Source organism: Nansenia antarctica, assembly GCF_963989245.1.
Source record: "Nansenia antarctica genome assembly, chromosome: 14".
Classification (NCBI taxonomy): domain Eukaryota; kingdom Metazoa; phylum Chordata; class Actinopteri; order Argentiniformes; family Microstomatidae; genus Nansenia; species Nansenia antarctica.
In genome coordinates, this window is record NC_137684.1 from 27,022,597 (window position 1) to 27,094,685 (window position 72,089).

Genomic DNA, 72,089 nt, shown 5'->3' on the forward strand with positions numbered 1-72,089 from the left:
CTCACTACATTTACACGTCATTATGTTTGTTGGTTTATGAAAAAACATTGCGGTGGAAATACCAACAGGTTAAACAGGGCAGCCGGTGATGTTCGTGGTTTACATATAAATGGGCATAAATTGATACTGTATGTTCGCATCTCAGTAAAGTTTGCGAAAAACCTTCATTCACGTCAAGCGACAATGACATTTTTGAAAAATGTTGCCATGAAAATAGGAATATTTGTGTTTATATGAATTTAAGAATTATAAGACGGTATGCTGAGGCATTATGAGGTGATAGGGCCTTTTCAGCCGCAGCCCCGTCCCTCTGGAACGCCCTCCCCGACCACATCAGACAGGCCAACACCCTCCCAACATTCAAACAGGCCCTCAAAACCCACCTCTTCATGCTCGCCTTCACCAGTTAACCCTCTCCCCCTCCCCATCCCATGTGTCCCCACCACTACCTTAATTAGGCCCCTATACTTTCTTCTATTTACCTTTTGTTTCTTTTTATTATTACTACTCAATCTTTTCAGTTTGTAAAGCGTCTTTGAGTTTCTAGAAAAGTGCTATATAAGTCTAATGTATTATTATTATTATTATTATTATTATTATTACTATTATGATTATGATTATGATTATTATTATTATTATTATAAGGTTAGCCTTCCTTCAATATGACTGTGTTGGGCAATCAGAGGGTACTCTAGTATACTGCAGAGCGAGATCTGCAATAACCCACAAGACTAGAGTGTGGAGATGGAGGAGATGCCTGAAGAGAATACAAAGTGAAAGCAGCGTATACGTTTGGACGGGATGGTGATGGATGGCTGGATAGGAAAGGTGAGAAAAAAGAGAGAGAAAGAGATATAGAGAGAGTGTGTACGTTGAAGGAGATGTGCAGACCAGGCAGTGAAGTCTCTGGGTAATTCAGTGTGAGTTGCTGTGAAATGGAGCAGGTCTGCAGAATCTCTGACTGAGATTATTCAAGGCCTTTCCAGGGAGTTGTGACAGGGGAGAGTGTCTCTGAAATCAGACTCAATCATGCCGTTTGTTGTTTGACTCACACACTCACCGCTACAAGAATTAGCAATGGCATTTGGGTTGCTTGTGTTTGTCGGTAATCCTTGTTGCTCATACTAGTATGTTTTGCTAGTTTGCCTAACAGCCCATGTTGTTGGAATCGCATAAGCAACAACAATTAGGAACCCCACAAAAAAAAGCAGAACAGCGAATTCATATGAAATATTACGACCAGGGTTGTATCAAAAGCCTATTATCAAAGATAGAAGCTATTGTAAAGTGTGAGTTGATACTGTGTACGAACTAACACGTTTTGGAGGCAGCAGACATGAAAAGGTATCATTAGAAATAATTTTGCTACATATAATAAAAATGTCACAATGTTTACGACAGCAGTCTGAAAAGTAAGCCAGTTATGAATGATTCAATCTGATTGTGAGATAACATACAGTATACCCACACAGTAAATACAGTATACACTATAATACACTATATCCCCATCAGATTCAATCAAGAGCTAAACAAAACCAATATTTGAGAAGGCTTAACTCGGTATATAGGGTGCAACGAACACAATTCCAAGCTGTCAGGAAGCTGTATGGAAGGATTGCTGCGCCACAGAGGTAAACATTGTTCATAAAGTCAACAGAATATTCAAATGCCGGAAATACCATGAAAGCACGTATTCTGCAAAGCAGCGAATATCTTTAAACATTTTGTCTTATCTCTTCAAAGAAGAAGAGCCCAGAGGGCCAGCTGCATGCAGCGATCATGAATGGAACCCGGTTGTCGCTAGCGACTACTAAGTAGGGACGCTTGCCTTGGTTCTCCCTGCTTAAAAAAGTGCCTTTCAAAGGAAAACCTGATTTGCGGGGGTAACAATTCCATGAAGTCCACAGCTGAAAAGAGTATTCACTCTGCTTCGATCGCAACGTCAAACATTATGAGTTTATTTTATTTTCTAAAACAAAAAAACTAAAACTATGTTCAGGGCATTTCGGCTTTATTTGGGATAGAGACAGTAGAGATTGACAGGAAGGATGGATGGATGAAAGATTACATGGAGATTATGTCACCAGGTGCCCTGCCCGTTATGAGTTATGAGAAAGCCTCGCTGCGGTGTATTCAGGTAGGAGGGCAGCAGCTTGAACCCCCCCCCCCCCCCCCCATTACACATCGGTTGTGTAACCGTTATTGATCTTAATGTATAAGGTCATGTAAAGGGCTGTTACAGTAGAATCACGTAGCACTAGGTGTAGTGGGTAAACACTACAAACAGAGATGTTTTTCTTCCAAAGGAGCATTTAATCAAACAACGTGACGTGTTAAGAGCTGTGACCCCATTAGACGCACCGTGTCGCCTGTGCAGCTTAGAGCTCTGTGGTGCGCTAGGCGCTAGTGCCAACGTGCAGCTGTACGGTGAGGTCTTTTGCTCTTTGAGGTATAATGCTGATTTTAGGGTTACACGGCAAAGTATCTTATCTCCAAGACTGCAGTCAAAGCGGAGTCTTTGAAGGCTTTAGGAACGGTTATGGTAAAAGTAAGCGCAAAACCCTAAGGATGTTTTGCCTCGCAATAAGCTCATAATAAAGTTGTCACGAAAACCTCTCTGAGTGTATACCACTGAACTATACTGTTGTTTGCGTCGTTTTCGGGAACTCTATTGACATTCTAGCCGAATATCTACCGTCAGTCTTTGGGAATTGCTCAGCGACTGTAATAGATAGATAGATAGAAAGATAGTTTATTAGCCACACGACCAAAGCCGGTGGAATTTGTTCTCGGTACAGCATATTGATCTCTGCAGCACACAAATGACAAAAACAAAGAAGTGCACAATAGACAACATCAGACAAAAAAAAGAAAAAATAGACAACAACAGACAATCGTATGCATGTCGGTTATGACAGAGAGGAGGGGGCTAGAGGGAGGCGTTCAGAGTCCTGATGGCTATGGGGAAAAAGCTGTTGGTGAAGCGTTTAGTCTTTGTGGACAATGACTTGTAGCGCCTCCGTGCGGGGAGGAGCAGGAAGAGGTGATGAGCAGGATGTGAGGGGTCAGAGATGATGATCTTTGCCCGTTTTACAGTTCTGTGGGTGTGCAGAGATTCAACTGGGGAAGGGAGTGGTTTGCCGATGATTTCGGATGCCTTTTTAACGATCCGCTGTAGTTTGATCCGCGTTTGACTGTCTGTGCTGCCGTACCAAACTGTAATAGAGGATGTGATGATGGAATAATGTGGAATAGAATGCCATAGGTGAGTCATTAATTGTCACCGACAGGAACAGACGGAGAGCACCGTTTTCCTTGTTCTTGTACCATACACCACCATTGCACCATCGGTGGGGACAACACTCCTCAAGAATATAGATTAGATATTGGTATTAAGCCCCTTCGTGAAGACCCCTGTGTCAAAACTCCTTTGTTGATACACAATAGATCTCAGTTAGCTGAGGCGGTGTTAAATCGTTGATTCTCTGCGGTCTCCCACGCCCAGGGTTACAGTCCATCTCTAAGCCCTCACATGCAGGCAGAGAGCGAAAGCACAAACAACACAAGTCTCACAATTTACTATTCGCAGGATTCGAAACCCAATCTCACTCCCCCGGCCTTCCCTCTCCGGCTGCCCGTTCATCTGTGGTTGCTATGAGACGCAGCCCCTCCGAGCGCGGCCCTGAGGGTCGACCCCAACCAATAACAGAGAGGCATGCCCCTTGCATGTTCTTGATAAATGGCTCGCTCTGCTGAATCACTTTCTTTTCTCTCTCTCCTCTCTCCTTTCCATCCTTCCATCAGCGAAGAGGAGAAGAGGAGAGCTGGGTGATGTACAGTATGTAACGGGGCGTGGAAGACAACCTCTTCACCAAGGCCTAATGAAAGAACCTCCAGACCCCTCCTGTAGAGGCCAAGAAAAAAAAAAATCAATCAAACACAAGGGTAGTCTTTGGGAGAGAAGGTCCTGGTTATTAATAGAACTGCTGTTTCCATTTGAGTTTCCCTTCCAGCGTAATGAACATAAAACAAAGATGGATATATAAAATAGCCGGTGATATTTGTTACTCATTACTTAAAACACAAACTGAAGGTAAATCTGCCACAGCGTGTGAGGCAGACACGCAGCTTGGGACGCCACCCACCAGTGATAAACGATCATTTCACGGGATGTGATTAATGCTACGCTCCGACGCAATTGTCGTCGCAATATGGAGTAATTGCTACAAAGATGGATGGCAAGCTGAGACAACAAACAACATAACATTTTGCTGATTTGCATGTACTAGATCTTCACAGTCAGTTCCTGCGGTATGTCCTTATAAGGCTGAGAAGGAATCACTTTGTTTTAGTCCTGTAGTTTCCCTGCCTACAAGGGCGTAGATGCGCTGTCATAGTCTAAAAATGATGATAGTTTGAAACCGGATACCTCATGGATTGTCGAGAAAAACACTAGTTTCAGGTCAAACTTCCCGTACTCTACTGTATGAAGTTTGACTTCTTAGTATTTGTACATTTAGTACCTGCATCTTATCGTTGCATACAAGCAAGTTGCCCCAGTCATATTTTCATTGCGAAACAGATTACCGATAGTCGACTTGACTTGGTTGACTTGAATTACAGACACAAGTTTTCACAAGTCTAGTCCAAGTACTCTCCTGTATGTGCAGTACATTTGGTTAATCCAATTCTTCATTACATTCCGAGCGTTACAAAAAAACGCCCTGTCCTCCGATTTCTACCTCCCCCAGCCTGCCTATGCGTTAGTGAGCTGTCTGGGGCTCCGACTCCTTCTCCTTCTCCTTTTCTCTTCTCGCCCCGGATCCTCAGAGGACAGGGTAGCTTTCATCGACGCGGCCCTCCTTTGCTGCCCTCGGGGTTGATGCGGGCCGTTCCACTTCGCTAGCAGACGTTCTAATCCATCTCCATTGTTGGAGAAGCGAGCGTGCCTGGGGATTCTGGCTAAGGCAAGGCAGAGCCGAGCAAGGTCGGGGGGTGGGCTCATCCCATAAATAAGCTCTGGGGCGTCGACTGTCTCCTGTCGACTGTCTCTCTCCCCCCGGAGAGGCTGATGGTTAGCCGGCTTGGTGTTTCAAGCCTCTCTGCCGCCTCGAAGAGTCGTGCCCGCATAATGATGTTTCCCGCCACGACCGCCCTCATCCTGTGGTGAACTGGGGAGCTTCAGTTGCATGATGATGGTGGCTGGGAGTTAAGGCCTCTCAGATTTCAAATATCCGGATGACTGTACAGTAAGTCGGTGCCATCTTACAACAACTGAGAGAGAGAGAGAGGGAGAGAGAGAGAGAGAGGCAGAGACAGAGACAGAGAGACAGGGAGAGAGAGAGAGAGAGAGAGAGAGAGAGAGAGAGAGAGACAGAGAGACAGAGAGAGAGACAGGGAGAGGGAGAGAGAGAGAGACAGAGACAGACAGAGAGACAGGGAGAGAGAGAGAGAGACAGAGACAGACAGAGAGACAGACAGAGAGACAGGGAGAGAGAGAGAAACACAGACAGACAGACAGAGACAGACAGAGAGAGAGAGAGAGAGACACAGAGAGACAGACAGACAGACAGACATACAGAGACAGACAGACAGAGAGAGACAGACACAGACACAGACAGACAGACAGAGAGACAGAGACAGACACAGACACAGACAGACAGAGAGACAGAGACAGACACAGACACAGACACAGACACAGAGACAGAGAGAGAGAGCGATGGTACATCATGCTCTGGTATACTTGCCTTACTTATATAGAACTTATCTTCACTAATTAAGAAGGAAGACAAATTCAACTTCTCCCATGTTGTACAGTGCTGCACGACCACTCACCTGGGTTTGTTTCATCACGTTCAGAGCTGCTGACAACAAGCGAGCAGCACTGTTACCGTGGGTTTATTCTTAGTCTCTGCCTCCTCCCATCCCTTTCTTCCTTAGAAGCTAAAGAGTTGCCTCCAATTGCTAATAGCTGTTGACACAACATTAAGAAGGACGGCTTTTTAAAATGTTGCTTGCTAATTGTTAGTGAAATAACAGCTTACCAAAGCTAAACTCTTCTGATACAGCCTGACAGTACAGGTTTTCGTCGTTAATGATCAAGAGGCAACTATTCGTTCCCAAAGTATCCAGCAGGTGCAGATCTTGGGTCAGTGATTTGAGGGTAGTTATGCATCTGCTAGCCTTGTATTGCCATACTTCCAAATCACTTTGGTCTCAAAGGGAGTGTGTGTGTGTGGGGGGGGTGTTATTAGAGAACCACTGTCAGTTCGTAGCGCCTCAATCTGTCTCTCTATCCGCATATCAGGATAGGAGGATATTTTCTATTTGTAATTGTATTCCAGAACAAATACAATATCTCACAACACACCTCGAGGCACATAGTATACCACTCTAACACACACACACACACACACACACACACACACACACACACACATCCCCCCACACACACACACACACACACTATATATATATATATATATACAGTGATGCTTGATAGTATGTGAACCCCTTGTGCAATTATAGTTTTTTGTTGTTTTTACCATGAAATCTTTATTTAATCAGAACCAGTCTTTTTTATCTGACATAGCAGGTTTATATTTACCGGTTCCATATGTTGGTTTAGAGGGAATCATATGTGTGGTAGGAAAACTACATTATAAAGAAATTGCAAAAATAAGTGAACCATAAGTTCCCTTGCTTAAATCAAGTAGGTAAGTAGGAGGGTAAACAATTGGGTACCAAATGAACCAGTTGAAGGAGAGATCTTTAGGAAAGAGTTTGGGTGCAACTCTGATAAATAGAGATAAGAAACCTGGTCAGTGTTGTGTTATCCATACAGGTAAATGCAAAACACACCATGCCGAGAGGAAAGGAAATCTCAGAGGACATCAGGAAGAGGTTAGTGAGAGCACATCAGTCTATAGGAGGAGGCTATATAAGATTTGAACTCCATTAGTCCACTGTCAGGCAAATCATTTACACTGAATCAAAATGGCATTTGTGGGAAGGTTGCTAGAAGCTGAAGAGCTAAAGCTGGGCTGAAAATGGGTCTTTCAACAAGACAAGGACCAGAAGCATTCAAACAAATCTACCAAAGACAGGCTCAGGGTAAAGAAGATTTGTGTTTTGGATTGGCCAAGTCAAAGTTCTGACCTTGAAATCCAATCGAGATGCTGTGGCAGGACCTGAAGCGGGCAGTTCATGCCAGACACCCCTCAAACCTCACTCAATTGGCTCCCTTATGTAAGGAGGAGGCACAAATTATCTCAAAACAGATTTCAGAGACTAGTGGCTATATGAGAGTTTAAGTTATCACTGCTAATGGAGGTGCCACAAGCGATTGACTGAAGAGTTCCACTTATTTTTGCACCTGCACTAATTTCTTTATAATGTAGTTTTCCTACTACACGCATGATTCCCTCTAAACCAACATATGGAGTTGGTACATGTAAACCTGTTATGTCAGATTAAAAAAACTGGTTCTGATTAAATAAAGATTTCATGGTAAAAACAAAAAAAATCTATAATTGCACAAGGTGTTCACAGTGATGTCTGATCGTATGTGAACACCTTGCGCAATTATAGAATTTTTTTTACCATGAAATCTTTATGTATATATATATATATAGTGTGTGTGTGTGTGTGTGTGTGTGTGTGTGTGCGTGTGTTAGAGTGGTGAAATGTACATGTGTTAGTATGTGGGAGTATGAGATGATGACTGTGTGTTTGTGCTACAATTGTCTATACTTTGCCAGTTGGCAGTTATCTTATATGAATACCTGTTGATCTTCCAACTCCTCTTAAAGACGGAGGGAGATATTCAGAATACAGACAGACTGAAAGAGAATCCACAGATGGTAGACCTGCTGTGATAAACCCACTGTGATGTGGCAGCCATCTACTTTTGTTCTGGGATTACTTTGAATTGCTAAATGATTCGCTTAGTGTTATATTTAGACACACCTTTTGTTCATTCCTTATTACTCCATCGGGTGGACTAAAGACACGAGTGTTAGCACATCATGTGTACGGTCTCTTAACATCTTCTGAGGAGGAAAATAAGTTTCAATTAAGAAAATCCTGTCTAAACATAATTGTGACGCGACAGCTGGTGAAACCGCAAACCACCCGCTCACGTCAAAGCCTTCAAAATCTCTTGTTAAAGTATTTTTGATCTAAAAGTCAGATTTTCTTTTTTTCGTCATCAGACGCAACTTGAAGTTTTGAAGTAGTTAGAAGTGTTATTTTTTTCGAACAGTTTTTATTTCATTAAATACGTGTAGTGAGTCATCAAAATAAGCTTGTTTTACATGTCATGGGAGAGATTTTCCCTAGTCGCTTGCGGGCGGGGGATGGGAGCGCGTGAAAGAACAATGTATCATTTAATTCGGTGTGGTTGGCTGTGAGCTCAATCAAGGTAGCTGGGGGAAGGATAAAAAAAGCACATGTTGCTGCAGTTTACAGTATTGTGTTTACATTACATTACAAGATGGACTCGCAAATGCTCGCTGATGAGATCAACAGAGTTTCTGCTGCCGGTACGAGGATGGACAGTGGAGAATGACCTCGTTCATCGCTGAATACACGAAAGGAGGCTCTTCGGATTTATCCTCCTCGGATACCGATAGCGAAAACAAGGACATGGTTGAGCTGAAACCACGATCTGAGATTGCTGATCTCGCCGAAGATTGGTATGATGAGGAGGTTGAGAATGAGTCGACTGAGCTAGACTTTCATAAGAAGATTTGATTGCAATTGCCAGCGGAGACGCAAAGATAATGCTCAACCCAAAATGTATTGTACTGTGAAATAAATTCAGATTGAAATAACTTTTTTGTATCCTTAAAGAATAACAGTTACAACAACGATAAAGCCTCCATAATAATAAGCTGGCTAATTAGCTTAGGTAATACCTTGCTAGGTAATAATGTTAGCTATAGCTAGCTATGTACTGTAATCTTTGAAAAGCCTATCTGACCCAGTGACTAACACTGACAGATATTCATAGCTTTCATGTGACGTCACAGCATAGTGGAAACGCCCACCTGACGGGCAAAAGGCACTTTTTGCGGGCAAAACCCACGGGCAAAACCCACTTTTTGCGGGTTAATAACTTTGATTTCCCGTGGGTTAGGAAAATAATTCCAACGTGTCCGGATAGAGTAGAAGACAGGGAATCCAACACTATTTGAATGGAGTCGATCCTCCACTCCTATCACCGTGGACACAGCAAGGAGCGAATTCCCGGATATAAATATTCCCTCGCCTCGCTGACAGCGGGAGTTGGGAGTTTCGTCCAGCAGCCGGTGAACGCCCGGTTGATCGAGTTTCATATTAAAAGTATATCTTCTCGGGGTGTCAGCGCGGTGGTTAAGGGCTCAAAATGACCGTATACTGATGGTGAATTTAGCAATAATAGTCTTATGTTTGTACCACCTCCATAACCGGTGTTATTCACGGGAAAAGCCGGTCAAGGAGGCACCCTTTGCAGGTCAATAACTTTGATTCTCCGGGGATTATGATAATAATTCCAACGTGTCCGGATAGAGTAGAAGACAGGGAATCCAACACTATTTGAATGGTGTCAATCCTCCACTCCTATCACCGTCGTGTATCTTGATAGTTCTTCATGGGTGAGGTGGTCTTAATAGTAGGCAGCCATGTTGAGCGATGTTGCTATGATACTTTTTGCCCGTCAGGTTGGTGGTTGCTAGGGAAGAAACCACGTGACTGAAAGCTATGAATAGACTGTCTAGACGGGGAGTGGTTGGGGGTGGGGTTGACCAGCCATTGTTACCACCTATTACCTGGCTGTGCAGAGCTGTGAAAAACTCCTCAATCTTTAAAAGGCTTTTATTCAGGAATGTGATTTCCGGGGTACCAACATTCAAATACGCCTGCCGTCTTCAATCTCAACCAATTTCCACATATGACACATCATTTGAAAAGCTTACAATCTGTAGTTTCAGACTATGTAAAAAAAAAAAAAAGGAAAAATGACTTGGGCAATTGGTTTATGATTTGCCCAGCTGGTGTCACAATTGTGTATGCGACAAAAACAATGAAAATTCTCCTTTATCAAACCAAGAGTATGTCTCGACCACTGCCTCACCTTAGATAGCACTGATAGGACTATTTCCTGACCCAAAGTTTCTGTCCTTTGCCTTGCAGTTTTTCCAGAGCGCCGGAGGAGGAGGAGGATGGACCGGCTGATCTTCTCCCTGCTGGTGCTGGCTGTCTCCACCAGGGGGCAGCTGTGCCCCAAGCGCTGCATGTGTCAGAGCCTGTCGCCCTCGCTGGCCATCCTCTGCGCCAAGACGGGCCTGCTCTTCGTGCCCACCGTCATTGACCGGCGCACGGTGGAGCTGCGCCTGACCGAGAACTACATCACGGCCGTGAGGAGGCGGGACTTCGCCAACATGACTAGCCTCATCCACCTGACACTGTCGCGAAACACCATCAGCCAGATCATGCCTTACACCTTCGAAGACCTCAAGCGGCTCCGGGCGCTGCACCTGGACAGCAACCGCCTGACCGTCATCCGGGACGACCACTTCAGGGGCTTGACCAACCTGAGGCATCTGATTCTCTCCAACAACCAGCTGCACGACATCTCCCCCCACGCCTTCGACGACTTCTTGGGCACCTTGGAGGACCTGGACATGTCCTACAACAACCTGGTGGACATCCCCTGGGAGACCATCGGACGTTTGACCAATGTGAACACCCTCAACATGGACCATAACCTCATAGAGTTTGTCCCCCAGGGAATCTTCACTAACCTGCACAAGCTGGCACGCTTGGACATGACGTCCAACAAGCTGAAAAAGATCCCGCCGGATCCGCTGTTTTTGAGGATCCCCGTCGTCACGAAGTCCAAAGGCTCTCCCCTGTCGTCGTTGGTGTTGAGTTTCGGCGGCAACCCGCTCCACTGCAACTGCGAGCTGCTGTGGCTGCGGCGTCTGACCCGGGAGGACGACCTGGAGACGTGCGCCTCTCCCCCGGAACTCACCGCCAAGTACTTCTGGACCATCCCGGAGGAGGAGTTCATCTGTGACCCGCCGGTCATGACTCGGAAGTCCCCCAAGACCTTCGCCATGGAGGGGCAGCCCACCAGCCTCAAATGCAAGGCCAACGGAGACCCCGAACCCGAGATCCACTGGATCGCACCGGACGACCGTCTGATCTCCAACACCTCGCGGACGATCACCTTCAGCAACGGCAGCCTGGACATCAACATCACGTCGCTCAAGGACTCCGGAATCTTCACCTGCATCGCCTCTAACGCGGCGGGGGAGTCCACGGGAACGGTGGAGCTGGTGGTCAACCCTCTCCCTCACCTGGCCAACAGTACCAACCGGGTACGGGAGCCCGGCGACCCCGGGCCGTCGGACATCCTCACTTCCGCGAAGTCCGCCTCAGCGGCCGGCGGCAGCAACGACACCCGGGCCCAAGAGAGGAGGGTGGTGCTGGCCGAGCTGACGGCCACCTCGGCGCTGATAAAATGGCCGTTTCAGAACCACGTTCCTGGGATCAGGATGTACCAGGTCCAGTACAACAGCTCGGTGGACGACACACTCGTCTACAGGTGAGCACATACAGGGATCTAATAACAAGGATCCCTAATATGGTAAATCTTGGTAAATCGACCTCTAAGTCGATCACTTAGTAGGATTGATTGCTTGGTTAACACTAGAACAGTGTCCGTGCATTTTTACCTACTATAAGACCTGCCTCGGGGGTCAAATGCTATGCCTCTTTACAATGCTCAAGCTGCTATTTACACACGACGACGATATGTATACACATGCTAGTTGGCCACTTGTAAATTAGCCTGTCTCCTACACAGAAAAACTGCAAAGCAGCTTTATACTAGCTTATCCTGATGTGATTTTGAAAATGTAAGGATACTGGGTGGTAGAACACACATATCTAGGAAAAGTCATGAAAGGAGGGTCCTGAAATCTGATCGAGTGCAAAGATATAAAACATTGTCTACTCCTCCCTGGCTGTTCTAGTGTTAAGGATGGTCTAATGAGTCTGTTTATGAGTCTGTGATGAGTGTCTGTTTATGAATGAGATGCTTAAGCTGTTAGATCACTGTAACAGATGAGTATCTTATGAATTATAAGATGCCATTTTATATGATATCTGCAATGATCATAAAAGATAACAATAATAATCAGAAACAATCAGTCTTAAATGGATACAATGGGAAAGATGTCTGACTGAATGAATTCCATTCAGTCTGTAATTAATGTTTCTCAAAGTCTGCACAGTTGTCCCTTTGTGTATCTTAATTCGAAAAGGTGACACACAAAGCAAACAATACGTTATCCTTTCTAATCTTGGACTTTCAGTCAACAACAGACCACAAAATGTTTGGAGAAACATTTGTCAATCACTAAATGGAAATTAAGTGGTGCACGTCTTTTACCATTCTATTGCAACAAAAGGGACTTGTAATGTTTTGATAGATTATTGATATTTGGGCAGTTGATAGCAGACAGTATGTAAACGACTGCAAAAGTAACACAATTAGTCCCTTTAAATATAGTTATAATTATAATTAGTCCCTGATTATAGTTATAATTGGGAGTTAATTTGCAAAACCTTGAAGAGATAATAATTGGAATGTGTCATGGTCAAAGACAGATGTGTTTCTTTTCAACGATTTCTCTTGCATAAGGTTTATATTGAAACAGGGAATTTGTTTTGTTGTCGTTCGTTTTAGGTCCATTAAGAACTTTGTTTTATTCAAAGCATGCTCTTTCTCAGTCATTATTTTCACCATGAAAAGTTGCATTCCTTTTCATTAAACTCTCCTCAAGTTGTCTCATACCCGTTTTCCACGAAGGCAGTTTGAGGGCCAACTGCAATATGATCGATACCAGCGTAGTGGATACTAGATAGCTAGCCATTATTGAGCTATCTTACAACAATGGCTAACATGAACAAATTAACATATTACGTTCAGTGTTAATAATAATCAAAACGTGTTTGGTAACCATTTTTCTTCTTGAACATAATCGCCGTCCAGAAGTAGAAGAAGACATGACTGCGGAGAAAGCATTTTTCAGGTGAAAAAACAACAACTGTGAACCCGGCACTAGCTCTTACCACCAGCCCAGAACTAGAACTACCTCGGCATTGGTGGAAAAAGGCGGTATCAGAGCCCCAACCTCCCAAAACCTCCAGGATTGATGGCAGTGGCTTGTTTAGTTTTCCCCGCTGATCAATGACTTCTCTCTCCGCGGGAGCAGATTGATTCGGGATCTCGTTCATGTCGTCCACTCCCAGAGGGTGGCAGCTGCATTTTAATGAAGGCTCGGTTCGACTACTGCAGTGGAAAAATGCACAGTCACAACCGAGAGAGACAAATGTATTTTCTGTGATTCCACTTTCTTTCCTTTCTGGGGAAGGATTCTGAGGTTCCAATACTGAGCATGTGTGGATTGATTGTTGGGCGCAGACAGCATTTTCCATCTAGAGGGTTTGTTTCCGAGTGCTTCTAAATGGCCTTCTTTCTTCTGTTGAACACTGATGCTTCTCTTCTCTCGTCGGCAGTTTATTGTAGGGAAGTTTCAACTAATGAACGGTGCAGTAATGAACTCACAGGGACGCAGCAGGAGAGATGTTCAGTCTAGGTGAATTCATCTGCTACTAATGACTTGAAACAGGCTCCCTGATCCCTGTTCCTCATTGACTATTTGTCTGATTTGTTTAATTGGTCTGGGCACACAGCGAACACGTACACAGACTTACGCAGGCACACACACACACACACACACACACACACACACACACACACACACACACACACTCTGTTATGTAAACCTTTACACATCCATATTATGTACCCTTGCACTCGTCTTAACGCCCACTTAAGGTTCGGAGGACATCGCAACAAGGCGCTGAGTACATTCACACCAATAGTACACATAGGCACCCACACATTACGTCAACCAAACCACACTGCATTTCTTACAACTCAACTTCCTGTTAGGGGAGGGGAGAGGGGGGGGGGGGCATGCTTTTTTTGGATGAATCAGGTTTTTGCCAAGACTTGAGGGCAGGGACACCACTTGATTCTTTTCCCTCTGTCTTTCCATATTGATTCGGAAGAGGAGCACAATTTGCATGAGGGACATGGTTCGGGAGACCAGATGCCCATATAAACAACAACACCCCAAGGCTGTCATTTATAAACCTGTGCTGTGGATCGGGCGGAACAGCCGCTGCCAACCAGGTCCCAGGGCACAACACGCTGTAGCCCAAAGATTATTTACAGCCAATCAGTGTAAGGCATACAGCAACTGGGGCCGACGGAATGAACGGGGTCCGTGTCTGCCAGCTTATTACGCGGGAAATATTCCTTTATATTCCATATTCCTTTATATTCCATATAACGGGGCGGCTGTGGTGCAGGAGGTAGAGTCGCCGTGTAATGATCACAAGGTTGGCAGATCAGTGGTTCGAGCCCCGGCTGGCCACATGTCGAAGTGTCCTTGGGCAAGACACTGAACCCCAAAATTGCTCCCAGTGAGCGGGCCGGCGACTTGCATGGCAGCTTGCCGCCATTGGTGTGTGAATGTGTGTGTGAACGAGAGGCGGTTGTAAAGTGCTTTGGAGCAGCAAAAAAAGGCGCTATATAAGTGCAGTCCATATTCCTTTATATTCCATATGCCACTATATGGGAAAGGCTGCTGATGATCTGCTGCTGATTTTCAGACTGTTGCGAATGCGATGTCTATGATGTTATTGCTCTCATTGTCCTGTCCAGCTCCCAGCCTACGCCTCACGGGTTATTAGCCTCTCCAAAGGAATATTTCCCGTCCAAATGAACCCGCCGTCAAATTCTTTGTAGTCTTTTTCCCACACAACAACCATTGAACTGACAGATAGATGTATATGCACTACGAAAAAAAAAAAAAAAGGATGCATCTCTTTAAACCAACAGTAACCCTGCAGTGACGATCACGGCTTCTGAGAATAATATTCTCCACGATTCCTTTGATGTTTGCTGATCCATACATCCATCCATACGAGACAGATTACGTTTGACGCTGCCGCCGGGGGGGATTCGCTAGTCAGGACCGCCGGGGTGAACCGTAGGCCAGCAGCGCCATCGATGGCATTGACAGTCTCACCATGCGGTTCCCTACTTTACAAGACTATTGACAGGACACTACCCCCCCCTTTCCTCCACCTGTCTCAGACGCTTCTCTCTCTGCGGTAGGGCTTCGGTGAAAAGAGGGAAAATGCCACCGTCAGACACGCACACTGTCTACCCTCTTTCACATTCTGCTTTTCAAATCACCTCACCGCATGAGGCTCTATTAGAGATGGAGGAATGAGTACGAGAGAGAGAGAGAGATAGAGCGAGAGTGGGGGAGACAGAGAGAGACAGAGAGAGAGAAATAACGTATTGTCATCCTGTGACATCATGTCAGCTAAGCAGTGTTATGAATGCAAAGGATGGAAGGTTAAGTTGTCGTTTTATATCGGGGTGGGGTTGGGGGGGGGTTAGGCTAAGAAGTGCTGTTAATATAGCTATTAGAAACTATCAGTGTGATATGTTCAATAACGGAGACTGATACTCAGAGCTTCAAGTCGGAGCTTACTCCATTTATTCAACATCGTGTTACTCACCTAACGTAAGTCGTCATAACACATAACGGAACACGGCACTGTAGTGAAGTCCAAACTGTCGTAAAACTACAGACGTAACACAGTGCTGAACGGACGTGAACGGAAGTGGAAACACATATAAGGGACGACAACGGCTCTGGCTTTCTCACTCACTTGTATAAACATGATGATAGCTTGTTCAACATTTTGTATTCTTTTTTACTCCATCGGCATGTGCACATTTGACATATGTATCCACGGCAGTACATCTCAACATATGTGCATCTATCTAGACTATATCTATATCTCAGTAAGTAGAAATGTCAAAACACTTAACACCGGGGTTTAAAAACTGCATCTCGGATGATGCGAAAATGGAGCAGTCGTATACCGTATGCAGTATGTGAATAACAGCAAATAATTGTTTTGATAAGACACCGATGCCAAACCCACGCTATCCTATTTTCAAACCTGACAGGCAATTTCCTTTTGATGGCGTACTTGAAGGGGCCCCCTCCAAATAGGCCAGAGTGATTATGTTCTCAGCTGTGCCTGTGTGAGAAGTGAAAATAGAAGAGAATAAGACGCTATTATAACATTGCTGTGACTGCCCCCAAGCGCTGTGCATATCAGAGCCGCTGCCAGAGCCGCCTCACTGTTCCCTGTGACTCGGCAACAAGCCTGCACCAGTGAGACGGGATTAAAGAGAACATATACTTATATATATATATATATATATACACACACACAAAATACCATTCTTGTTCCATACAACCATTCCCAGTAAACAAAGACTCCAAAAGACGTCCTCAGGGAAGCCGGAATGTGGGTTCAGATGATGTCTTTCTAGGACGTCCAGATGACGTCTTATGGACTATATAAGACGTCCTAAAGAAGTCACATGCTTTATTTATCACATGCACATCTACATATTGTCTATTGTGTCTATATAATATATATATATATATATATGTTACGGTACATGTGGGAAAACTAGGGTTAGGGTTAGGTGCTACGTCGACGTGGTACATGCTGGCATGTCTAACCCCAACCCTAATCCTAACCCTAACCCTAACCCTAACCGTAGCACCCTAGCACCTAACCCTAACCGTAGTTTGTACCGTATTCCCACATGTACCGTAACATATATATATATATATATACACACACAAAATATAGAGATATACCTAATGTAGCCATTCTTGTTCCATACAACCATTCCCAGTAAACAAAGACTCCAAAAGACGTCCTCAGGGAAGCCGGAACGTGGGTAATGGACTACATAAGACGTCCTAAAGACGTCATCTGGACGTCCTAGAAAGACGTCATCTGAACCCACATTCCCTGAGGCTTCCCACGGCTTCCCTGAGGACAAATGTAATGATGTATCATCTTTTGGAGTCTTTGTTTACTGGGTTAGGTAACGGACCCCCCCTGTGCTACTCTGTGTGAAATAGCTACTGCCTTCCCAACTGGCAGAGGCATTACAGATGATGAATCTATTACAAACACTGTTTGTTTTTACATTACTCGAAAAAAGAAAGCAGCAACCGTTGTTGTTCACCCATTAGGTAATGAGTAGTGGTAATTATTACTGTTATGTGAAGTAGGTATTGCCTTCCTTAATGGCCGAGGCGTTACAGCGCTATCCTGTCAGCTGCTAAATATGATTTCATCAGTGGCTTTTTCATCTAAAAGCATGACATGCCGTTATCATTTATTTATTGATTGATTGATTAAAAATAATTTGATATAAGTGCCGTCTGTGACAGATATTGTTAGTGTAGGATCTGAGAAACGCTGGGATTTCATAGGCTTGGCTGTCATAGGCTAGGTAGGCTGTCATCATTTGAGTGAAATTTCTCCTTATCAGGTTCTTTGAGGAGGTTCAAACAAGGAAGGGGATCCATCCATATGTTGCCTAATGAACCGATAGTAAGGAAACAAATACTGGAATCTCAATTAGGGAATATTGATGTTTGTTTTAAAACCAATACAACGCCAGTACCACTAATGCCACGCGTCAGGCTGATGTGACCGAGTCTCAAGGGACAGACATGGTTAGGACAACCTGCTCCACCTTCTCCTTTTGCCTAACCCCTGTCAAGCTACGGTTTAGCTTGCTTCCAGGTCACGCGTGTGCCAGGGATGCAATCTAGTAAGTCATTTGCAGCGCTAAAGGTTAACAAGATTGTCATCCCGTGTGAGATCTTATTTGTGCCGCTTGTGTCTTTGTGAAATCACACATACAGTACAGTAGGTGTGTCGACACACTCAGGTGCACATTACTGTGTGCACTCACACTGACAAGGTACGTAAGTGGAAACACACACACACAGACACACACACACACGGACACAGACACACACACACACACACAGACACAGACACACACACACACACACAGACACACACACACACGGACACGGACACACTACCCACTACCCACTAACAGAGGTTTGATTCTCAACCTCGGAGATTAGGTTTTTCTTTCAAGTCTCTCCCCCTTTTCTTTGCCATTGCTCACATCATGACCGGCCTCTTAGAATCCAGTGGCGTTCCCGTTTTCTTCCAGGTTGATCCGAGCCGGTCTATTCCGCTCACGTACGGCTCTGCTGGAAAGGGCAAGCAGGGGCCAATGATTGGCTGCCTCCCCCCGCCGGCAGCTACAGACACACATCTATCTGTGTGTCTCGTCTGTGACCTCATAGACGAGAGCGCTCGTAGAATGTAGATGGTCATAGAACGACTCATAGAATGTAGATGGTCCTCAGCCTCCTCCTCTGCATTCTAAAGCTGTCGTTGTCAATGTATTGTCATGTGACATCCCTCTCACCACCACCCCTAAGCCGGGGATTCCCACCGACCGACCGACCATCATCGGATCAGCCGGCGTGAGGTACGGAGGTACGGAGTGCCCCCCCCAGACTACGGGGGGGGAGGGCGGAGCCACGCCCTACAACCCCTGATCAACCGATCCACACTGACGCCAGCCAGCGAGCCCCTCTGGTGGAGGGGTCCTCGTTTGTCCTTTCTGAGTCGAACATTACGCCAGTGCCGTTCTTTCGAGTGGGCATGCAGTGCCCCCTCCTCACAACGAGAGAGACAAATGTATTTTCTCTGATTCTATTTCAGATGTTTCCTGTCTAGGAAGGATTCGGGAGATTCCAATACTGAGCAATGTGTGGATTGATTGTTGTACGCAGACAGATAGCATTTACATCTAGGGGTTAGGGTCTAGAGCACTTCTAAATGGCCTATCTCTTCTGTTGAACACTGACGCTTCTCTTCTCCTCCGGTGGTGGAGGGGTCCCCATTTGTCCTTTCTGAGTTGAACATTACGCCAGTGCCGTTCTTTTGAGTGGGCAGTGCCCCCTCCTCTCTTAAGATGAGGCATAAAGACATCCTCTGTCTCCTCGCCTCTCTAGCTCGGGGGTGTGCGTACCCCCCTGGTCCTCGTGAGAGGGTTGTCCCAGTATACATACAATCGTCCCACTAACACGTGACTGTCTGTACCAGCACATAATAATAATAATAATAATAATAATACATTAGACTTATAGCACTTTTCTAGACACTCAAAGACGCTTTACAAACTGAAAAGATTGAGTAGTAATAATAAAAAGAAACAAAAAATAAATAAAAGAAAGTATAGGGGCCTAATTAAGGTAGTGCTGGGGACACATGGGAAGGGGAGGGGGAGAGGGTTAACTGGTGAAGGCGAGCTTGAAGAGGTGGGTTTTGAGGGCCTGTTTAAATGTTGGCAGGGTGTTGGCCTGTCTGATGTGGTTGGGGAGGGCGTTCCAGAGGGACGGGGCTGCGGCTGAAAAGGCCCCATCACCCCAGGTCCGGAGCTTGGTCCTGGTGGTCTTGAGGGTGGTTTGGTCGTCAGACCTGAGGCAACGGGAGGGGGTGTGGAGGGGGACGAGGGCGAGGTCGGCAAGGTAGGAGGGGGCCTAGATAAGCAACCTATCTTACATGGAATCTCTTTGAGACTAGATTAGAGTTGATTAGAGGCTACAGAGGGTCAAGTCGTTTAATGAATAAAAGGGACCCCCCCTCACCTTTGACTACTGTCCTTGGTGATGAAGGATATTTCCAATGGAAGCGAAACCCATAGTAGGTGGCCGTGCCATAATAGGTTAATCAAGACCAGGCATGGCAAGGACAAAGTAAGTAGTATAGTTATCATCATCATCATCATCATCATCATCATCATCATCAGATGTGCTGGAAGCTGCCCTCTGCCAGAAGCGATTGGCAGGTGGTTCATTTGTCAACTGGGAGTTAGCATAGCAAGGCTATCCCAGCCAACCATGTGGGTTGTAAAATGAGGAGCAAGAGATAGAGAGAGCTATCGTGAGCTTAGAATTATAAGGTTCTATCTCCGTTTAGGGTAGCTCAGATATATTGAGTGTCAAAGTTTTTACATTCCATTATGTTCTGTGAGATGGAACCTTTGTATTTTTTTAAATTACCAACTAAAACATTTCAACATTTTAAAAATAACACCACACAGGCATTAATAAACACATGGATCAGATTATGTAAAAAAATCAATTTTTGACAAATTTAGATAGAACCTTATAATTCTAACGTCACGAGAGGCTCTCCCCCCCTCCAGGCCTTACTGGCAGCGCCAGCCAATCAGACATCAGGACATCAGGCTCTCAGAGAGAACGTCTCGTTGCTGGAAGGCTGTGGCACATGTACTGTATGTCTCCGTTTAACCCCTTAGTGAGATGTAGGCCTCACTTTCAAACTCCCAAAACTCCCATGCTAATATTCTAGTTTCATATCTGGAAAGATTCCGATTCCATCCCGAAGTGACAGTCGACACACTTACCTTAGTGTTGTGCTACGTTTCATTGTAGATAGATACTATTTATTGTCCTCAGAGGGTGATAATGAGGTTCACTGCCATTAACCCTTTATTACAGAATGACAGAAGAAGCACAGCGTCACTTAATACAACATAGTAGCATCACAACACAACGGCACTGCGACATCAACCGTGTTAGCGTCGTAGTGAATATTTAATAAATGCTAACGTCACATCTTTTGTTTACTGAGTCTTGCTAGTATACTGTTCAATCACGACTTGTTGTTGAGCCTCATTATATGCATTCTGAGTTAATTCCCTGCTGTACACAAACGCACGGCATCAAACGCTTAGTTACACATTAGCGTCTTTGTCCTCCCCGAACTCCACGATTCGCTAATAGAAACTAATTGGATGACTGCCCCATGATGACAACTGCCCGTTCGACGCCGAGTGGCACATACCTGCTGTAATGACTGCCAATTAAACTCAACCGTGGAAAATATAATGAATGAAGTGCTTGCGGGGTCAGAAAGAGCCACTTGGTTCTAGTTGCATGGGCGTGATTGGCTATTGTTGCCGCAGCTCTGTACTTTTCCTCTCAGATACAGCCGAGCTCAGCGAAAAGACCCGGGCCCCGTGCCGACCCGATCCCGCGGTCCTCCTCCTCTCCCTGCTTGGCGTCTTGCTTTGAATTTTCATCATCCCTCCTCCTCCTCCGCCCCCCAGATCAATTTTTAATTACCGGTGTTGACCGGTGTTGACACGCCCCCCCTCTCCTCAGTCCCTGAGAGTGTGTAGATTCATTAAACGTCTCGACACGTGACAGCCACCGCGGCTAGCGAAGGAAGCTGTAGTGATTTTTTATGTCCGCCGACACAACAGGCCTGTCTCGTTCTAAATGATCGGATGCAGCAGAATGTGAGAGAGATATTGAAGAGTGAACATTTGATGGACCTTATCAGGCAGGGGAGCTACAGCACTGGCATGACGGATCGGGGATGGATTGAGCGTTCGGTGCTACTGTATTGACTCTACGGAAACGATAAGGAAAAGGGGACTCGTTTTTTCATTAGATCATTTTGGTACTATTAGATAGTTTTTGGACAGAGACTTTCCGCTCTGGATCTTTTGTTTTGAACATACCTTTTTTACATGTCCACCAGCTCAGTTGGCCTTGCGGTTAGAGTGTCCGCCCTGAGATCGGGAGGTCGTGAGTTCGATCCCCGGGCAAGTCGTACCAAAGACTCTGAAAATGGTAGCCGATGCCTCCCTGCTTGGCACTCCGCATTAAGGGTTGGATTGGGCGGTAAGACCCTGCGACATACCAGCATCATGTCCAGGGGGTGTACTACATCAAGCTACCTCACGCTACGGAATCAGGAAACAGGCTCCAGCCCTGAGGGCAATTCAATTTCTGAGGACAATTTATATTTCGAGGCGTGGCTTAGCGATAGGTCCATTATCCTTAATTGGATAGGATTCATTGTCTTTTTTTTTCTCCAAACAGTGCTTTGTTTCATAGATCAATACTATTAGCTATTGGATGTCATTGCTTAGGTTGCATCAAATTGGAGGCCCTACTTTGTTTTGAAAACCTCTACAGAGGCAGAATGTTAGTGCCAACATTCTGATTCTAATGCTGCAGTGTTCTATTTAACGTATTGAATACCTACATTGAGCAATGCTTTTGCAAATCATGTTGCATGTATTAAAATAATGGCTTTACAAATTACAAATCAATAGGGTGCTTGTGTGTGGATGATGGTAATTGATATTTGTTTTTTTGTTCACGGATCACGGTACACAGTTGTGAGTTGTACTCTATTTACATACAATCATATTATTTGCAGTAATCTATCACCATGTTGCTCTACTTCTCCGACTTAATGGTGCATCAGATACATGTCCCTGACAGGAACATTATTATTATTATTAGAAGGATTAGCGAAAAGAAAATGCCTCTTTTTTTACAATCCGAACCATCACAGAAACACTTTGGTGACGTGCCTCATTAGAGGCCAAGCCTGGAGCTCTGGACTGAAACAGTGTTATTAACGTCCGTACTGGATGTTGAGGTACTAAAACCTTCAAATGTGTTTATGTAAACCGCGGATAAACGCTATTCTCAGTAAAAAATGTGTAAATGTTGTAGGTTTTTTATTAACGTCTATACTGGATGTCGAGGCAGCAAAACCTTCTAATAGCGGATAAACGCTATTCGCAGTAAAAATGTGTGTAAATGTTGTAGGTTTTTTTATGCATGTTTATGCTCCACTTTGTCACGGGTCCTATCCCAAAACACCCAGACGGACATAAACGCTTTGTCCTACCTTTGACTTTTGAAATCACTGGAATCTAATTCAGTAACCAAGGACACTCAAGGAAGACCCACTGAGAGAACAGTGAACCCCCTCTTCTCCGGGGGTACTTCTCCTGTAAGTCTCTTGCTAAGCCCCTCAGGGGGTCCTGGATGGGCTAGGATTTCACTGGAACGCATGAAGGTGTTCTAAATCCCACACTGCTTTCCTCTGAAGCTCTTTAAACTCCTCAGCACTTCATGTAATCTGAACAGATTTGAGGAAGTGGCTCGCCAAGCCATATTTTCACCCCGTTTATCAAATGTATTGATCCGCAAGTGCATCCACAGAGAGATTTATACTGGCATTGTGTTGGAAGTGCCTGCATGCCTTAGTCTGTACGGTAGCAGCTGCGTTTGTCATAGCTACTCGTTCTGTGTGGATGGACTACCTTTGCGTTTTACATGTCAGGGTAGTTTGAGATGATTGAAAAGGTTTGGTTTGGGTGTTGGAGGGAGATTTGTTTGGGCCAGATGGTTATCAGACAGTGTGGGGCGGCTGTGGCGCAGGAGGTAGAGCCGCCGTCTAATGATCGCAAGGTTGGCAGATCGGCGGTTCGAGACGCGGCTGGCCACATGTCGAAGTGTCCTTGGCCGACACACTGAACCCCAAATTGCTCCCAGTGAGCGGGCCAAGCCGGCGCCTTGCATGCTAGCTTGGCCGCCATTGGTGTGTGAATGTGTGTGTGAATAGGTGAATGAGAGGCCGTTGTAAAGCGCTTTGGATACAGGCGCTATATAAGTGTGCACTCCAGACAGGTTACAGTAATATTCACATCAGGCACTAAATGTCTCTACTGTATGTGAAGTTAGTGTAAGATACTGTCTGGCATTTCATGCGCACACAAAACAACACAAAAAAACACATTTGTGGTGCCTTATTACGGAAGCATTGTGGAAGGTTCAGACATTCTGGAAGGTTCAGACAAGCAGGCTAATGATTCTGGTTCCTGTTTGAATGTTGATAACCTGTCGGCTTCAATTCCAATTTCATCCGGTCCACTTCGGGGGAGGCTGATCACCCACCTTCCACCAGCCCATGTGATCAGGGATCCCCCCCCCTCCCCCTAAGGACGTGGCCTGGCCTAGCAAGAAGACTGGAAATGATGAGAGAGAGAGTGAGAGAGAGATTGAGAGAGAGTGAGAAAGTGAGAGAGATTGAGAGAGAGATTGAGAGTGAGAGAGAGAGATTGAGAGAGAGAGAGACAGAGAGAGATTGAGAAAGAGAGAGAGAGAAAGAGGGAGAGAGAGAGATTGAGACAGAGAGAGTGAGAGTGAGAGAGAGAGAGACAGAGAGAGATTGAGACAGAGAGAGTGAGAGAGAGAGAGAGAGAGAGAGAGAGAGAGAGAGAGAGAGAGAGAGAGAGAGAGAGAGAATGAGAGTGTGTGTGTGCGCGCCCGCCGGTGTGTCACACATCAAACACTCAGGATGTGAAGAAGTCCAGTTAGCTGCCATGGCTGCCAGACCCACTTAACGGTCTCGGACACTGCAAATGGCTGACTTCAACTAACCAAACAGTGCACAGCTACAGAGAGTTAGTAGAACGTGAACATACAGTACCAGTCTAAAGTTTGGACACACTTCCCCATTCAATTGAATGGGAAAGTGTGTCCAAAATGTTGACTGGTACTGCATAAATTGTTAAGTAGTACATCGAGGTGATATACAGTAGCTTATTGGATTAAAGGATATGTTTTGTGATATGTTTACACCTGGTTGTGTGAATGACAACTGTGATGTTCTCTCTTAACATCAAGCTAAACCTTGTCAATAAAGTCCATCAAAGAAAGAGGCGTAGGATGGCTTTTCAAATCAGGTACAGTATATTGAACTGGTAAAAACTGCAAGACAAACAGCACAAAACATGTTTCAACAGGATGTAAACAAACAGTGGTTAGCTAGAAAGTCCGCTTTTTGGCCTAACAATCTAGCTACAAAATAATAACTAAAAACATAATATTCCCAACAAATGATGACTAATATATAAAGCTACCAATCCAACACTTGATATTTCGTACTTACAACATTGCTTTGTGTAAATCTGAACATGGATGTTGAATGATGAATGGAGAACAAACATAACGTCTCGGTCTCTCTCTGGCAAAGAACGATCTCCCAAACCGGAAGTAGATTTGCGGTAAACAGGAAGTGATGTCACTACATCAAATATTAACTAAAATATGTATATACATTGTTAACAGTTGTAAATAGTTCGTTTTTAGCAACAAATAAATATTATCAACTTTACTTCTCTTTATGAACTATACAAAATCGTTTTTTATCAAATATGAACTTTTTAACTTTTTCTAAAGAAAATAAAGAAAGTGTTGCCGGACAACACAACAACACACGCACTTAGAGCACGCACACACACACACACACACACACACACACACACACACACACACACACACACAGATATAATTGCATAAATGTGCACTCTAAGCATGGCCGTCTAGAACGCTGGCAGAAAGGAAAGAGAGACATTACTTTTACTCTCCTCTCTTTTATTCATAATGTCTTTTATCCCTCCACGATGTACTCTCTCTCTCTGTTATCAGTCTCACAATTAGCAGCAACACAAAGGTTCTCTCCCAGACAGATAAAAGCCTGAGAGACATGCGTCTATCACTAACCATTACTGGTCTCTGCTGTGCCATGAAATACATTAGGAAGGAATAACAACAATGATGCATTAACCGGTTTACTGAAAATGTTGTGAGTTTGTTGTCATTTGTTGTTCGTTTTTTTCATGGAAGGGAAGGGAGTTATATCATGTTATTATGTTATTTAGCATTTCCACGGCAGACGTATTCATGACAGGCAGGGGAGAGGGAGGGAGAGGTCCTTTACTTGACACTTGTTGTCCTGTAGGTTTTGATGGATGTGTCACAGCAAGATGCTTGGAATGATGACGATCATGAAGATGTCAACGGAAATGTGGACGATTAATGATTGTGATGACAAGGACGATGATCATGAATCGTGGTAATTGTGGTGGTGGTGGTGGTGGTGACATTGATCGGTAGTGGAAGTGATGATGATGATTATGATGATGATGATACAGAGAGATGCAGGTCTCTACAGTCAATGCTATAATGACGATGACGACCATGAAGACACCATTGCATGGTCACATATAATAACGGCCCCCGATTATTATTATTATTATTATGAATAATAATAATAATAATAATAATAATAATAATAATAATAATAATAATAACTTCAATTCATATAGCGCCTTTCACAAACCCAAGGTCGCTTTACAAGGGAATGGGACGAACAGAACAGAGCCAGCGAGGCAAACACACAAAACAAGAAACAGTGAAACAGCTACTAAAGGTTGAATGCGATGGTGAAAAGGTGGGTTTGAAGGGCAGCTTTGAATGAGGATCCATTGAAAAGCTATTCAGAGGGTAGTTAAATAAAGGTCAATGGAAATGACCATCCTTCTGGTAGACAGCGAGCTGTGATACAGTATATACTGTATATATTATACACTATGATGCTCAACCTTTATCGCTAACCTGTCTGTCTGTGGTCGGTGACTCGCATCGTAATCCCATCCCCTCCTGAGCACAAGTGAAATGTCTGTCCCTTTGTAGTGTGTGTGTGTGTGCGTGTGTGTGTGTGTGTGTGTGTGTGTGTGTGTGTGTGTGTGTGTGTGTAGTAGTAGAGGTCCCCTTGTACTGAGAGATGGTTGAGATACTTCTTTGTGTTCAGACATTGTGTTCCGTTGTAATTGCAACACCAATCAGGAATAGCCGTGTCCTGTCGCAATGCTGTTCTTCTGTTCATTCCTCCCCCCCTCTCTCCCTCTCTCTCTCTCTCTCTCTCTCTCTCTCTCTCTCTCTCTCTCTCTCTCTCTCTCTCTCTCTCTCGGAGGGAGCTTTTTAATTCCCTCTAAAATGACTTCGCTGCCCATGTGAAGATACGGGGGTTACCCCAGCGCTCAGAGACTCAGAGACTGCGACTGTTAACCTGCAGCTAAAAAGTATCCTCTGTTCACCACGGGGGGCCTTTATTATCTACCGTTCCATGCCGCTTTCAGAGAAGGCGCTGGAACACACCATTGTACCCTAGACCGGGGTGGAGACAGAATGAAGGCGATGTAAGCGGGCTATAAATAGCAGCGAACGCTAAGCACCGTCGATACGCCACGACCAAAAAAGTCACTCATCCCTTCCAATACCTTTGATTCGGAAACGTTGTGTCGTTTTTTTTACGCAATCTCCAACTGTTGCTTTTAGCCACCCACCGGGATTTTCATTTTGCCGTCGGCAGAGATGCCAGGCGCCTCTCTTTTTTATCTCGGGATGAAACGAGGATGGAACGATCGCGAGGAGGGTGTCTTCCCGTTAATGGTGGTGGAGATCCTGGGAATTTTCAAGGCCCTTTGTCGTTTTCGACGGGTCTCTGATGTCCGTGAACAGTTGGTTTTGTTAGTTGGTTGGTTGGTTGGTTGGTTGTTGTGGTTTTGTGACAGTGATTGATCCAAAGGGTGGCGGATGGGGTCTCGCATTCCATCTCTGCGATGGAACACGATGCAGGATGAAGGGGGGGGGGCTTTGTAGACAATAGATCAGTTTTTTTTGTGACGATTAGGTAGGAAGAGAAGTTGCACGCGTAAACATCCTGCGATGACCGACACCAGAGGTTCATAGACGTCAGTGGTCTGCGTATGTTTTAACGAGAAATGTTCTATCTTTGCACTTGCAATCACATTTCAAGACCCTCCTTTCATGACTTTTCCTAGATATGTGCGTTCTACCACCCAGTATCCTTACATTTTCAAAATCACATTGATTGATTGAATACTTTATTTTAGAAGAAGATTTGCAGAAGTAGGTACATGAAAGTACATATTACATACAAGGTCAACTAACAGGATAAAAACCCAAGAAAGCCACTGGCTTATTTCAATTGGGGTCCTTGATACTTAATTCATCGTTACATGTAAGACAGACAAAAAACTAGTACTATCTACAAGATAATACAGACAAATAACTAGTACTATCTACAAGATAAACATACATCCAACATGGGAAGAACAATACAACAAAACATAAGGTATGTACAGCGGGTAGGACAGGTGGGGACATACACCACAGGTGGGGGCGGGGGACAAAACACAAAGTATGTACAGTGGGTAGTTCGGGCAGGGGGACAGACATATAATATGTACAATGGGTAGTTCGGGCGGGGGGACAAAACAACAAGTATGTACAGTGTGTGGTCATGGTGGGGGGGGGGTACAAAAACACCAGTAGATTTAGGCGGGGGGAGGGGGGGGGGGGCGACATAATAACATTGCGTTTGCTCAGAGTGTAGACCAGGTAGGGGGGTGGGACAAAACAACTAGTATGTGCAGAGGGTATTTCAGGTGGGGGGGGGGGGGGGGGGGGTGTGGGAGACATAACAACAAAACAACAAGAATAGAGGGTAGTCCAGGTGGGGGTGTAGTCTTTTAATTTGATTTTTGATTTAGAGGGTCCAGTTACGGATTGCAGCCTCCTGTAAATGTTTTTTGAGAGTGGTTTTGAAGGTGGGCAGTGTTTTGCACTCCTTTAAGATTATAGGAAGGGCGTTCCACATTTTTACTGCATAGTTTGCAAACGAGTTTAACCCCTTGTTTGTGGTGCAACGCGGTTGAACGTGGTTCGTGGAGCTTCCTCTGGTATTGTATGTGTGGACGTTGTTCACTTTTTGGAAGTATGTTGACAGGTACTTGGGTGTCTTTGTGGTGTAGCGTATCTTGAAGACCAGGCCCAGTGCAAGCTGCTGCACTCTGTCAACTACTCGTAGCCAATCAAGGCTCAAAAAATGAGCAGCGGTTAGATGTGTCCTAGGGTTGAGGCCTAGCAGAAGCCTAACCAGTTTATTTTGGGCTGTCTGGAGTCTTGTTTTTAGGGCCTTTGTGGTTCTATAGTACCATGATGTTACGGCATAGTCGAAGTGACATTGAATGAGAGCTCCTGATAGGGTCCTCAGTGTGGATATCAGGATAAGCTAGTATAAAGCTATTGTTGTTGCTATCTGTGTATGAAGCAGGCTAATTTACAAGCGGCCAACTAGTGGTCGTTGTGTGTAAATAGCTCTTTTAGTAGGTAAAAAAGGCACGGCTGTTCTAAGAGACGATTGGTGAGACGCTTAACGGCCGGGACGGTGAAAAATTAGACGCCTTCGGATATCTGTCGCTGTTTATTCACTCTTTCTCTTTCGGATGAAATAAAATACCATAAACAAGGAGCCTGTCTTTTGAGAAGATGCATTGCAGTGGAGAGTCTAGTTTGGTCGACAGAAGAGGATGGGGGCGTGAAGTGAAATGCCAGCTTGAATGCTGAATAAAAATAAGGACTTTTTTGAAAAAGTTGTGTAGACTCACACAGGCATACAGCACCATGAAGTACACCTAACCTCTAGTCCAGTGGACCCTCAGACCCTGCTTCAAACCACGCAGACAGACAGGCGAACGCCTGCTGCATTTGAATACGGGGCCATCGCTGTAAGCCTTGAGGGCGGCGGTAAACATGGAACTGTGTTATTATGTTATCTATTATTCAACAGAATTTGTTTCCCAGAATTTCACACGCACACACACACACACACACACATAAACACACACACACGCACACACACACACACACACACACACACACACACATGCACTCACACACACACAGACACACACACACATGCACTCACACGCATACACACACACACACATGCACTCACACACATATGCACACACACACACACTCATACGCACACACACACGCACACACTTTGCTACTCAGATCAGCTTATGGGGAGGGGGGGGGAGGGGACCCACCACCTATAGTCGGGAAGCAACCCTCCTTTTCCTCCCCACTTCCTCTCAGCCAGGTAGGGGGCACCGAGGTGAGCTCATGAATAAGCGATGAAATAACGGGAGTCTGTTTTGAGAGGCTGGTCACGGATGCTCTCTCTCTCTCTCTTCCCTCCCCTGGCTGGGAGCTGGGAGCTGGGAGCTGGAACCTGGCGCTGGCGCTGGCTGAGGCCGACAGGGGCCTTGGGCATGTGCTCATGTGCTCGCTAACTCCCCCCCCCCCTCCCTTCCCCTCTCCTCCCCTCCCCTGACCCTCCTCGGCAGTGGAGGCCATCCAACATCAATAATACATCAGCCCCCCTCCCTCCCCTCGCCTCCTGGTGAAGGGCTGGGCAGATGGGAGAGTGGGCGCTGCATCGGCCCTGGCAGAACCGCCGTCCATGTGACCTGGTTCTTTATGAGCCGTTGCGAGCGGCACACACACACACACACACACACTCTGCTGCTGCGGAAACCGTCGACTTAAATCTCCTCCTAGAATGTAAAACAGGAGGTGCAGGCTTAGTCACCTGTGTGAGTGAGTGTGTGTGTGTGTGTGTGTGTGTGTGTGGGTGGGTGGGTGTGTGAGTGAGTGAGTGAGTGAGTGAGTGAGTGAGTGAGTGTGTGGTGTGTGTCTATGTGTGTGGTGTGTGTGTGTGTGTGTGTGTGTGTGTGCGTGCCAATCACGGTCCTCCGATCCTCCTCCTGTCCCTGGGGCCCGGGGGGGGGGGGGGGGGCGTGGCCTGGCGCTGCAAGGGGAATGAGTAACGTGGCACATGACGCATGGTGCATGGCGCATGACTCCTCCTCTCTGCCCAGTGATGCCACGCTCATGCCCTGGAGAGAGGTGCTGATTTGAAGGTGGTAGAAGGTGGCACAACTGTGTGTGTTTGTGTATGTGTGTATGTGTGTGTGTGTGTGTTTGTGTGTGTGTGTGTGTGAGTGAGTGTGTCTGGGTGCGGGTCCCTATGTCCCCCAGGGGCCGAGTTGTCGTTTCTGTGTGTGTGTGTGAGTGTGTGTGTGTGTCTGTGTGTGTGTGTGTGTGTGTGTGTGTGTGTGTTTACACGTGTTCGTAAACAGCTGCAATCAATGCAGCTGTACCATTAGACATTATACAGTAACGATACAGTATTACACATACAGTATCATTATTCCCCTTTTGATCAAATAATATTATTTTCAACGGTATTATGGATATATGGATATATGGAGCTAGGTTTGAATTCTGTGGCGAATGCAGCACGGAGATCTAAGAAGGGATTAGTGTTTGTGTGTGTTCGCCCTAATCTGTCCCAAAAGAGACGTGGGGGTCAGTTTCTCGAGAGCTCCGTAGCTTAAACGACACTTCATTTCTCCGGCCGCAAAGCTGCACGTGAGGAACAGTTGCTAAGTCTATGTTTCCAGGGCAATCGTGTGTGTGAAGAACACCAATTTGTGAAATGAAGAAATGTTGCTGGTTCAGGGAGAGGAGAGGGCTAGACAGACAGACAGGCAGACAGACAGGCTACAGACAGACAGACAGGCTACAGACAGGCTACAGACAGACAGACAGGCTACAGACAGGCTACAGACAGACAGGCTACAGGCCGACAGACAGGCTGCAGACAGACAGACAGGCTACAGACAGACAGGCAGGCTGCAGACAGACAGACAGACTGCAGACAGACAGGCTGCAGACAGACAGACAGGCAGGCAGACAGACAGGCTACAGACAGGCAGACAGGCAGGCTGCAGACAGACAGGCAGACAGACAGACAGGCAGACAGACAGGCAGCCAGGCAGACAGACAGACAGGCAGGCTGCAGACAGGCAGGCAGACAGACAGACAGACAGACAGACAGACAGACAGGCAGGCAGACAGACAGGCAGGCTGCAGACAGGCAGGCAGACAGACAGACAGACAGACAGACAGACAGACAGACAGACAGACAGACAGACAGACAGGCAGACAGGCAGGCAGACAGGCAGACAGACAGACAGGCAGACAGGCAGACAGACAGCTACTGGCAGCCTGCTAGAAGAGATAAAGCTGCCACTTTAGCTAAGAAGCTTTCGGGGAAACTGACCCTCTGCTCAGTGACCTTAGGGTTAAGACAGAAAGACCAGAATGAAATGTATTTTTGTCTCAAGAGGGAAAATAAATCCTTCGACCTGTAACACTGCTTAAAGGGATGGTTCAGCCTACTTTCATGTTTAGGTGAAAATATCGTCTTACCCTGAGTACTGTCCTCATAGGCCAGTAGCCAATGATAGCTTCTCTTGTTCTCCTGGTTCTCCTCCTCTTTGCTACCGTAGCGAAGGCTAAGAGTTAGCAAACTTATGTACAACTTTGTCTAGTCCATCCCAGTGAACAAAGAGTCCAAGGGAAGCCGGAATGTGGGTTACAGTACAGAATCTGTAGTCCATAAGACGTCCTAAAGACGTCACGTGGACGTCCGAGAAAGACGTCATTTGGACGTCATCTGAACCCACATTCCGGCTTCCCTAAGGACGTCTTTTGGACTCTTTGTTTACTGGGATAGCTGCTACAATACTTTATTTGAAGTTTTCCCTGAGGATATTTTGGGCATTTACTTTCAACAATGTTAACTTAGGTTGGAGGTGCGGTTGGAATCTAGTCTATTGGAGAGGTCTGTGGTAGCAAAGTAGAGATGAATGGTGAACAGGAGAAGCGTTAACTACTGGTCTATGAGGACCACTCAGGGTAAGATGATATCCCACCTAAACATGAACAAAGGCTGAGTCATCCCTATAATTCATTTCGATAGAATTTAGGGTTTTTATTAAGAAACCTGTCAGTTTCTAATTGAATCCGGCTCATGGCATGTCTACCGTACTCTCCCAACGTGGTATAATTACTGGTACAACACACGACTGATTAACTGTCACTTACACCTAACCTCTTTTCGGAAAATCTTTTCGGAAGAACAAGATAGTGGCAAAATAAGCTTTTCCAATTCGTGTGGGTGTGGGTGTGTGGGTGCCTGCGCGTGTGTACCTGTGTGTTATTTGTGTCTGTGTGCGTGCGTGCACGCGTGCGTGTGTGTCTGCCTGTGCAAGTGCGTGCTGCGTGTGTGTGTGGGTGCCTGCGCGTGTGTACCTGTGTGTGTTCGTGTCTGTGTGTGTGCGTGCACGCGTGCGTGTGTGTCTGCCTGTGTAAGTGCGTGCTGCGTGTGTGTGTGGGTGCCTGCGTGTGTACCTGTGTGTTATTTGTGTCTGTGTGCGTGCACGCGTGCGTGTGTGTCTGCCTGTGCAAGTACGTGCTGAGTGTGTGTGTCCTCCAAAAACATATTGGCCCCCGCCTCCGTCTCCATCTCCATCTCCATCTCCTGCAGTACCTCGTTAGTAGCTGAGTCAGGTCTGCGTGCGACTACCGCAGCTCTGATAATGGTATGAATAAATAAGAGCAGCGAAGTAAACGTACACATCTCAGAAAGCTAGACGCCTCGTAATCCAGCTACCCTGAGACGCCGCAGCCGCCGCCATCCGCGATGCAAATGCCTCTCCCGTCTAGCGTTTATCTTTAGGCCTGTGTTTCTCCGCTACACTGCACGCCAATCATCCAGGAAATTATACAGTGCTGGGTTTTACTGCTGGGATTAAGTGGGGGAGGTAAATCATGAGTAGGACCATAATGTTCAGGGTTTTTTAGTTTTTTTTTGTGGATGTGCAGTTCTTCTTGTACAGTTCCTCCTCTGGAGAGAAGATGGAGGTGGATTTAATTAAGGGAGACTAGCAGAATGTTATGTGGTCGTTTGTAACACAGGTTCGGGTGGAATGAATGCAGATAAAGTTGACGTGGTTTTAAAACCCGTCCAACAGTTTCAGTAATCCATGTCAATGCGACACTATGATTACTATTCAACGTCTGATCGATTGATTGAACCCAAAGATCACCTAATCTCCAGGCCCGTTGTTTTGGTTTAATGTTTCATTGACGACAGGGCATAATGCGGTGCCCGTTTATTAATATAGCTGACGTTTTTGATCTAATACCTCAAGTTACAACGCTCCCAAGAAACAAATCAGTATTAGGTGCCCTTGGATGCACTGTGGGATATACCAACGCAAAACACATTTCACTTACAATCTATTTTAGGCTCTGCTCATCTCACTAGGAGCTGCTTCATTAGAGGTTTCAATGAGCCCAGTGTTCAAGGAATCAAACAAAACTAAATCCAGCAGTTTAATTTCTCTGTTTCAATCAATCAAGAGAATAATGTGATTCCCTATTCACAATCAGGGCCTGCGTTTTCATCTTGTGGGTCATTTAATTCAGACAATCCGCCGTGAGTTCGTCTCACAAATCAGTCTCCGGATCGGGACAAAAACCTTGTCTTCCCTCCTTTTCTTTGTGACCACTTTATCTTGTGTGTTTTTGTATTTCACAGACAACACCCTCTATCCTCTCTCCTCTCACGTCAGTAAGCCCCACTGGAGAGCAGCCTCTGCCGCCCCTGATAGATTCAGTAATAAAACCAAATGCACAGAGAAAAGCGGATGAAGGTTCCTCCGCAGTGCACAGATCAATGCCCCTTTGTTCCCAGCCATTGTGCCGCAATGAGTCGCAGCGAACGAGAGTGAATGGATAGTCGTCCAGATAGGAGAGAGAGTGAGAGACGGATCGTAGAGAGAGAGAGAGAGAGACACTCTGAGACAGACTCTGGGGTTTCCAGTCAAATTAACAGGCAAAGGTCGAGGCAAATGAGAGGGACTTCAAAGCAGCTTTAAAGTGGTTAGACAGAGGAGCACCTCCCCCTGCCGTTCCCCTGCTGCGGCATAATCGGATCCAGTGACTGAGATTTGTCAGTTTCATGCATCTGCAGGCAGACTCATCTTCTACCTGTCCCCCCCCTACAGATACAATCTGACAATAAAGTCTCACTATTAAAGCCATAGACAGAGAGAGTTAGCGAGAGAGTGAGAGAGTGAGAGAGAGAGAGAGCCAGGGAGAGAGAAAGATAGAGGCCACCTCAGCTCTCAATGCCAGAGTATCCCACTGTTCTACCTTCCACTTCCTGTTCTACCTTCCACTTCCTGTTCTACCTTCCACTTCCTGTTCTAGGTTTTGCGAGAGCTACAATGTTTTCTATCCCTTGACTAAAGTGAGCTTGTTCAATGTCCCAGACTGTCTGCACTTGTACTTTGCAGAAACACTGTTCTACTTTGAGTTCAGCGTGTGTGCTTTGCACACACAATTTGTCTGACATTTTCCTGAGTAGCCTATACTGGTATAAGTATGATATCAACTTTCCTTTCAGTGTAAATGTCAAAACTTTCCAAAAGAAAAAGTTAAAGTCGTTTTTAGCATATAATGAGCCTGGGTTGATAATGATCCTGAGAGAGATCTACAGGCTCCAGGGTATTTAACACTACTGAGTAATGCAAATTCTCGGGTCCACTCGCGCTGTTTCCCAGTGGGAAGAGAATGTGGGGGCAGACAGCTCCCGAAGTAACAGTTTAGAGTGAGGACCTAAGCCGAACCGTTTCTCCATTTCCCATCTCCTTGTCCTCTGTCTCTACGTCCTCAAAATGAATGTTCTGCTAAATGACTGAAACAACAAATCACTTTGTGTTATGTTGGGTCCTGGAGACTTGTGTTTACTAAAGATTGAACAGTGTGTTCTGCCCTTCGCTGAGGGATCGAACAAGCTGTCTTAACGAGATGGCACCGGGCAATGTTTACTAAATCATTCCCTGGCAGTCCATCAGCTTGTTAAACTGGTGACGGGATTTAAATGTCAAGACTTGTTAACCTGGTAATGGTACACACACTGAAATGGAAGATTTGGAAGTGGTTTGTGAGCTTGTGAGTGCAGAAAGATTGACATTTAAACACAGCGTTCTGTGATTCTTTGGCATATCACTTTTAATACATAACCGGCATACTCTTGTCCATTTTGTCACTCCTCCCCCGGTTTATCAGTTCCACTCACTGGTAAATGGTATGGTCTGCACTTATATAGCGCCTTTATCCAAAGCGCTTTACAACAGCCTCTCATTCACCCATTCACACACACATTCACACACCAATGGCGGCAAGCTGCCATGCAAGGCGCCAGCCCCTTACCGCCCCTACTCACTCCTGCAGACCTAGTTAGTTCGAGTGGGATTCAGACAGACAGTGGACTTCGTCCAGATCTCCAGAACAACAACATCTTCAATTTATTGAAAATTAAATGAGAAAAACAACAACCTAGTAGTCAATACCTAGTTAACTAGTCAAGCTATTCAGTAATGATCAACACTGCGGCCCTCAACCGCAGACCTTCCGTCTCATTCAGGAGCAGTGCACCAGCCGAAACCCCTCCAACACCGCCCAGACACTACAGTCCTGCCCTGGCCACAGCATAGCCAGCCCCAATATCCCCTAGTCTGGGGGGATAACCCAGCACAGTCATCCCCAGCCCAGCTTCAGACCTCCCCAGATCATCTTTGACCCAATATGAGCTGAAACTCTTAAAGAGATTGTTCCCTTGATGGGGTTCCCACCAGATTCCTAAAAGAGGTCAAGGTCAAGTTTGGCGACACAGTCTTGGCTGTCTGCCTGCCGATGTGACATCTTCAGCTCGAAACCTTGGGGTGACTTTTGACGCTGACCTCAATTTCGAGAAACAAATCAAAACAGTTGTACAGTCATGTTTTTAGTTGAGGATCTAGATCTGATCTAAAAAATAAAAAAAAGTAATCCATGCATTCATCTCATATCGTTTAAATTATTGCAACTCCCTCTATTCTTCTCTGAGTAAAAAAAAGTCCATCTCACAGTTACAGATACCAGAACTGGGATAAAAGACCACATCACCCCCAAATCACTCCCTACATTGGTTACCTGTTAGTTTTTACTGATACTGGAGCTTTTAGGGCTGTGCTGGGTCTGGCACCCCTTTGAGCCTCGAGCAGCCTAAGATGCTGAGGTAGAGCCTTTCTAGCCGTTCTGGAGTCTAGACTGAAGACAAAAGGTCACCGTGACTTTGTCATTATGGCCCCTAGACACTGGAATGTCCTGCCTGAGGATATTAGCGAAGCAAGACACTGAGCCCCAAATTGCTCCCAGTGAGCGGGCCGGCGCCTTGCATGGTAGCTTACCGCCATTGGTGTGTGATTGGGTGAATGAGAGGCTGTTGTAAAGCGCTTTGGATAAAGGCTAGCAATATCTGTATTTTCTTTTCTTAAAACTAATGTATTTTCTCTTCTTAAAACTAATGTTTGTATAGCCTTTAATTGATGAACTCACCGTTACCTACCATTCAAACGAATGCTACTTTGAGTTAATTTTACCCAATGTCAGCTGAAACTCTTAACACCAGAACAGCCGTGCCTTTTTACCTACTAAAAGAGCCGCCTCTTTAAAATGCTAACCTGCTATTTACACACAACGACCACTAGTTGGCCGCTTGTACATTAGCCTGCTTCCTACACAGAAAAACAGCAAAAAATAGAAATAGAAAAATAGCTTTATAGTGGCTTATCCTGAAGTGATATTGAAAGTGTAAGGATATTGGGTGGTAGAACGCACATATCTAGGAACACTCATAAAAAGAGGGTACTGAAATTTGATCGAGTGCAAAGATATAACACTTTTTTTTTACTCACAAATGACTACTCTTGGCTGATTAAGTGTTAAAGAGATTGTATCCCACATAAAATATTCTGCTTGTTCCCTAGATGTGGCATCTCGCTCGATTCTTAATTAAGAGGTCATGGAAACTCTTTGACCAAATGTTCTCAATCATGAACAGATGTCTGTGCACTGGCACTGTGCCATTTTACTTTAAATGTGCGCTTCTCCAGCCTCTTCTTAAAACGTACAGGACCAATGACTGTACAATGGTAAATGGTAAATGGACTGCACTTATATAGCGCCTTTTTTGCTGCTCCAAAGCTGCTCCAAAGCGCTTTACAACGGCCTCTCATTCACCCATTCACACACACATTCACACACCAATGGTGGCCAAGCTACCATGCAAGGCGGTGGCCCGCTCAGTCTGGGAGCAATTTAGGGGTTGAGTGTCTTGCCCAAGGACACTTCGACATGTGGCCAGCCGGGGCTCGAACCACTGATCTGCCAACCTTGTGATCATTAGACGGAGACTCTACCTCCTGTGCCACAGCCGCCCCGTATCCAAAATAATGGACACATTAGTGTCTGACCTCACCTGATTCATTTCAATAGTTGTAGCTTGTGTTACAAAATGTTTCTATTTAAACTTGCATTTAACATACTCTATAAATATATTGAAAACATATACCGTGTCTGATTAACAATGCATCCTTGGCACTACAATGTGTTACCATGTTGAAGCATTTCCAGATATTAAAAAAACAGGCCGTTGAAATGTGACCATTTTGACCATTTTAAGCTACGGTTAATGCTAATATAGCACTTTAAAACTCTCATGACCACTTTACCTGATTCAGTCAGATGGGGGTGGCATACTATGCTAGGCTTGCAGAATATAGTGTAAGCACATTATAAGTAGTGAAATGCTTGACATAAACTATACAACATGGTCATTAACTGGGGAAGGTTAATCCACAATGCATTTTCGTATTTACGCTTATAGTGTATATTATCATCATAGCATAGTAGCTTATGTATCTCAGGCCATAATTAGGTGACTGGTACCTTACAGGCCCGTGGTCCGAGGGTACTTCATAATATCATAGCTTAGTATATCATGAGTTCAACTTGGCCCATATTAGGTGAGTGGTCTACCCCCCTGTCTGTAGGTCTACCCCCTATCTGTCAATCTACAACCTGTCTGTAGGTCTACCCCCTGTACACAACCTGTCTGTAGGTCTACCCAGTGACTGTCAATCTCACCACATTTATGGTTATGGGGGCATATACACCCCATTGACGCTTGCGGTTATATTTATTATTGTTGTTTTGTTGTTGTTGTCATTATGGGCGGGTCCTGACCTTAAATGAGTTCCCTTCAAAACCATGCTTGCACTGAAGGACACATACTAGTAATATACAGTCCTGTCTAAAAGGATTGTGAGGAGGATCACATGATAGCGTTCATCTCAGGTTGAAATGATATGCTTGAATAGAAACTGGCCTGCGCCAGAGTGTTTTTTCCTCTTCCTCTGCAGCTGCTCAAATGCGGCAAGAAAATGTACATAATTTAGGAGATTAGAGCAACGCTGACATGTTACCTAACCAATTGAGCACAATCTTTTCAAATCATTACACTTGAGACGCCAAATGTGCAACACATCTTGAAATGTTTAGACGTTCCACACTGTATACGAGCTGCTCACCACAAGGCCTGTGTCTCTTGGTGGATTTAATCCCCACTACTGGAGCACGCTGAAGGCCTTTCCATTGATCACATTGATCTCACAGTGTTCCTTCACTACAAAGTAATTGGAACTGGATTCTGTAATTCAATGTGGGTGTAACTCATTGGCTTCAGGAAACACACACAGGGGGACTGACACACACTTTACTTCTCAGCGCATTTATTTCATGTTATACATTTCTGGTAAATCTATTTCTATGGCTCTCCGGTATCGATCGAAATGTTTGTCATATAGACGGGGCGCTTCTATATAAGACAGTGGGAGACCCCTGAGGGTCTACCGTAACTGTGAAATATAGTATATAAGAAAGAAATGTCTTAAATAGGAATTTTGTCTAAGATAACCTGTTATTTGAACCATAAGTCATCGTTCAGAGTCCTACATAACAGTCCCAGAACTTTGAACTGAATTGAATGGCAATGAATCAGAGGTAGTCATACACAGTGTTCCCACACCTTCTGAAATATCGAATTCAAGCACCGTTCAAGGACTTTCAAGCACCTTTCAAGGGCTTTCAAGACTCAATTCCCTCAAATTCAAGGACCCAACACGGCATAGTTTGAGACAAAACTAGTTGAGGAGTAAAACATTTTTGAATACCGGTATATAGATTTTTTTTTACAGAGAGAGAGAGAGAAAGAGAGAGGGGAATTCAAGCACTTTCAATGACCCATGTCTATTTTCAAAAACCTTTAAGACCTCGATTTATTTTTTTCAAATTCACAAACTTTCAAGGAGTTCAAGGGCCCGTGGGAACCCGGCATACAGTATTTGACCCTCCTAGCTCCACGATAGCGACACAGGACAGTCTCAGCATCGGTTATCTGTTAGCTTTACTGATAACTTTGAAGTCTCTGCTGGGTCCGACAACCCTATGAGCCTGGACGCAGCCTAAGATACTGAGGTAGAGCCTTTCTGGCTGTTCTGGAGTCTAGACTGAAGACACAAGGCGATTTTGGGGAAAAATACTGTAACCTTTGGTTTTAAACAATGTAACCTTCCTCCCACATTTAGACAACTTTTTTCTTTCCTCATAAGTGAGTAATGCAAACGATCAAACCCAAAACAAAGCAGTTAAACCCTAACGCACCCTCCCCTCTCTCTCTCTCTCTCTCTCTCCGATCGGCAGAATGATCCCGTCCTCCAACCAGGACTTCCTGGTCCGTGACCTGGTGTCGGGCCGGGACTACGACCTGTGCGTGCTGGCGGTCTACGACGACGGCGTCACCTCCCTGACGGCCACGCGACAGGTGGGCTGCGTCCAGTTCGTCACGGAGACGGAGTACAGCCAGTGCCAGTCTCTGCACAGCCAATTCCTGGGCGGCACCATGATCATCATCATCGGCGGCATCATCGTGGCCTCCGTCCTGGTCTTCATCATCATCCTCATGATCCGCTACAAGGTCTACAGCCAACAAGGGCCCATGACGGACACTGGCGGCAAGGCGGGAGGCACCCTGGCCAACCTCCGCTCCCAGACCAACGGGGGCGGCGGCTCCCAGGCTGGGGGAGGGCAGGTGTCCCGGTCGGGTTCAAAGGTCACCACCGAGAGCCAGGAGGAGCAGCAGCAGGGCCATGCCTTCGCTGGGTTGGGCGGGGGGGGTCCACAGGGGACCGGTGGGTTCGGTGGCGGTGTGAGTGGAGCAGCGTCACCCAACGCCACCCTAAAGGATTCGGACACCATGGTGTTGGTGGTTGACTGTGAGAGGGGGGTGCAGATGTCGGCGGACATGACCGCAGAGGACGTTCTGTCGCCCACCAAGATGCGGTTGTCCAAGACCGCCGCCATCGAGATGAAGAGGAGAGCCTCCCTGATAGCCAAAGAGGCCGATAGCGTGGATGTGGGAGGAAGTAAGTGGACAGAGAGAAAGTTATTATATACATTCATGTAAATATAGATATAGATATAGATATATATAGATACAGAGAGAGAGAGAGAGACAAACATAGAAAGACGGAGGAAGAGAGAAACAGAATATGACCCCGTTTGTCCTCATCTGCTATTTGCTCTCTCTTGCATGTCTGAAACTGTCTGTATTTAAACTTTACATATCATTTACATATCATTTGATGTATTTAAATGTTATTCCATCTTTGACCTATATACCGAAGGTCTTGGCAAGTCTGGCCCCATCGCTGAGTCTGTGCCAATTGTTTTGCGAGCATATCTTAGCGCAACTCAGCGTACCTCAATGATGCAAATGAAATGGCATGATGCAGATTGTAATTGTGAAGAGAAGAGGCCGTACAACAGGCTCAATTGGCCACAGCCAATGATATCTTCAAAAGGGTCTCCAGATCGAGGGAACTTGGGATACGTTGTTCCGATCAAATAATTGCCTTTTCTGAATGAATGGCCATGGATTTCCAGTGTGCTGCTCCTGTACACCGGTAAATCAATAGAATAGAATTGAATCAGCGAGAGTTGCTAGGTTGACTCTCTCGATACTGTCAATCATCAAGGTGCATTTCTGCGCAGATAATTTGTGTGTGAAAACAAGACGATTCTCTGCTAGTCAGGATTAGATTTGGCTGCCCCCGCCCTTACTTATGTGACAGTTGCTGATGTTTGGGGTAAACAGTAGTCAAAGTAATTTTTCATTTTTGACATATTCTGAAAGAACAGATTGTAAGCTTTCAAATGATGTGTCATACATTGGAATCTAAAAAAAGGTTGAAGAAGATGTTGATACACCTCAAATCAACTGACAGAGATAATCCCCATCCAATGTTTTTCTTTGTCACTTTTCCCAGGCAGGTAATGGGTGGGAACAATAGCTGATTAACTCCACCCCCAACCACTTCCCCAGGACAACCACAAGATGAATGACTTGTTATTGCTATGTGTGCCAAAGGTTTATTACATCCCATTTTAAGTACAAGAGAGTAAAATTATTTTTCGCTTCAGTTCCAGTCGATATTGCAGCAGCAAGAGAAAAGAACATATTATATTATGTATTTATAAAATAGCAATACAGTAATAGAATAGTAATAGAATAGTAAAAAATAATAATGTTGTGTCCGTGTGTATGCATCTATCATTGTAGTCCATAATGCATCTAGTGGGACTTTGGTGGAGGGCATGTGATGTTTCGTGCCTCATCAAAACAGAATTCTATGATCTTAAAAAAAAGATAATTCTGCCAGAATGGGGGGTTTTCTGCGTCTCTCCCCTCCGCGTGAACGCAAACTTGGCGAACACGAACTTCGTGGCCATTACTTTACATTGTTAGCAGGCTCACAAAACAATCTGTGTTAGTTGCCTAGCGACGTGTCATTGATTTTCAACAACGCGGAAATGTATTCACTTTTTTTCGAAAGAAAACTCAGATTATTACATCGGATTCCGATATTCCGACCAAAGCATCAGACCGTGTCACATATCCTTTGAGCCGCTTTGCTGTATCCCAAATCCTCCCCATCTTCTGGCCAGATACCTGTGTACCTCGCTACCTCGCTGCCCTGGCATGAGACCAAGCAGATCCGTTCTGGCGGATGGCAGCTGACAACCGGCTATGAATCACCTGTCCCACGGCCGTGTCCACAGGCCCCGCCGCCCCGTCCCCCCCCTCCGGAGGGTGTGTCGTGTCCCTGAGACGCGAGGGGTTGAGGGCCGAGGGAGCCTGCGGGCCGCTCCCTGTCACTAAGTCTCTCAGCCTCATCCCTCACCTCTATTTGTCTCTTCCCCACAGACACGCAAGTGCCCCCGGCCAACGATGACAAGAGGGCTCACCGAGACTGGAGCGATTTTAAAATTTGATGACTTCTTCTGCTGCGCTCGCTCGGCAAGAGAAGAGGGGGAGACAGAGGGAGCGAGAGAGAGAGAGGCAGCAGTCAACCTCCAAGAGTAATGGTGCCCCCCCTTCTTCTCCTTCTTTATCTATTCCTATCCATTCATCTGCTCGGTATGAGGAAAAGATGAGGGCGGGGCGGGGGGGGGAGAGGAAGAGAAGATAAGAGAGTAGGGCCCCCTTAGTGATGAATAGATAACGATTAAGATGGAGGGATGACCATGTCTGAGAAAGAGTCATTTAGTCAGGGCTGACATATTGCCGGCCGTGTGGCTGCCAAGGACCTTTGGAAGCCAGCCCTGCACATATGGCACTTTGGGGCGCGACTAATTACAGGGCATGCCCTCTTAAACCACTCTGAGCTGCCCTTGCGATCGCAGCAGGCATCTTTTAATAACGGCATCACTTTATGTCAAAATGGGACTTTTTGTGTCCTTACGTTTGCATAGTGTAGTGCTATATATGTATAGCATATATAGTGTATAACTATGGCATACAGTGCCATATGGACTATAGAAAGTCTATAGTCTAATTGTTGGCAACAATTAATTGTTAAACAAGTAATCGAGAAAAAAATAAAATAAAAATCACACAATGTCCCATGTGAAGAATAGTAGTAGCTGCATCATGTCATGGGTATGCTTGTAACGGGCAGGGACTGGGGAGTTTCTCAGGATCAAGAGGACATTGAGAAATGTGCTGAGTTGGGAAGGACAGCCTAATAAACCTTCAACTGCACCCTCACGCTGCATACTCTGTGTCCACTTCGGAACCACCGACAGGCATACTGTACTAGTTTGTTTGTAGTCTACTGTCGTAGCACTGACATGTACACTAGTATTCCTAGTTATAGTACACATAATAGTCTTGTGTCTAGTCTAACACTAACACACATACTAGTGTTCTCTAGTCTAAACTAACACACATACTCATATTCTGCAGTCTTCACTAATACACAAGTTTCACAGACAAGGCTTAAGCCTAATCCTGGACTAAAAAGCATCTTCAATGGAGATTTTACATTGAAAGTGTGATTTAGTCCAGGACTAGGCTTAAGCCTTGTCTGTGAAACCGGCCCATAGTATATAATACTCATATTCTGTAGTCTACACTAACACACATACTAGTATTCTTAAGTCTCCAATAAGTATTCTTTAGTCTACTGAAGTAGCACAAACACCAATATTCTTTAGTCTTGTTTTCCATTTGTAGTCATTATTAGGAGGCAAACTACAATTCTATATGTTTCCAGACATGCAGTCATGTGATTGTGAGACAGTATTCAGTATGCATTCAACCATTAACCAAGACACTTGTGTGTTTTGTTTTCCTTTTTGTTGTTGTTTTAATTTCCAGAACATTACAGGATTACTGGAAACAAGGAGAGTGGATTAAATCAGGACCATTTTGAGGCTCCTGCCAACAACTTTCTCCTCGCTTCCCCCCCTCCCTAGTTTTCACTTTTCACACTGTCTCCAAGGACCCCTCCCCTCCCCCTCCATTGATTTTTCACCGTGATGGATTTAATAAGGACTCAACACACCATCACGATCTATACAAGTGGAGCTAAATGGACGTCTGCTTCGTCGCCACTGGCTTTTTTGGAACGTATTGTTGCCTTTTACAACCAGACTATGTGGTTCAGACTGCCTGTGTGTTTTGCTCGCTGTCGGTACCACAGAACTCCTCTACCCGGACAGACCTGTACCTTGATATACCTGACTATCCTCACTCTCAGGATGGACACTTAGCCAAAGGTGAGTGTACACAGGAGCCGTTATAATACACGTAAAGTGTGTACCTGTCTGAACATCATAATGTCAGGGTTCCCGCGCTGGTCTTAAAAAGCCTTAAAGTCTAAAACCCAGCAAACGAAATGTGACGGCCTAAAAAGGTCTTAAATGTCAGTTATTCTGTCTAAAAATGAGGTGCTAGGTCTTAAAAACGAGATCCTGCAAGGAAATCAGTCCGACCACATCTATTTACACGGAAATGAATCAAGCTGGAAACCAAAAAATGCCAATTCGCTTCCTTTTTTGTCTGTATGGCAGTGAAATCCCTAATTCCATCATCTCGAGGATGACAAAAAGCCATCATATGGTGAAGGTCTAAAATTCTATTCAAAGAGGTAAAAAAAATAAGGTCTTAAATTTGACTTGTTGAAACTTGTAGGAACCCTGTAATGTGCATACAGTGTCCAGCAAGTCAGCCATGGCATATATGATTTTAATAAAGATTAAGGAGAGTAGTTCAAGATGAATGTCGAATAGTATTTTTGAAATCATGTTAAATTGGCTTTCGCTGCGCTTGATTGAGTCGACAGGATAGTCCCAAAATTACAATCTGGTACATCAGACAGACGCAAGTGAATGCTCAAAGTATTTGAGAGTCCCAGTTCGACCCAGGTCGGTTTTCTATGTTGCTCTCGGAGAGACATGCTCTTTTCAAGGAGAAGCTTGTGGACCTCAGGTGACAGCTGTGTGACTGGGCTTGTGGCTGCAGACAGGATCAGATGTGAAGTAGAGATGTTAAACGGGGGGGGGGGTTCCTCACGACGAAGGGAAACACTCCAAGCCCGATATTCCTTCTCTTCTCCCGAGGACGTCGTCTCATGTCCCCTCCCTCCCTCCGTTGGTCCTCAGGCTTAACGAAAGAGCCGCTGCAAAAAATGCTTGTGGGCTAATTACGGGCAGACAAGCAATTACGGAGTAAAATTCAGTAAGCGATCAGCTCAATTACGTCCTGAGCACACTGAAGGAACAAGCCCACAGCGGGAGGGGACCCGCTATCTCAAGGGTGGGCATTTGCACAGTACCCGTAATCCTACTCTGTCTCAACTCTCTCTCATTCCACTCCGTTCAATAACAGTGTCCTCCCTATTGAGGGTTCACAAACAGACAGGCAATAGCTCAATCTCAAATGTCTTTCCTCGATTGTTTGCCTATCATATTGTCTGTTAATACGATAGGCTGCTGCCTTTCATCCTTGGTGCATTCTGGTTTCAGGTCTGCACACAAAGTGAGTTCCTATGATTAATATTGGGGGATATCGTCATACACACTGTACACATCACTGACGTGTACAGTTCTCTATGGTAAGGCAAGGCATGGCAAGTTTATTTGTATAGCAAATTTCATACAACAGAGGCAATTCTGAAGTGCTTCACATACAGCATTAAAAGAAAAATACAGTAAGAGGAGGATAGTAAGAAAATAAAAATTATGAGAGAGAGAGAGAGAAAATACATTGATAAACATTTAACAAGATAATACATAGAGAAGTGTTAGTGTTTAGTATGGTAATACTAAATGAAACATGTGTGTATACAGTACATCATGGGACATACACAGTATATATACAGTATATAGTAACAGTGTATATATATGTGTGTGTGTGTGTGTGTGCATATGGGTAGAATGTGTTCCAAGCATGGTCGGGAGCTACTTTCTACACATTAGGAAGTCCAGCAATATAGTGGAGGAGAGGCAAAGCTTGTCACGGCTTGAGTGCCTATTGCCTTAGGTCACTGATGTGATCACGGAAAAGAGAAACACACAAACACACAGGTCAGTGAGATCCGTTAAGCTACATTAAGGTTTGATGCCCAAACAACATTTCAGCGGATTTCACACCCTCGCTGTGGGCCGTGTGTTGTTCAGAAAGCCTTGTGTGTGGGTCGCCGTGGCAGTTGGGTCGACGGTCACCCTTATACAATTTGTAATTTGATAATTTTGCCATTTAGCAGACGCTTTTAATCCAAAGACTTACAATTTACGAATTAGAGGGACATTCCCCCCCTGGAGTAACTGAGGGCTAAGTGCCTTACTCAAGGGCACACTAGTAGTGGTGTGGTTTCAGGCGGGACTTGAACTCACAACCTTCCGAACACAAGTCCATCTCACTATCCACTAGACCACCACTACCCCTCACTACCCCCATTTGTACAACAAGGTGATTACAAGGTGATCTGGGCGCTATCATGAGTGTGTGACAGAGGAGTGATGTTACACTGCAAAAAGCCTCTGCTGTTTCTCGCTATCGGCTTTCGGAAACCGAAGCGAGAGAGAGAGAGCGGGCATGAATAATTGATCATTGCGGCTATTTCTTGACTCAGACGTAAACTGTGTTGTAAATCCCCCCCTCGCCCCCCCCATCGCCTGTTCAGATCTTAGATCACAGGAGCGAGGCAAGGTGGGAAAATGAACAAGGACAACCTCAAGCACACTCGGTACACCCTGTGCCCAAACAAAATCTCCAGCCCCCTACTTCTTGCTCACACTTTGATGGCTTAAGGCTTTGATGGCGGAAGAAAAGTAGCCAACTCTTAGTAGATGGTATCAGCATGGGGTTCAGTGCGTGTCTAAATTGCAGAATGCCGTCAGCAAACTGCCTCCTTCACACGTCAATCACTCGGCTCGGTGGCAATTCTCGAACAGGGTAGGAAAGGGGAAGGGCTCCGTTGAAAGCGATGTGATGTAAAAAACCCTCAGAAATATTTGACCTACACATTAAAAAAGTGATGCACGTCTCGCCTACGCACCATTCAAATCGAGATACTCTGAAAGAAGCTATCATTATCGTCTGCCCTGATTTTTGAAAAGCATTCAAACCGTTTGTTATCTACAACCCACATTGGTTCGTGTGTTTCGGCGTTGGATCATTCGAGGGTTCAGAGGTGACGTGTGCAATCAGACAGCCAGTTGTTCCGAGATCTTGTTATTCTTCACAGGGACAAACGGATTCGCTCAGCCTGGCCCATGACATCACACTTCAGTAATCTCACAGAAGCCACGCCAAGCGTAAATGAGACGAGTTAAAAGTTAGACTTGAAACAGAAGCAGATGAGGCCAATATAGATGTGTGTGTGTGATTGTGTGTGTGTGTGTGTGTGTGATTGTGTATCGTCTCGTATTAAGTGAAATTACCGTTGGCATTGCGAGGAACATCACAACCTCTGTGACTGCTAGTTTTCTAATCAGAATATCAGTGTGTGTGTGTGTGTGTGTGTGTGCGTGTGTGTCTGCATGTGTGCATGTGCGAGCGTGTCCGTGTGTGTGTGTGTGTGTGTGTGCATGTGCATGTGCACGCGTGTGTGTGCGTGTGTGCGCGTGCGTGTGTGATGCACACACAAGATCATCATTATTCTCTTACTTTCACTCTCTTTTGAACTTAGCACAAATCTGCCCCTCAAGCTAATGATCCCACTCTTACAAAACCACATAAGCAAACAGAATACCCTTCCATATCAAGACACACTGTCCAAATGTAATTAATTACCACCAAGAGACTGTTAAATGTCAGCGGAGGATTTTCTTTTCGCTAATGCAGCTTTCTTAACAGTACAGTGTTTTCTTTGATCGGAGCAGTCATTTAGTTCTGCTCTCTCTGTGAAGCCGTGGGCTCCGGAGACTTCTGTTGCTCAATTTAGAACTCAGCACTAATTCTAAAGCGGTGGCAGATACATTAATTCTGTATTCTTTTGTCACAGAAGCCTCTGTGATGAGAGGGAATATGGTTGGTGTACCGACGACTCGCAAATCCATTCTTTGTTTTTCCTCATGTTTATATCGAGCGAGGATACAGAATTATAGTATAGAGTTATAGGGACACCATTGTTTTACACTTCTTAAGCTGTCTCTCTCATCAACTTTCAGGATTGTTCTCGACGTTCTCGGCGCCCCGAATAGGCTCGTGTGACGGCAGCCCCCCCTCTCAGGCCTCGCCGTATGCTTTGTCAAGTCTGAAGCCTCGTTTCTGAGACAATTAAAACGTCGTTAGATAGCTAATCTCTGCACCATGCTGATGACACAGCGATAAGCCCACTCAGCAGCAGTGGGAGGTTGGGTCCTTGGCATCGGTAAATAGGCCATTTGTGATCACTGAGTTGTGTACCAACCTACTCTAGTTAGAAAGGTTTTTTGCGATCTTCTAATCTGTATGGTTTTTGATAAGTTTTCTATAGTTTTTTCAGAGGGGATATTGCATACTGTATTTGAGATAGAAGGTGTTTGACCCTTACAGCATGGGGTACAGCAGGGATTAGGAACGCACCGTTACCGATACCAGCACTCGTACCCGATGCTGTGCTCATCCCAGTTAAACGAAGAGTCCAAAAGACGTCCTCAGGGAAGCCGGAGTGTGGGTTCAGATGACGTCTTTCTAGGACGTCCAGATGACGTCTTTAGGACGTCTTATGGACTACAGAAGACGATTCAAGTCTTTTGGACTTAGTCTTTTGTTTACTGGGATGTGGTCGTACTTTTACCTGTAAAACTACTCCGATACATCCGCTCTTGATACCACTTCACAGCAATGTAACATAACCTTTCACAGCAGGTAGGGAGGGGAGGAGCAAAGTCAGCAGTCTGGAGCGATTTCAGGATAAACGATGACAACGACCAAAGTAGAGCAGACTGCAAACTATGGTCTGCTAAATGTTGTATGTGACAGGGTCTGGTGAAAACAGTGTTAGGATCGCTAAATACTTCTGTCAGCGAATTCAGCTTGTTTTTGATTCGCTGTATCGTCTTGCCTTCCTGCTTTATACTTGGGTGGGTGTTAGTGATACATGGCTTGTTAACAAACGTTTAGTTTTAGGACGTGTTCAAAAGCAAGGACTGTGTGATCATCTAGTTATGTGTAGTTATGTGTTTTTCAGCATGTCCATGTTCTCTCAGTATGTTGTGATGTGCTAAACATGCAGTTAGATAGATAGTTACATAGCAATGTGTTTTGTTAGCTACTAGCTAGCTACCAATGCGATGGTAGCAAACCGGTCTGTTTTGATTAAGAGCGAGAACTCTTAATAATCTGTCAAATAAATCCTTGCCGACTTGAGGACCAAAACACCAGACACTGTCACATATTTCGTTTGTTACAGCCAGAAAGTGAGGAACAGCTTTTAAAACATGTTTTCAAAGTCATTGTTAGAACTATAACGGTATTATTAAGTACTCGGTATCGGCAAGTACGCAAATGTACTGAGTACCCAAAAGGTCTGAGAAAAATGTTGTATCGGTGCATCCTTAGCAGGTAGGCTATGATACTTTCATTATCAACCTCATCACAATTATAGTGTACTCCATGTAGTAATAATAATATCTGTATATAGCGCCTTTCTCAAACACAAGGACGCTTAACAGATTTCATAGACAGACAATCAGACAGACAGAACAAAAAAACTAAGCAAAGAAACAAAGACAGCGAGAGTGACAAACTAGACTAGAGGCCACTAGCCTTAGAGAACAGGTGGGTTTTGAGGGCTGATTTAAAAGTGTCCAGGGTAGGGGGGGGCATTGCGGATCGCTGTGGGGAGAGAGTTCCAGAGGGTGGGAGCTGCCACACTGAAAGCTCTGCCCCCCGAAGGTCCGTAGGTTGGTGTGGGGGGGTGGAGAGCAGACCCATGTCACAGTACTATGCGTAAATGTAGAGAACATCACATTTTTCAGAAATCTCAGTTGCTGGTGACAATGACCAAGTAAAAGATCCAAGATTGCGTCTCTGTAAAATCAAATAACCCATGAAATCAAATGGCAAACAGCATATGGCATCTCCCGGAGGGCAAAGAAGAAGAAAAAAAACTGTTGACTGTTGCTAACACGAGCACCCGTCGCTCTCAAGCCCACATCACACACCACATTAGACAAGGTGTAACAATTAAATGTGGTGGAGGATAGGGTGGATGGCAGTCGGAGTAGTCGCGGACATCTGTGCGACTGTTTTATTAAAGAGTTGAGGTGATTCATCAGATTATAACTGTGTGATCGCCCGGCGGCAGTCGCATCATCCATATCCAGCCACCCTATACTTCTGCTATCTTGCTGGTCAGCAGGGATTTAATTGCACAATCGATAGTGCTGTTGAGAAACAAGGTGTGATGATGTGAGCCATAATTAGGGCTGTATAAAGAGAGCCTGACAAAAGGTAATGGGAATCTTTACTGACCCTCCTCGGGATACTCCCCTCGGAGCCGTCTCCTTGTTTCCAGAACGTTCCTCGGTGTAACTCGATTCCAAGGCGACACAACCTTTACCGTATTGAGTCAAACAAATGTACTTGTATAGTTTTTTTTTTACCACGATAATGATCTCAAAGTGCTTTAGAAACATGGACAATAACAACAGTAATAAACGACGTCGCACCAGTGGTGGTGTTGACCTCCCCCTCCACCTGCAGGTTCCAGAGCTATTGGCTGGACGTGTCCCGCAGAACATGATGATGATATAGTATGATCCGGCACTGTTTGCACTGCGCTGTGAAATAATGCTTTTCTTGTAACCTTGCGACAATAGAAATCGATATCTATATGTCTAAAGATAGAGAGAGCCACCGCAAACCCCTGCACGGTTTAGAGGCAGGTGCCAGAGGTGATTCAATCAGGCCTCGGTTGAAAGCATGCTCTCATCTGCAGTACACTGATACTTCATCCTTCCTATCAGGTCTCCGAAGCGGTCTTAAAGCCTTGGTATTCAAATAAGACAACAGGATCTAACAGTCTATAGAGACAGATAGACAATACTTGCAACAATCTCCCAGAAAAACATGCAGGCAGTAACACTAGTTCAAGGCCAGCCTCATCTGCACGTTACTGAGAGCGTAGAATCGGCATTTTTATGAAACACAACTAAAGGGAAAAAAAAGAAAATAAGAAACACCATGTTAACAATGCAAGTATGTCTTAGCCGTTCACTTTGAGTGGTTACGGTAACATTTAAGCGGTTAGGGTTAGGGTAGGTTGTCAGGGCAAGATAATAACAAACATGAATTAGTAAACAAACAAAAAAAAACAATTTTTTGGGGGGGCCAAAATTGCCTCATTAGCCAACTCGATCTCGTTCAGTAAGTCTTGGTTATACTGTACGCCCTCCTCCACCCACACAACCCTACCACTTGCAAACCAATTTTCTGCTGGTTGCGTCAACGCCTCGTACGTGCACGCGCACATGCTTAGCAGGGAACTAGTGTCACATGTGCAAGCGCACGTATCCCATAAGTCACTGGCCTGCTACTTTGCCACAGCGTTTATCCCGAATCCACACTCCAGTTCACTCTTCATGAAATGCGGGTGTGCTCTCAGAGGCTCTCAGCTTATTGAGAACCCTGCCAGGACAATGAGAGATCTGTGGAGCCGAGCCGAGCATTTGTACAGTTTAGACGCACCTTCCGAACGGGCCAATTTATTAGCCCTTGCTCTCACACTGTGAGGGAGAGGCTAAGATCCTCTGTTGGCCACAAAGGGTCCATGAGTAGAACATATTACCATTCAAACTATCATGAACGGATAGTCCAATAAACCAGAGCATGAATTTTTCAGGCTGTGTGTGTGTGTGTGTGTGTGTGTGTGTGTGTCTGTGTGTGTATGAGGTTTCCAGCACAGTTTGTCGTCAATTAGTATGCCTAGAAATCTAACAGATGAGGTTGAAGAAATTACATTGTTATCAATCATCACCTCGACACCCTTCTTACTCTTCCTGTTTTTACCACTGTTAAATAATTTAAAAACATGTTTTTTTTACATTCAAGGACAATGTGTTTACTTTAAACCGTACAGAAAGCTTATGCAGCTCCCTGTTGGTGGTTGAAACGAGGTATTCAAGATTTGCTGAGAGAATGGAAAAAGCTTGTATCATCTGCCAACAAGATAAGCATAAATCAGAAATAAACATAAATTATGCCGGCAGAATAAAGTGCTTGCATTCTTTTCGTGCTGTGATCTTTTGACCTAAAGAGCAGGCACGTAGCATACATTCAGCACCACTGGAATAGCACAAACAACCACCCTTTCAACTCATTCATTTGATAGGCCCCTACACATAAGGCTCTCAGCATCCAAAACAGCACAGTGACATAATGGATGACACGTTTGTTATGACATCCATCACTTGCTTCTTGACTCTCACACCTGTCGTGTAGTCCCTCTCGCCGCCTGCGGTGCCGGTTCTGTCCAGGTGGCCACATGCTGTCTTTTTTATTTATGGATGACAGAGGAAGCCTCTCACCCGGGAATGAGAGAGCGGCAGCGAGTGCCATTTTTCCAAAGTGCCGGGTTCCATATGCAGATGTGAACAGAAGCATCAATTTAAAATGGCTGCCAGGATTCCGCTTGGCGCACCACCTGCGATGCATCCACAGGCAGACATGATACCCAACCGCTTGAGGGGGGTAAGGCTCAGCCTGGCTACCGTGAGGAGGGTTGCTTTCGGAGGGCTGAGCTGGCCAGCTTAGCCTGGCTGGCATCTCTGCTCTGAGGACGATCGATGCGTGAGAGAGAGAGACGTTGCCGATGACGACTAGACTTGGGGCGGTAAAGGAGGAGAATCTCCCCATTATCGGAGAGAGCATCTGGTCACTTCAACGGCTGCTTTGTGGTCACTAGGTTGTCTTCTAAAGCTGTTTGTCTTTCAAGGCCACGCACGCAGGCGTGTGTGGGGGAGGGCTGCCAGGCACATTTGCATCTGTATCGGTAGCGGCGTTCAAAGCAACAGAGTGCGACGCAGCGCCGTTGGCAACAGCGAGCAGCGACATTATTGGCCCGTGATCTGTGGTTGTTCACCCGGCGGTTGTGAGGCTACTTTGTGTTTGTACTGTAGGAGCCAAAGCATGTTATGGAGCGGACAGATTTTGGTCTATAGCCATTATGGAGAAACCAAACCTTTTTTTTTAACGTGTGTTGTTGCTGTTTGTTAAACATTTGAATGAGGTGCAAGTATTAACACTATAGAGTAAACCCTGTGAGTAAAGAAAAATGTTATATCTTTGCACTCAATCAAATTTCAGGGCCCTCCTTTCATGACTTTTCCTAGATATGTGCGTTCTACCACCCAGTATCCTTACATTCTCAAAAATGTACACATACAACATCAGGATAAGCTAGTATAAAGCTATTTTGCAGTTTTTCTGCGTAGGAAGCAGGCTAATTTACACGGCGGCCAGCTAGTGGTCGTTGTGTGTAAACAGCAGCTTCCCATTGTAAAGACTACGGTCATTTGACCCCAGAGGCGGCTCTCATAGTAGGTCAAAATAGACACGGCTGTTCTAGTGTTAAAAAGTCTGGTCCTACAGAACCATGACTGATCTTCCTGAGGTGATTACAGCAGGGGTCTGAACGGGGGCAGCTGATCGTCATTTCAGTGATAACCCTGGGTAATCCTGTAATTGGATTATATGTGCTCTACACAACAAAGGCTTAACATAATATTCCCTGCTAATTTCACTTCTCCTTCCTCCTCTCTCCGCAGGTACGAGCCGTCTTTTCAACCGCCCAGCCGCCAAGGACACAAGGGCAGAGGATTAGGAGCTCCGACTCCTCACAGGGGGGACTAAGCAAATCGCATGTCTGTGCGTTTACCACCTTGGTTATTATCATCATCTTCATCCTAACCGCCCTCCTACTTCTCCTCCTCCTGTGATGTTTTTTCTCACCTTTTTTCGGTTCCGACCCGGCGAGAACTGATTAAAAAACAAGAGAGACTCAAACAGACTCAAGGTGATGACGATCAAAGCTGGGTGGGGGGGTGGTGGTGGTGGTGGTGGAGGGGGGGAATCCAATCCACTCCTCCTTCTGTGTTTATCTCTGTCACTTTTTATTTTCTCCTTATCTTTTGTATTCTGTACATATAACGCAATTCCAAATCTTATAGTTTTGTACATGTAATTTTTATGGTGTGTGAAATTTTTTCTAATAAAACAAACAACAAAAATGGATTCCTGTGGAGACCGCGGGGATGTTTACGGGGTGACTGATAATACCTTGTGTTCACTTCACCCACACTGTTCCTGTTAAGTTCAGAATAGATTTCAAGATCCTTCTGCTTGTTTATGAAGCTCTCCCTGGCACAGCACCAGATTATCTGAAAGACCTTTTACTAGCATATCAGCCCAATAGAGCTCTCAGGTCTTCTGACGCTGGTTTTCTCTGTGTACCACAGGTACAAAAGAAGAGATTTGGTGAGGCTGCATTCTCATTTTATGCACCCAGATTGTGGAATGCACTGCCAGTTTACATTAGGGATGCAACCTTTGCAAATATATATTTTTAATATTGCCTTTAAACGACTAAATAATTAAATTATGATTATATAATGATTAGAGCACTTTGAGTTGCAACGTTTGCAGGAAAAGCGCTATACAAATACAAGTTATTATTATTATTATTATTATTATTATTATTATTATTATTATTATTATTATTATTATATATTCTCTCCAACTGTCGTTCGTACAAACCTTTCATCCCCCTCTCCCACCTTCGCCAACTGCATACCGTATGCCTCATGGCAGTGTGACCTTAATAACCTGTGTTACCCCGTGGTTGTAGCACAACGACACCCGATCCAAATGACTTTAGAGAGGAAGAAAGGGATCCCGGAGGTAAGAAGGAAATGAGGTTTGAATCTTCCCACACCTTCAACCTCAGCCAGCCTATATTCATTACCACAGACCCACGGCCTCTCCCCCTCACCACACTATTCATCATCAGCGGAGGGCTGCCTTACTACCACCCAGCAGGGTCTCATTCCAGAAACTCAATTCCACAGAACTTCATTTAATGTCCTTGCCGCCATGAATTTACACACGACTATTTACACTGCATCCCCCTGGGGTGGTTTTCGAAGCTACTGTCTCAGCGAACGGGATATGAAAAACCAGAATCAACCCCATCAGAAGTATTTGTTGGCGTTGTTTTGTTGGTGAGGTTCTTTTTATTTATTTACCGGGGCCGAACCCAGAGCTTTTATGGCTGTTGCTATCTGTCCCAGAACGGTCCTCAAGGCTGGCTCCGAATGTGCACAGTGAGAGTAATGACTGTTTGCCATTGTGCTAAATCATCATAATACCATTATTACATACATCATAAAATTGAGTAATCATCAGTATTTCCTGGTGGCAGGAGATCGAACTGTTAGTCTCACAGTTATTAACAATGGGGAACAATCGGTGTGTGCAGCGGTGTGGTGGGTTGACCATCGTGGAAAAGAAATGCTAACCTCATTCACTTTGAGAGCTGAAGTACTTTTGAAACGCTGTGCACAGTAGGAAAAAGGGTTTTGAGTTAGATTGGATAGCTTTTCTACACACGCTCGCACGTTCACACACATGCACATAGGCACATGTATACACACACACACACACACCCCTCTCACTCTTACACACTATCTATTTAGTGCTTAGTTCCATGACGTGAGCTTAGAATTAATAAGGTTCTATCTCCGTTTAGGGTAGTTCAGAGATATTGAGCGTCAAAGTTTGTACATTCCATTATGTTTTCTGAGATGGAACCTTTGTATTTTATGAATTACTAACTAAAAAATGTCAACATTTTAAAAAATAACACCACACAGGCATTAATAAACACCTAATAGATCAGATAAAGCTACATTTTAACAAAAATTGAGATAGAACCTTATAATTCTAACGTCACGATGAGTTAAAAACCTCCTGGTTTCCAGAGACTAGAGGTTTATTGTGGTTAAAAGAACCTGACCTTTGTCAGAGCATTCTCTGCTTACGAGCAAACCCCCAAGCTTTGTCAAAATGAGTTATTTCCAGGGTACCTCCAACATCAACTCAATAAAGCCTCGTACCTCCAGGGTAGGTTTTCAGCCGAGTTCGGATTGGTTCCGCATAAAACGGGTCATATACCGGGCCATGTCATTTCCAAGCGGTTAAAGCCCATGTTAAAACCCTTGACAAAGCTCTTAAACACCGTCAAACAAATCGACCAGTTAGAAGACATCATCACACTTTTAGAGGGATTATAGGACGAATGTTTTGACGATTGTATGGAAAAATGTAATGATGCAGTGCAGTATTTTCAGCTGTCAAGAATACAGTTGTCAGACTTCAGGGTCAAGGCCCACTTGCCAGAAGCCTGATGAACTTGAAAATGCAATAAAATGAATCCTGTAATTTTAAGCAAAGGAAATGATTTAATGATTACACCTCAGCGAGTGTAATCGGAGGGTAAGAGCTGTGTCTTTAATTGGTCTGATTAGTTTTTAAAAGACTCACACTCATGAGTAATTACTGTCAATCTACATCCCCTGTGGAAGGCGTTGCCGTTTATGGGGAGGCTGTGGCTCACGAGGTAGAGCCGCCGTCTAATGATCGCAAGGATGGCAGATCGGAGGTACGAGCCCCGGCTGGCCACATGTCGAAGTGTCCTTGAGCAAGACACTGAACCCCAAATTGCTCCCAGTGAGCGAGCGGGCCGGCCGGCCCCTTGCATGGTAGCTTGTGTCGCCATTGGTGCGTGAATGTGTGTGTGAATGGGTGAATGAGAGGCTGTTGTACAGCGCTTTATAAGTACAGTCCATTTACCATTTTATTTACCATTCAAGAGGGAGCTGGAGGAGGAGGAGGAGGAGGAGGAGGAGGAGCTCACAGGGGAGGTGAAGTCTGTAATCTGCACAGTCTCTAGACTCTGATAAAGCCGGCCTTGTGCAAGACCTTTTTTTTTTTTACTTGAATGCCACTTTTGTTCGCAGTGTGGTGAGCATTCTCTGCTTGACCTCGTTCTGAAGCCACACACACACACACACACTCACACTCCCACTCTCCCCCGGGGAATCTCACCTACGTGAGGCAAGCTTGCAGAAGGTACAGAGAGAAAGGACATGGAGGAGAAAAATAATAAAGTCTTTTTTTCTCCTTCTTTTTTCTTTCTCTCCCTTTCTCTCCTCCTCCACGCCGACGGCCAGTGAGGCAGAGCCAAGCGAAATGACCATCGAAGTCAACGAACCGCACGTGCTGATTGGCCGAAGCACGAGCCACGGAGCATGATATCAGAGAGCAGTAGCCAGTGATGGGTGTGGGAGAGAGAGAATGGGGGGGCACAAATCCATCCTCAGAGATCTAAACCAGAGGAGAAAGCCTTTTGATCCGCCTTTTGGCTGGACTATTTTCGTTGTTGTTGTTGTTGTTGTTGTCGGGTGTTTGCATCAGCGCAAGAGGAAACAAATAGCTGCTGTGTTTTTCAGGCCACCTCCCAGCTGACTCTCCTGACAAAATGGAGGCCGGGGGGGGACGGGGGGGGGACGGAGAGAGAGTGGAGAGAAAGAGGAGAGCAAGGAGAGAAGAGAGATAGAGAGAGAGGAGGGGGTAGAGATTAGAGAAAGAGGAGGGTAAGGATGGTGAGATTAATCAAGAGAACACAGAGAAAGAGAGAGAGAGCGGAGGAGGATGTGTGGAAAAGAGTGTAATTTCTGAGCATTCTGGGTCATGGACCGGGACACACACCGTGGTGAATCAGGGAAATAGCTTCTGATTCGCTAGTTCTCTTTTTTCCTCTCTAAGCTGCTGTTCCCGGGGCACCCTGTGGAGTTCTCCTCTCATGTAATGGAAGACAGATTCCCCCTTTTGAGAAAATGCTGACCTTGAAAGAGACGTGCAGAGAGAGGTGATATCGCAAAAAAAAAAGAAAAACTTGATTTCATAGGGGGGCTCTAATGTTCCCGTACACCCACAATGCCAAGAATGGGAAGCATCAAATCCGAAGCTCAAAGGGAACAGTCACTTAATCCTGATTATCAAATTCGTTTAGTTAACAAAATGGGTTTTGTCTTCGTCTTTTTTTTTCTGACTCCTCCAGTACCTCCAGTGCTGTCTGCCCTGAATGAGATGTGGAGAACTCCCTTCTTCTTCAAAGAGAATCTCGCTCTTCAAAGTCAAACGTAGTCTTTTTTCTCCTTCTTCTTCTTTTTGTTTCAGTTCGGTCGCCTCTAGGGTTCTCTTGATTCTTTGTCATGCAAAGGGATATTGAAATATCTAGTCGCGAGAACAATCGTTTAGATGCCGAGCAAATTAATGATGATCAGGAAAGAAGCACGACTTATTTCAAAGAATGCCACAGCGGCACATTCGATGATATCTTTGCCCACTGTTACGAGACACGACTTAAATTAATGAACTTTTATTTTCTAAATGACAAAAATGGGGTATTTGAATGATTAAGTCCCTACAAAACACAACCAGTGCATTGTGGGTCTTTTGCATGGTATTATAATTCAATGGTTAACACTGAAAACATGAATGTCAAACCATGGACTCCAGACAAATCACTTTTTTGAAGTCCCGGAGGTTCTCTTGTCGAAATGGCAGTGGTCACATTGGTCACACTGTCCTGGACGTGTGTGTGTATGTGTGTGTGTGTGTGTGTATGAGCTTGTGTGTGAGTGTGTGTGTATGCGCGTGCGTGTGTGTGTGTGTATGAGCGAGCGAACGTGTGTGTGTGTGTGTATGTGTGTGTGTGTGTGTGTGTGTGTGAAAGCGCATGTGTGTGCGCACTTTCACACACAAACATAAATAAATTGCCATCTGTCTAGTCCGCTGAGCGACTATTGACCTTCTCTAACTCTCTCTCTTCCCCCACGTACCAGGGGGAAAGTGGCCAGTGCCTCTTAGACTCTGTTTGATGACACGCAGCACTCAGTCAAGGAGCCCCTACTACCGTTTCACTCAATGCCATTACCAAACAAATACCGGACCGCACGCGAGACAGTCAATAGAATATGAATCATCGGCTCCTCAACAGGGCCATAATGTATGGAGCACTTCCTTGATTACGCACATGTGGGCCATCGTCGGGGGGCCCTTGGGCGCAGGAAGGCATAGACTGGCAGCTAATGCACCACCGCCATCTCAGAGAGAAGCTGCATTATGAAATCAATAGACCGCGTTCGGGGGTGATGCCAAGTTAATTGTGCCTTTTCTGAGGTTAGCGTGTACTCGCTCTTCACTCAATGGCTGTTAAAGGGAGCGTAAGAGACGAAAATGGATTTTGCGTGTTTCTAATGGACGGAGAAATGAAAAAAAGGACCCATTCCTCCGAGTTCCAGTCAATGAGGCTCAGACAGAATGATATCACCACCACCGCCAGTGTCTTGGATTTCGCCGTTTTTTTTTGCAAGTGTTGCTTGCGGCCTCCCTTGAGACATGCCAGCCTTAGCGGCTTTGTGTCAGGGGTATGTATGGATGGACCAGGCTTTTGCAGAGTACATTGCGTTGCTGTGGTAACGTGAGTTTGTATCCCCCGAGTAGGAACGGATCGAGTCTCACATGGCTCACGCCCACACACACACACACACACACACACACACACCGGCCCAAACAATGACTCATGAAAGGAAACCCCAGGTCACAGGGCTCTGCCGGTTGCAGACAGACAAAGGAGAGAGCCTTATCGATCGCCATCGAGTGGACGAGGGAGGTCGTCTTATCCCTTAAAACGGAGTTAACCTTAACGGCCGGCGCGCATCACAAAGATCCATCGGCCGCCACCGGGGACGACCAAGGCCGAATCTCTCTCCCCTCTCCCGCTTTCCATTTCTTCTTCTTCTTCCCCCTTTACAGCGGGTAAGACAGACCCCCCAAGCACGCTCCAGATGACCCAGCAGGAGGAGCGTGGAGGGGTGGGGAGGGGCAGAGGAGCTAATCCGGGCGGTGATGGGAGCAGATTGCTCTGGGAGTTTAATTGTGTCTCTTCTGTGCGTTATGTAAACATCCCCAGCGGACAGCAGCAGCGGCGCGGCGGGCTTCACTTCACTGACGCATCAAGGGTGAAGTAGCACAAACAACAGAGGCAGATGCCCCTTCAACACACACTGAGGAGGGAGGCTTAGAGGCTGGTGGAGGTGGTGTGTGTGTGTGTGTGTGTGTGTGTGTACATGCATGTTTGTGTGTGTGTCTGTGTGTGTGTGTGTGTGTGTGTGTGTGTGCGCGTGGGTGTGTGTGTGTGTGTATGTGTGTGTGTGTGTGTACATGCACGTTTGTGTGTGTGTGTGTGTGTGTGTGTGTGCGTGTGCGTGTGTACATGCATGTTTGTTTCTGTGTTTCTGTGTGTCTGTGTGTGTGTGTGTGTGTGTGTGTGTGTGTGTGTGCGTGTGTGTGTGTGTGTGAGGGAATGGGATTTTATAAAGGGCATTTTAAAGTGAGTAGCTCCTCTTGTTTCTATGCTCTGCTATAAGTAGCACAATACACAGCAGGGCGAACCCTTATGGAAATGCGTAATAAATGTATGAACCTTTGTGCGTGTTCGGCTTTTGTATTGCACTCATGCATCACATAGAGGCGACTTATATGTTTTATATTAATCAACACTGTCTATTGTAAGAAAAGTGTATTTTAATGAGGGAGAGAGAGATGGGTAAGTGGTGGTTAAGTACTTTGACTCTTTGAAAAAGGGTTTCCCACCTCTGAATGCAAGTAAACAAATTATTTGTCACCAAACCTTCCTGGAAGAAGCCTCTCATGATGGGTAAATGGACTGACTTACATAACGCCTTATTGCAAAGAGCTTTACCACGGCCTCTCATTCACCCATTCACACACAGGGTGGCAAGCTACCATGCAAGGCGCCGGCCCGCTCATTGGGAGGAATTAGAGGTTCAGTGGCCAGCCAGGGTTCGAACTGTCGATCTGCCGACCTTGCAATCATGAGACGCCGGCCCTACCTCCTGCGCCACAGCCGCCTTGGGTAGAGGCAAAGAGCTCTCCCAAGACCTTCACAACAAGATTGTTGAGCAGCATAGTAATGGCACTGGTTGCCGACGGAGTTCTCAACTCCTAAATGTTCCTATAAACACTATTGCGGCAATTATCTGCAAGTGGAGGGAACATCACTAGACCATCAACCAGCCATGCACAGGAGCTCCTCGCTAGATTTCACAAGGACCACTCGAGCAGAACTCCAAGAAGACCTAGAAGCCGCAGGTACAGTTGTCACAAAGAAAACAATAGGCAATGCACATCACTGCCACCTAGATTACTGGGAGAATGTAGTCTGGTCAGACGAGACAAAAATCAAACTTTTCGGCAACAATACGACTCACCATATTTGGAGAAGAAATGGCTCTCTATATGATCCTCAAAATACGACACCTACAGTGAAGTTCGGAGGTGGAAGCATCATGTTATGGGGCTGTTTCTCTTCACATGGTACTGGTGGAATCTAAATTATCGAAGGGAAGATGGATGGAGCCATGTACCGGGAAATTCTTGAGAAGAATCTGTTGCCATCCACCAGGATTATGAGGATGAGACGGTGGGCGATTTTCCAGCAGGACAACGATCCAAAACATACTGCAAAGATGCAGAGACTCTCAATTGGTTCAAGAGGAAGAACATAAAGGTGTTGGACTGTTGGCCTAGTCAATCGCCAGACTTAAATCCAATAGAACATTTGTGGAAGGAACTGAAGATCAAGATTCATTAGTGGGCCCCCCGGAATCTTCAAGATTTAAAGGCCGTCTGTGTTGACGAATGGCCAAAATCCCACCTGATCACTGTGAGAGATTATTTTTTTTTTGTACAGGAAGCGTCTTGAAGCTGTCATTGGAAACTAAGGCTTCTCCACCAAGTATTAAAAACATTTCATTTAGCGTGTTAAATAGGTCTTTCCTGTGTCATTCCCCTTTATTGCACATAACGTTTTTTATGGATTGGAGTGTTACAATTTATTTAGCTATTTAGTGTTTATTACACACTAGTTAATGTCTGTCAATGTCTGGTCTACATTTCATGTGAACAGCTGCAATGGAAATATGTTGAATTAAAAAAAAGTGTTCATGTGTTGAATACTTATTTCCCCCACTGTAAATCTTCCAGGAAAAAAGTTTTGACAAAGGGAACTATTTTAAATAATCAGATGCGCTTTATTGCCAATCGTGTGATTGATGACGATCATTATGTAAATTAGGGAAAAGGACACTGGGAAGTATTCAAATTAGCCCTGCCCTGGCCATACTATATGGATTTATATGTTACTGTTATGAATGTTCATCATTTGTCTTAATTATGTGTTCATTGGAGTTTACATATCAAACATGATAAAACCAGAGAGTGCTGGTAAATATTCAAATGATTAGATTAGATTAGATTCACTTTATTGTCATTACATAGTACACGAAATTATAACGAAATGATTGTGCATCTAACCAGAAGTGCAACAGGCCGTGATGTCAAACAGGCCGTTTAGTAGGCAAAAACATTAGAAAACATAATACAAACTTATTTGCACATAAAGGCTTTGGTTGCGGCTTCCAGCACTGAGAAATGTGTGCAGCTCCCTGGCAGTTGGTAGCCAATGAACCACACATACATAAGTCGCAGGTTACACAGCCACAGCCAGTGGGGGACACACATTGTTGACATGAGTGTGCTCTCCAGTCATCCCTATCCCAGTGTGAGTGGGGCATAATTGATTGATTGATTGACACCAGCTGTGTGACATGAATGATTGAGCCAGCTGATCCCATATATATGTGACCATTCCCACAATAAAAGTTGCTTCCTTGATAACATGAACCCTGTCTGACAGCGTATGATTCCGCCGTTCACAGTGTGTAGTCCGATTGTTATGGTTTTAGCCAATACGCAATAACCAACATTGAACACACAGAAACGTCCTGAACATTTTGGAGAAGTCAGGCAGAAGGACAGGGTCTTGGACTGTAATGCAGGAAAAGCAATGATGCAGCATGGTTATTTAGTGACATTTTCAAGGGGAAAAAAACTACATATTTATTGCACCTCTAAACAAATTCCACAAGAACAACAGTGAATCTGTTTAATTGGGACAGTGATCGCGAAGTGATAGTTTGAGAATGATGAGCTGGATGATGTTAACATACATATTTGATATATATTTTGGAAAGCTTTAATTCCAGTGTTTTTCATATAATTGTCTATACGCCACAACTGTGTCTTCATATTGCTGTAACAGAAGTGTTTCGTGTGAAGTGGTGGAGTTGTGAAGTCGTGCTCTAGCACTAGCATTCTTGGCCTATTTCAGGGGTTAATCTTTAGGCTATATGTTGACATGGTTTTGTATGAAGGAGGCCTAGGTTAAAATCCCATTTGGTCACAATGGTGTTAACAGTGGGACATAGTTCAGTTATAAGGAGGCCGGTGGTGGGACAGTGGTCTCATGTGTGATTAATAACTTTATCTGAAACCATGGAATTGCAGTTGCCCCCCAGGCTAACTCCTTTACTTTAATTGAATTGTAAATGTAATCTTATCTCAGAATCCAGAATCTCATCTCTCGATTCTGTGGAAGCAGAACATATAATATGGGGGTGGGAAGTCTCCATAACTGTGCCAGGGAAAGTTCACCCACATTATATAAGAAATTGCTTTAGTAGGAATAACCCCTTGAGATATGCTATCTCGTTTTCAAGGGGATCCTATGCAACAACAATAAAATAACAAGACAATTAGACAACACATTTAACAAAAAAAACAAGAGAAGAAAACATTTAAATTAATTAAAACAAACAAAAACTAAAGTAACAACAGGAATTACAAAATCACATACACCTATTTGGTTCCTCGATCACCCTGAAATGAGTCCATGGACAAGGACAAACATATGTCAACACTTCGGTTCTGTTTATGTGGACGTAAATAACAGCTAATTGTTAGCATGTTTAACCATCAAGTGAATGGCTGTTTGACATTTCATGTGAAATCATTTAAAATGCTCTGAGGAGACTCCATTACCGGATGTAAATAACACTGAGATTTAACCATGCAAGTCAATGGATGTTTGACATTTAATGCGCAATCATTTAAAATGGAATCCACTGCGGCGGGCATGTGATAACACAGATTTTTGCTCATTAGCTATTACTGCTATGTTTAGAACGGTGGGCTGAAATTAGACATGTATCCCGTACCATCACTTCAATGGTACTTACATATCACATATGAACATGCCAATCGTTTTTAATGCTATTTAAAGTCATGTTAAATGTAAATGTTCAAGTGTGACCTACAAATCACCTCTTCAATTAGTGCACTAAGTATACTTAAAGTTCAAAAGAAATTGTCCCAATTTAGTACTTACTAACGTAATATACTTAACATAGTGCTTTAGTTGAACTTCTATACAACTGTAATATATGTAGCACACTATTCATCATAGTCAAAGGCGGAGAGTAACGGTGGAAGTAAGCCCAAATCCTGCACACTGGGTGCTATGCCAACTGGTTCTTAGGGGAGCTGGGAAGTAACTGAATTCCCCTGCGGACCCAGGCTATGATTCCCTGCCAAGTACAGCATGTCCCTATGATTAGAGGAGGTTACCGCGCTAGCGCCAGTATTGTCAATCCGGAGCATAGTCATACATAGTCACTTCATCTTGGCTGTCCAACTGCCCAAGACTTCGTCAGTTGGCTCATTAGCCACTGAAAAGGTAAAAGACCTTAGTGCTGAGAGGAAACTCCGATTCAGAAAAACCCTCCTCCACCGTCTCAAGGGGGAGTCCAACGATATAGAGGACATGTTGGCAGCATGTGTTCTTGTTTCATCTCTGCATCATGGATCCCATGATACTATGAAGACATCTTCGAGCTCCATTGGGAGATGCAGCTACTGGGTGTTGGTGAGTGATCTAAGGGCCTTTTACACACTACGGGAGCCCAGCTAAGCCATACGGTGCTGACTCTGCTATGTTCCTTTCACATCCTTTCCAGCAATAGTTCAGCCTGATACAGTAGTACAGCGCTGTAGGGTGACAAAGTGTAGTGTGTAAGGCAGCTAGCTTGTCTACGGCTGAGGAGTCATGAGGGGAGGCTTCCACACTCTTAGAAAAAAAGGGTTCCCAAAGGATTTTTTAGCTGTCCATACATGTGAAAGAAACCTTTGTTGGTTTCCATGTACAACTGTTTTGGGTTATGTTTAGAAACTTTTCTGTGGAGAAGAGTGTCGGCTCCACATGCTTGAGATTGGAAGAGAAGGAAGAGAAGGAAAGGGTCTTCAACTATGGTCTGAAATGCATGATGGGAAACATGGTATAGCAATATAGCAAGCTGTCCAAAACAAGTATAACATTATGAATATTCAGAACCTGAAATTGATTTGAAATGTGGTTGATATTGATTGATGTTATACAAACATGATCACATGAAATGCACAAACATAATGCAAACATTTTCTGCCCTTGAATAAACCGTTTTATTCCTCCATGGCATCATCATTTTTTTGCATAACTTCATTACAAAAAAAAGCTAACAAAACATTTTTAGTTTGGTTAAGTCTTGGGGCATTAAGTAGTTCTCATGCAATCTTATTTGAATTCTTGCAACACAAATATGGCATACAAACACCAAAATATGTAAAGATATTCTTTTGATCACAATTCAAGGTCTTGCTGGAATTGCACAGAATGATTAAAATGGAGCAACCTTTTTTTCAGAAAATTGCTTTGAATCATGAAAGCCTCTACAGATGGTTAGTCTCATTAAGGTAGAACATTGATATTGACATCATACAAACACCTATGTGTGTGTGTGTGTGTGTGTGTGTGTGTGTGTGTGTGTGTGTGTGTGTGTGTGTGTGTGTGTGTGTGTGGGGGGGGGGGGGGGGGGGGGGGGGGGGTAGGTAGGTATGTAGACAGACAGACAGACAGACATATTATTATTATTATTATTATTATTATTATTATTATTATTATGATGATTATTAGTAGTTACAGAGTAAATCACCTATGGTTACTGTAAATTAGGTTATGTTGGCCGTTTCAGATTCAAATCAATATGTTACTGATATGATGCGTTTTTGTGTGCCTATCAAATATTGCAATACTTCCCTATGTCGCAGCCATGCTTGAAGCTTGGGACCTAACAGAGCATGCTGCCTTGGAAACATATGTACAAGAGAATGTAACCCAGATCTGCCTAATACAATGATTACGATTCAACCTTCTCTCTGAGTCATCAATATCATTTCCGGCCACCTGACTAAGAAAGATCTCCATATATCAGTTACTCTCCTAGTTTGTTCAGTGCTGTGATCGAAACAGGATGTGACCTTTTTACTACGGTATCCATCCAGTTTGTTAATGATTATGTTGAGGCGCCGAGTGGGAGTGGAGTGGGGTGAGTTTGGAAAACGCATTGGAGGTGTGAAATTTACAACAATGATTTATTGTTTAATTTTCATTGGATAAGTTTACCCATAACTGTGTTTGTGAAAAGCTCTGGCAGAGCCCCCAAGCAATAGCAACACAGCTTGAAAAGAGAGGGAGTTTAATTAGTCTAAATATGAAATTCTGCACATGAATTGATCAGCCATCAACCTTCTAAAAAATGTTAAACAGCTTATTATGGTGATATACAGTTTATTGCCTATATCACCTAAATGTGTAATTAGATGTCAACCGATACACTCTTAGAACTAACCGTTCTATATGGAACTGTTATACTGAATATCAGCACGGCTGTGATTATCTTCAGTATAACAGCACAACCTTGAGAGCGATATTGTTTTTATACAACAGTTCTTCAAGCGCCATTCATTAGTTAACAGTAATAAGCGACAGATTAAGATTTGTTTGTTTATTTAATCATTTATTTGGCTCTGTCAACCCAAATAGTTGTGCAATAGTTACGCAAAAGAATGAAATGGGTGCGCATTGCAGTAGCTTTTATAGGCTGGGCTGGGGTGGGGTCAGCCATGCAAAGTGCTCCTGGCTTGTTCCAGGTGTAAATGGATAGGGTTTCAGTAAAGATGGTATGCAGGGGAGCTCCCGATAGTAGCTCGCATTCAAGACCCTGGTGCTTGCATACCAGGCAGCTAAAGGGACAGCCCCTGCCTACCTGAAGGAAATGGTCACCCCCCAAACTCCAGCCCGTTCACTCCTCCGACTGGCCGACTGGCCCCACCACCTCTACACCAACACGGCAGTCATGCTGCCCGATCACGTCTCTTCACGACACTGGCTCCCCGCTGGTGGAATGAGCTTCCCACGGCTGTCAGAACTGCAGAGTCACTACCCATCTTCCGTCGGAGACTGAAGATCTCCATCTCTTCAGGTTACACCTTAACTGCTCCTCCTACTAGCCCCCAGCACTGCGTCTCCTGAAGACACCCGCTTTTCCCCTTTACTGTGTCCCCTAAAACTTGCCCTCCTTGTACTATTTCTCTGTTTCTCCAGTGTCTATATATAAAAAATAATTAAAAAGTCTAGGTTTAGAAGAAGGTGATGGAAGAAGGTTTTTCCTTCTATCACAGAGACTGCCAATGGCCCCGGGCCTGAGCTGAATTACTCTTCCTGCTACGTCTGGTGGATTGATGATTCACTTGCTTAGTCAAATGTATTGATTGTAAGTCGCTTTGGAATAAGGCGTCTGCTAAATGCCAAAAATGTAAATGTAAATGTATATCCCATGGTGAGGTATTGAACCTAGTCGACTGAAAGAGGGCAAGGATGTCCTGTGAATGGCATCAACTTACAATAGCGTCTCTCATCTTGTAAAAATTACACAAAAGGCATAATTCTTAATGTTCGGAAATGAAAGAACCATGGGGACCACACATTAGTGATCACCAACTCACCGTAAGCAAAGGTAGCCCGATGGGATGCTGAACAAAGACAGGCGGTCGTCCCTGTGGTTGGATAAATGTGATGGTAATGAAAAATAAGTAACAACATCAGCCCTGAGACTGAACTCATATTTTGCCAATGTTCAGTGAACTATTTATTCAGGTGAGCTGGCATAGAATAATGAGCTTATTTGCATTTCAATCAAAAGCACAGATTCTATGTAAGTTTTCAATGTTTTTGTTTTAAAAAGAATAACACTAAATATTTATGAAATGAATTTATCATTAAACTTGTATACTTTGCGCTGTGATGACATTCAAATGTGATTATTCTACCCAGAAGCCTTGAAGGAAGGTCCCCCCTTGAAACCCAGAAAACCTGTGATTTAAATCGACTGAGTCATGCCTTTTTATCACAATCTTTAAGCATCCCCCTTTTAGTTTACATTTACAGCCTTTTGAATAAAACACTGTCCTCCACCATCCATAAGGGAAATGATTTCATCTGAAGAACATCCTTGCAGGATTCAAATCGTATCGGTCTAGGAACACGGTGGAGCATTTGAGTGTGCACGCTCAATTCGCAGTCTTAAAAACACACGCTTATTACGAGTCTTATAATGCTCTATGGACGTATTACTATTACCGCATGCAACAACAAAGTGTTAACCCCGAGGGATACATACAGCACAACACTCGCATGGGAATGAAGATCATAAGAAACTGGGAAAAAGTCAAGTGAAGTAGCGCACGATGATTCGATGAAGAGTCCATCTGATGCTGAGTCTGCTTTTAGAGCAGAGACGGGCTCACAGACACCCAGCCCTCTGCTCAGTAGCTGATAAGTAACTGATAAGAGACAGGCGTCTGGGACGGCTCTGGCCACAGGCACTCGTGTCTCAATCTAAAGTTCTGTACTGTCATGGGCGGCTCTGAACTAATCCGTCTTCAGAGATAGGGATCTCCGGGATGATAGTCCAGGCATGGCTGAGGCCCCCTGAGGTCAGACTCTCGAGATGAAGTCGAAACTTTTACTGAACTCGCCGCTTTTTTGCCTCTCGTTGTCTTCTCTTCTTCACTGTGTTCTCACACATCTTCACTTCGTTAAGAACAGATCTATTTGACAATAAGAACCATAAAAATGTGTTAGTCTTTGATCTAGGGAGATGTACGTAGCCCGATGAGAATGCCTTAGCACTTAATCAGCCATGAGTAAAGAAAAATGTTATATCTTTGCACTCGATCAAATTTCAGGATCTTCCTTTCATGACTTTTCCTAGATATGTGCGTTCTACCACCCAGTATCCTTACATTTTCAAAATCACATCAGGATAAGCTAATATAAGCATATTATATCATCTCTAGGGGTAGTGGATCGGAAGGTTGTGAGTTCAAATCCCGCCTGAAACCACACCACTACTAGTGTGCCCTTGAGTAAGGCACTTAGCCCTTAGTTACTCCAGGGGGAATGTCCCTGTGATTCGTAATTGTAAGTCGCTTTGGATTAAAAAGCGTCTGCTAAATGTCAAAATTATCTCTATAATCATTATCTGCAGCTCATACCGAATGCTGCCCCCCCCCGTATGGTGTTCAACCTTTCCAAATTCTCCCATGTCACCCCTCTCCTTTTGCACAGTTCACTGGCTCCCGGTAGCAGCTCGCATTAGATTCAAGACAACTTGTGCTCACCTATCGGGTGGCAAAGGAAACAACCCCTTCCTACATGCAAGCAATGGGGAGGGGAGCTCCCGATAGCAGCTCGCATCAGATTCAAGACCCTGGTGCTTGCATACCAGGCAGCTAAAGGGACAGCCCCTGCCTACCTGAAGGAAATGGTCACCCCCAAACTCCAGCCCGTTCACTCCGCTCTTCCACCTCTCTGCTGGCCGACTGGCGCCCCCGCCTCTATGTGGTTCCAGCTGTGCTACCTGATTATGGCCTTCCCTGTCCTGGCATCCTGCTAGTGGAACAAGCTTCCCACTGCTGTCAGGACTGCAGAGTCACTCCCTATATTTCACCATAGACTGAAGACCTCCATCTTTTCAGGCTACACCTTATTAACTGTCCCTCCTGAAACCTCCCCATGCATCCCCTTGTTCAGTTTTTCTACTGTATATGAAAACAAAAAAGTAATTCTTCCTTCTTTTATGAATGAATGAATGAATGAATGAATGAATGGTCTTTATTGTCATTGCTATAGTACAGGTACCAAACAACGACATTTTGGAGGGGGGGCTCCCCTGGTGCTAGGGAAAAAAAAAAAAAAAAAAGAAGAAGAAGGGAAAAGAGCTGGTTTACATAAATAAAGGCTATGTACACTATCCACTATACTATACTATACAAATAAAACACTGTGCTGTACTACATGCTATGCTATACCTATTCTAACATTTCCTATCTCTGAACCTTATGTACCCGAGGGTTGTCTATTGCACATAGTGTTATTGCACATTCATTTAAAGTGTCGCAGTTTGCAGGTTTGAAATGTTCACAGTTGTGTTTCAGTGTTGCACTTGATTTCAATCTAGTAGCTGCCATCAATTGTCTAGATTGTCCAGGGCCTAGAACCTAGGTCTTTGCTGTGTTCAGGGCCTGAATGGCCCTGGGGTAGAAGCTGAGCTTCAGTCTGTTTGTCCTTGCGAACATGGTCCTGAACCGCCTGTCCGAGGGCAGCCGAGCAAAGTTATTTACTGTTACTTATTAACTGTCCCTCCTGAAACCTCCCCATCCCCTTGTTCAGTTTTTCTACTGTATATGAAAACAAGAAAAAAGTAATTCTTCCTTCTTTTAGCATTACGACTGCCAATGGCCCCTGGCTCGAGCAGAGATGACTGTTCTTGTGATAAGTGATGGATAGATGATTCACTTGCTTAGACAAAATGTGTTTGTTGTAAGTCGATTTGGATAAATGTCAATGATTTGGATAAATGTCAAACACTTAGACAAATGTGTTTGTTGTAAGTCGATTTGGATAAATGTCAAACATGTAAATGTTAATGTAACACACATACTGTACATATAATGACACCCACTTCCATCAGTGCTGCTGCTATTATATTCATAGTCTTTTTCAGTATATTTCACCCAAGGCTGTTGATTGTGTATATTGTATTGGTATAAATGCAAATAACTAGATTTTAACTGACAGGTAGCCAAACAATACAGGACATTCAGTTAAGCCCCAGGAATCTATATCCTATAGCACTAACTAGGTTTTCCAGCACAGCTTTGACTCCTACTACAGTACAGTTTGTTGCTCCTCGCTGTTCACCACGCTATCTGAATACCAGCACAGTGCTGCCGTCATAACTCATACTCATAATCAGGGTCTTGGATAATTAGCCTGGCTGATGTGTAAATAGGCAACTTACCACAGCTCTAATGAGATATCTGCGGTGCCGGGGCATATTCAATTATTGAGGAGGCCTTTGGAGATGTGCCTGTTATTCTCTTGATACCTCCACATCAATGTACACATCAATCATACCAGTTCCATCTGTCGAGCAAAGACGATGAGGTCCTTTCAATTAAAAGGAAGCCACACAAATGTGAATCTTATGTAATTATGCAACGTATTCATTCAGCATTGTATGATTGCTTCTTTTTAAATATGTTTTGGTCCTTTTTAATGGGTCCCTTTAATGGAACCGGAACTGCCCATATTTGGCAAATATTTTCTCTGTCACAACTCAACATAGACACAGCCAAATGGAACTTTAATTGTATTTGAAAATGGGAAGTTTGTCCAAAAAACAAACGTCCATAGTCCATGGTCTAACTGTAGGCTCATAACACAAATCTGTGTTTTGTTATAATAATTTTTATTATTATATTATTTCATTTGTATTTGTTTTGAATTCTTCCAATCTAGAGCCTGGAATACAAACAAGCTGGACGGATGATTTGTACTCTCAATTATAACACAAATGTTCATTAGCGGAAATTGGCTGCAATTATGTGGGATAGGGCTGTCTGGCACTGCAGGCTAATGCTAC

General features: G+C 44.7%; 1 protein-coding gene across 1 annotated transcript; it reads left to right on the plus strand.

Moving 5' to 3' along the window:
- Positions 1–10,205: 10,205 nt before the first annotated feature.
- LOC308170488 (leucine-rich repeat and fibronectin type III domain-containing protein 1-like protein) lies at positions 10,206–42,740 on the plus strand (the record flags this gene model as incomplete). Its single annotated transcript, XM_080545277.1, has 3 exons — positions 10,206–11,593; positions 40,110–40,831; positions 42,673–42,740. The coding sequence occupies 3 exons, from the start codon at positions 10,206–10,208 to the stop codon at positions 42,738–42,740; spliced, it is 2,178 nt and encodes a 725-aa protein (XP_080401403.1).
- Between the last annotated feature and the right edge of the window lie 29,349 nt (positions 42,741–72,089).